The sequence below is a fragment of the Rhinolophus ferrumequinum genome, chromosome 23 (genome assembly GCF_004115265.2).
Source record: "Rhinolophus ferrumequinum isolate MPI-CBG mRhiFer1 chromosome 23, mRhiFer1_v1.p, whole genome shotgun sequence".
Classification (NCBI taxonomy): Eukaryota; Metazoa; Chordata; class Mammalia; order Chiroptera; family Rhinolophidae; genus Rhinolophus; species Rhinolophus ferrumequinum.
In genome coordinates, this window is record NC_046306.1 from 18,133,664 (window position 1) to 18,185,208 (window position 51,545).

At 53.2% G+C, this 51,545-nt stretch overlaps 1 protein-coding gene across 1 annotated transcript; it reads right to left on the reverse strand.

The window, feature by feature from the left end:
* Window positions 1–487: 487 nt before the first annotated feature.
* On the reverse strand, window positions 488–34,042 carry VSTM2L (V-set and transmembrane domain containing 2 like). Its single transcript, XM_033094284.1, has 4 exons — window positions 33,684–34,042; window positions 12,328–12,497; window positions 10,730–10,780; window positions 488–1,884 (listed from the first exon to the last, which is right to left on the reverse strand). The coding sequence occupies exons 1-4, from the start codon at window positions 33,802–33,804 to the stop codon at window positions 1,612–1,614; spliced, it is 615 nt and encodes a 204-aa protein (XP_032950175.1). The 5' UTR covers window positions 33,805–34,042; the 3' UTR covers window positions 488–1,611.
* Window positions 34,043–51,545: the final 17,503 nt, after the last annotated feature.

Here is a 51,545-nt window from a genome sequence, read left to right on the forward strand (position 1 = left end):
AGATGCTATACGTATAGATAGTAAAGCTATAGAAAGAAAATTAAGAATATGATGACCTTAAAAGTCAGGGTGTTGGTTACCTCTAAGAGGGAGGAAAGGGGCTATAGTCAGAAAGACACCTGGGCTGGACTTGGGGGTTCTGTGCTGGGGTGCGGTTTGGTGGGTAGCGGCTCACTCTTATTTGCTGTGTAATTTATTCACAAATCAGTAAACATGTTCTAGGCATTCTTCTGTACATGTGATTACCTCAGAATCTAAGAATAGTTCAAGTGCCTGGGGCTGGACAAAGGCTTGTTTTCCTCTGCTCTCTCCCTGTGCCCGCACCAGCTCTTGTTCTGTGCTTGGAGGGCAGAAAGCAGGAGTAGGAAGATGCCGAGTGAGGCGTGGGCTGCTCAAACCCTCACCCACTTCCCTTCCCCCACCACACTGCTTCCACACACGAATGCCCCAGAATGACACTGCCCGAGGTTGTTTTTTTTTAAACCGCTTTATTCAGGTTGTCTGGTAGTCACGGATTGGATCATGTGTACAGGGTTACCCACACACCCCTGGGCAAAGCCCTCGGCCTCTCCCACATCCCCTACTCCATTGCTGAGGGGTGGCCAGAGGTTTGAGCCAGTTCCAAGGGGTGTTTGGCCCAATAGAAATATTTACAAATCACCAGAAGCAAGTGTCCCCTGATCAGTAATTGTGAAGGGATTGGTACTAGGGTCCCTTGGCTCCCAACAGCCCCAGGCCCTTGGGTAGGCTTGGCATGGACCCCAAGAGGTGGCTGGGATGTTGGGGGCTGGCAGAGGGGGGCTCCTGGGAAAGCCTCAAAGACCCTCAAAGAGGTCCTGCTGGTGCAAAACTCTGCATGGGGCCATGGGGTCAGAGGGGAAAGGTCCTCCTTCTAACTTGCTATGTGAAGGGGCAGAGATTCCTGGTCCCATGGCCTCCCCGGAGGCTGCGACAGGGAGCTATTTCTTAGGTATAAGGAGGCTGACCATGAATGACCCTCCAGGAGGCAGTGGGGTGTCTCCCTCTCCTCCCAGGGCCCCTGTGAGTGACCCTGCTACGGGGCCACAGCCCCAGAGCAAGGCTCCCTTGAGGGCTTTTGCCCCTCTCTTCACCAGGGGGGAGGCCTAGCTCTGCTCAGAAGACTCAAGTCCAAATTTGGGGAGGGGTCACTGTCCACATCCCCAGGTCCAAGGAGGGGATGGTGGGAAGGAGGGAGCGTAAGGCTGGGAGGCCCTGGCTAGGAATAGGGGGGCTGAGAGACAAGCAAGCAAAGCGAAAACACTGGACTCCACTGAAGCTGGTGACGAAAGGGGGCAGTCTGGCCCCAGCATGGTGTCCCCCCCACTGTTCAGGGGCGGTTGTTCCGTTGGTGCCTGGGGCCACCTCCTCTGAGCCAGGTCACGGCAGGGGGCTGGAAAGGAAGGGCTGGGCGGGGCTTACATGCTGAGCAAAGGGGTGGTAAGTGGAGGGCCGACGTAGTGGCCACAGGCGGTCTCGGGGATGGGGAGGCGGCTGGACCCAGGCCGTCCTGTCCCCAGCGGTCCAGCAGCTCCTCATGCACTCTACGGCCGTAGGGGCGCGGGGCAGGCAGGTGGCGGGGTGGGCGTCAGTCTAGAGGCTGCAGGCCTCCTCATCCACGGAGCGCTTCCGCAGCTCCTTGCCAGGCTTGGGTGGCGGTGGGGCGGGTGCAGCGGGCGGGGCTTCAGGCAGGTGCAGGACTGAGTTCTCCCCCGGCTGCACCCGCAGGTAGGCCTTGACCTTGTGGTGCCGAGCCTTGCCGTCGCTGAAGTCGATGACACGGCACTCATAGGTGCCTTCATCTGTGGGCTTCACCCGGGACAGGCGCAGCTTGTGGGAGATGTTACTGCCCACCACCTTGACCACCTGGGGGCGACAGAGAGACTGTGACCTGGCCGTGGGACGCAGCGGAAGACAGTGTCATCCGGGAAGCCCACTCCTAGGGTGGGGCCCCATAGACACTCCCACGAGGTCACACGAAGCTAAATAGCAACAAAGTAGAAGCAACTTAAACGTCCATCAACAGAAAGGATAAATAGGCGGAAGTGAGTTCATTCAATGGAATACTGCACCGCAGTTAAAAAGCATGAGCTAAGAGCCAGGCATGTTACAGCTCAGTGACGTGCAGGAAGTGAGAACTCATTACAAAATCCCTACAGTGTGATGCCATTTTGGTAAATAGACACATAAAAATACTCTATATTGGTTTTGGAGACTTGTGGTGTCAAAGTTTAAAACAGACGAGAGGAAACAGTGGCTCCTAGTGGAGGTGGTCTTGGGGGTGGTACCTGTGGGAGGGCCGTGGACCAGGGATAGACTGCAAAGTGAGTTCTTAGCTTAGTCTGGAATGTTTTATTTCTTAAAAAAGAAATAAAGGTTGATCACAAATATATTAGGATTTTAATAACTATTCACCCCAGTTGGGGGGAGCGAGTGTCTGTGATAGTTGTCTTTGTGCTTTGGCTTTTTATTTATTTGATTTTATTTTAAAATTGAAATTTAACTTATATACAGTAAAGTGCACACTCAAAATTTTACTGATGTGTATGCCTGTGCAACCACCAACCAGAGCAGGGCAGGGACCTTTATAGCTCTCTGGAGCGCCCCCTTGTGGCCCTTCCTTGTCAGTGTTCACCCCTATGGAGTTAACCACCACTTTGACTTCCATCGCTGTAGATTTAGTTCTGCCCGCTCTTGAACTCTTTCATGTGCAGCTTCTTTCACACAACATATCACCTAGTTTCTCCATGTTGTTGCACGGCTCAGTTCGTGCTTTTTCATTGCTGTGTACTATTCCATCACCCGAATACACTGCAATGTGTTTATCCGGCCACTTGTTGATGGACAATCTGCCACGCACATAAAGCTACTGTGAGCTTTCTCAATCAAAAGAGAAAAGGCAGTTGGACAGTTATGTAAGATATATCAGTGAGAAAGATCCCGTCTATGATCTATTTTTGCAACTTTTTGTGAGTCTACAATTCAAAATAAAAAGTTTTTAAAAGGGAGGGGGGAGTTGGGCTTGTGGAGAGGGTGGTAGTGGTGGGAGGGAGCGTCCATCCTTCCCTGGCCTCTTCTGACCTAGAGCCTTCTTACTTCCCGGGCCCACTTCCTGCAGCCCCTGCCCCACCTAGACAGAACAGTGGACATCAGTCCAAAACTGCCACCTGGTAAACTCCTTTCCAGTGATCTTACCACCTGCTGGCATCACAGGCTCACCAGGCCCAGGCTGGAGCTGAGTGGGCTCCAGACCTGTGGCCCCAGCCCTGAGCCCTACTAGTCCCTTTCCTCTGGGGGTGGAGGGGGGAGACAACTAACTGCTGGAGGGGGTGCCCTTGATGATCCCCTTTAAGTGAGGAGGCCAGGACGAATAGGGCAGCCTCCAAGGGGGTACATTTGCTCTGCAAACTTGCTTCAGATCCCGTGCTGCGCACTCACACATGTACCTTCAAATCATCTTGCTAATCTGCTCTGGCCGCCCTGGCCCCTTCTCATCGCTCCCAAATGCCAAGCTCTTTCTGATCTCAGGGCCTTTGCACATGTTGGTCTTTCTGCCTGGGTGCTGTGCCCCATCTCTCTTCACCTGCTTGACTCCCATTCATTCTCAAACATCACCTCCTCCAAGAAGCCTTCCACCACAGCCCCCTGTTTATTTCCTTCAGAGCAGTCCTCACAACTCGAGACCCATTTAATTGATTTGTGTGTTGACTTTATTTTTGTTTCTCTTTCCGGCTAAACTACAAACTCCATGAGGGCAGGAATGTCTATTTTATTCATCTTAGTGATCATTATAGGGTCTAATTCCCTGTAAATAATAATATAATAATAATAATAACAATAAAAGATTTGTATAATGAATGGACTCACTATAGTTCCTTCTCTCACCAATTGAAGTGATAACTGGATATCATGCTTTCTAAGTTTAGGTCACATACTCGATTATACCCACTTTACAGATGGTGAAACTAAGGCCCCGGAAGCAGTAGTGACTTTCCTTCCCATGGGCACTGAGTCAGTGAGTGGCAGAGCTGAAGTCAACCCAGGGCTGACTTCATGCACTCTAACCCTCCAAATGGTGACAGGCCCACAGAAGGTCACCCAGAGCTGGCAGGGTCACGGGGTGGAGGGATTCCCAGGCTCCAGAAGGGAAGAGGGTGAGTGCATACCAGCAGAGAGCCTGGCTCATCCTCTCTTATCCTGAGCCTTTCCAGCTGGTCACCATCCCCCACAAAGCAGGAAATCATGGTACAGCAGGAGGCCCGAGGTGGGACTAGGCAGAATGTCCCTATAGCAAGCGGTGGGAAATCTTTCCAGCAGCCCCTCTTGGTATGGGGGCCAGGTGGCCCCTCCCCATGCTGGGGACTGGGCCCAGCTGGAGGCCATCAGCCCCGCTGATTCCATCACCTCTGACCAAGGGCGCGGAGAGGTCCTATGGCCCTGCCATGCTCTCGGGGAGTTAGGGGATGCTGTTGCAAATGCGCAGCGGGGAGCGAATTACCTCAACATCTGTTTCCCTCACGGATATTAATTATCCTTCATTTGTCAACCCTACAAGGCGCTAATGGAGTAATAATGGGAAGCGCTGGGAGCAGCCGGCTCCCAGGGAGAGAGCATCAAGCATGGCCCACCCCTCAGCCCACCCTCACCCATCCCCAGACGGGATGCTAAGGCCCCCGGCTCCCCACCATCCCCAGCAGTCAGCTCCCTCCCACCCTGACTGCCAGCAAACACACACGGCCTTCTGAAGTAAAGCTGTTCCCCCCAGAGAGGAGGCGGGGATGGGAAGCACGGCATGGACTGCTGGAGGCTGGGTTCTGGCCCTGACAGGTCACCTGCACCCTGGCCTCAGTGTTCTTCAGCGACATATTAATTCATTCGACACACGTTTAGCGAGCGCCCACTCTGAGGAGATACAGCTGTAAACCAGTCTGGCCCCGGCACTGCTTGCGTGGGCTCATGGTCGAGTGGAGAACACAGACCTCACACCCATAAACCAGCACCTGGGGGAGCTGGTTTCCAGTAGGACGAAGGGCAAAGGCACACATCAGATACTGCTTCCTCCCAGCCCCAGTGGTCTGTGCCTTCAAGCACCATCTGGAGAAGGCAATTAATAAAAATAACTACAGTAACAGTCGTGCTGGTGGTAGTGTTTATGGAGGGCTTCATCATTGTGAGACGATGTGCTAAAGCTTCATACACCTTATTTAAACCTTATAATAACCCCGTGATGTACGTACTGCTAGGATACCCATTGTATGGGTCAGGAAACTGAGGCTGGGAAAGGTGAATTGATTCGCTCAAGGCCCCCAGCTGGTGACAGAAACCAAGCCTTAAACACATCTCTGGGGAGCCTCCCAGGACCAGGAAACCTCAGGTCTGTCTCTCCACCCCCTCCCACCCCAAACCCCCAATTTTACATATTTTAGGGGAGCCCAGCCCCTCAGAAACAGCCTGTGGGAGGGGGCCCATCCTCCTGCTCCAGCTTCTTGGGGGTGGGAGAAGCAGCCTGTTGGGTTTCACCATTCACAAATTGGGCCGGAAACTCTGCATCCCAGACCTCCAATTCGACTGAAGAGGCCAGGAGAAGAGACCCCCACAGGGCAGCCTGGCTGTAAATCATAATCACCTCCGCACAGGCAGGCATTGATAGGCCCTAGTGGTACAATTAAGCACCTAATTACGCTGAAAGAAACAAGGCAAGTCCACACCAGGCCCAAGCTCAGTCTCCTCCCGGCTCGCCCGGGGTCTAGGCCTTTCCGGGCACAGCAGTGGCTGTTGGGCCATCAGGTGAGCAGGCCGGGCTCTTTCTCCTGAGCTGTGCCAGGAAGAATGGGTGGTGCCAATTTGCATCCCTGCTGCCAGACCTCCCCCCTCCCCGACGTGTGGCCTCGCCGCTGAGGCCTAAGAAGGATGTGGCGGTCCAGGGAAGGTGCTGGAGTGAGGAACGGGGGTCAGACGGTCCCTGCCCCACGCGAGCCCTGCTCTGAGCTCTGCCACTCCCATGTCTCCATCAGCAACACCCAGCCACTCCAACCAGCCTGTCAAGCATGTTCAGAGCTCAGCTCAGGGCGTCCCCAAATCTGGGCCCCGGGAAGCCTCAGCACCCCAGCCAGACCCTCCCAAGTCATCATCCCTATTGCTGTTTCCACACACACGCAACGTATCTCTGACTCCCATCGATATTCCCTCTGAACACTGCTGGGCCTCCTTCCCTTCTTTCTGGAATCCAGATCCCCCTGCACTGGCCAGAGCAAGGTCCTGGCTTCCTGTCATCACCCCAGCCTCCTTCCCGATCTCCCCAAAGCCTCTCCAGCCCCTTCCGATCTGTTCTCCCATGACAACCAGACAGATCTTTCCCAATGCCCTTAACTTTGAGCACTTCCTTCTACTGCTCTCCGAAGTGGCGGCACTTTGGGGTCTCATCCTCCCCTCCCCTCTGCCTCTAACACACATACCTAGAGAAATTCCCCTACTGCTAGTCAACTCCTCTGTACTTTAGCCCTCACCTCAAATAGCACTTCCTCCAGGAAGCCCTTCCAGGGCACCCCCAGCCCCACCCCCCGGCAGCTGCAAGACTAGGTCACGTCCCTGTTATGGGCTCCGACTCCCAGGCAGCTCTACCCATTTTGATGGCCACGATTGTCATTTTACTTTTTATCGTGTATGATTATTGGGTTAACATCCGTCTCCCACACTAACGGGGAGAATGCGGAGGGCAGGGACTGGGTGTGTGTGACCACGGCCATCACAGAGGCATCTTCATGGCCCCCGACCACAGGCCAGCGGCTCTACGGATGTTCCAAGGGATTCCCAGGATGGACGATTTTGACCCCGCGTGAGTCTCACCTCCCTTGCAGACTTCAGAACTTAATGCCCTATGTATGTTGTGAATTACTGCAGGAATTTCCACACAAGATAGAAATGTCTACAGCAAAAAATCAAATCGTAGGAAACCCTGACCCACCGCTTGGCCTGGTAATTTTTTGGGAAGGCTGTAGACCTCGTGCACTGCCAGTGGTCCCACCCCACGTCCCCACACCCATTTGGTATCCACATGTGCACCAACCACATGTAGGGGGGCAGCCAGGCGGGGCAGGAGGGGTTTGGCCTGCAGGGCCACTAGGTTAGTTTGACTAATGCAGCTGCCTTTGATTGGGGAAGTAGAAGCATGGGGTGGGGGTGGCTGAGCGTGGTTCCAGAAGCCTCTGTGGCTGTATCTGGCTTTTAGGAGCTTGGCTGGAAGGGGAGGGCGGGGTTAGGATGAGTGGGCCGGAGCACTGAGCCCCATATACACGGGGACCCAGGCTCTTTCAGACTGAAGCAGGTTCTACGAACTGCATCTATAGCACAAACAATTTCTGTGAGACCAAAGGAAGGACTCACGGTGATGAAGGCAGGTGAGCCCCTATGCAAGAAGGTATGTGTGGAGAACTTCACCTTGTCTAAAAATTAGGAAGTTGGGGACCATCTCTACTTGCAAAACCGGTTAAAGAGAAATTAACCTAAGTTTGAGAACAAAGAACTTCAATGAGAACAAAAGAGAAACTTCCAGAACTTGAAAATGGGCATTACGCAGAGGAATTTTCCTGAGCTACAGGAATGAGGCCCTGATGGTGGACTCCTCAGCATATACAAGCTACCGAGAGAGATGTTTTTAAGGCCAGGGGTCCCTCCCCAGGCCCCAAGTTAAATGAAATAATTCGTGTAAAGTGCTTATGGTTCCTCACATATGGCAGGCACTCAATCAGTGTTAGCTGCTTTACCACCACCATCATCATCATCATTATTATTATATTATTTTATCACAGATGTGCCTCTCCTCCCACATAAACAATCTCCCTACAATATTCTGAGCTCTCTTCTCCCCGCCACCTTCCCGCAAAGAAGCAGGGCCTCCTTTCCAGCCCCTCTGCCTGCTGGGAATAGGAAGGAGTCTTGTGATTTGCAAATTCGTGTTCAGTTTCCACTCTAGTAACCACTGTCATTCACATGGCCGAGTCCACAGGACTTTACAGTTTACACAGTGTTCCCATGTAGGCATTCGATAACCGTGAGTGGGGACAGGGAGGCACAGGGAGGTGGCAGAGCGGGAGCCAGGACCAGCTCCTGGGACACTCAGTGCTGGCCCCTGTGGGTCCTCACCGTCCTAACCTCAGAGCTCAGCATGGCCTCTCTGAAGCCTCCCAGGGTTACCATGGCAGCCCCCACAGGTCACAGCGCCCATCCCTGGAGCCCTGCTGCCACCAAGCGCTCGGAAGCTGACTGTTCTTCCTCCCTCAGAACCCCAACTCTGTCCAGCAGGTAGACTGCACTGTGTGGCTCCCACGATGTTTTCCAAACATCAAATTAGATCCCAACATTTAAAAATCAATTCCATCAAAATTGAGATTTTTAGATGACATCGGACTAGTGGGCTGCAATTTCTGCCTGGCTCAGTTGGCACCTGCAGAACAGGGCCTGGATTCTCCAGGTCCCATGGTCCCACACGAGCCCCTTTTGTTCCTTCATTTTCATGGACAAGCACGGGATGCACGTCACGTTGGCATCTCTGTGTATCAAAATCATTCTGAGTTTACAACCCCGTTGGTCTGGGCATGTGTATGTGACAGTCATTCAATACTTTTTTACTGGGCACCTGCTACATGCCAGGCGCTGTGCTAGGCTCTGGAAATGTCACAGTGAATCAGGCAGGCACAGTTCCAGCCCCACTGTGTCCGGGGGGACAGACGTAAAACAAATCGTCACAGGAACGGATAATTAGCGACGGCAATGCAGCCAGCAGGGAGGAGTATGGGTGCCAGCTGAGTCACCCATACTGATCAAGAGAGGTTCCTGAGCTCAGCGCTGACGGAAGGGAGAGGAACAGTTTCCCAGGCAGAGGGACTGGCCTGTGCGAAGGCGGAAAAGCAGCCAGGGGTGGGAGGGGAAGGGGAGCCAGGTCAAGCAAGATGAGACAGCCCAGAGGGTGAACAGAGAGCACAGAGCCTTGAAGGTGACAGAGAAAAGTGTGAGCTTCTCCTAAACTGCAGGAAACCACAGTGACCATCTGCTTACAGGTGTCGGCCAACTCCGCCGTGTCTGCATATTTAAGAACAGTCATGTGTGTGACGCTGTTTGCAGGAGGAGCTGGGTCTATGACTGTGACTTCCCTAACCAGACCCCGGGAGCCCCAGATGGTGCACGAGTCACAGGGGCTGAGGGTGGGGGAGTGATTGTACACTCACACTGAGCACGTTTATTTTATTTAACTAATTAGCATCTCTGCATTCCCCTCACGTGGGGCCCAGCAGCCTCAAATTCTAATCCTCTAAATCAATTAGATTATTTTCTTCTTTGCCTGAGATGCTCCTTAAACCCTAAACAAAATCATAGGAGAGAGAGTTGCGATGAACAAGGTATACATACACAGAGATCTCTACCTGCTCGGGCTTACCCGGTGAGGGTTTGGGCAAGAAATGGGGCGTTACATATGGATGTGCCCTGGGCAGAGACAGGGGAGGTGGCGGGCAGGGGTGGAAAGCGGATGGGCCCACTCAAATTTCCAGACCCCAACTCCAAAAGGTCCTGGGCCAGACAGCACCAAAGGTGAATGCCCTGTTCTCTCATCTGCCCACCTCTTGCCTGAGTGTCTGTGGGAGCCTCTTTCCTGGCCTCCCTGCCTCCACTCTGCCACCTCCAATGCCTGGCCGGGCACCCCCGTGCCTCCCAGTGTCCACTCTACACTGTGACTTGTGCTGTGGCACTTCTGAGCTCCCCAAGTCCTTGAAAAGTTGTGGAAGCAGCAGCAGAAAAGTGATATGGAGGCCACTCCTCATACATACACATTCATACCCTCTGCAGGCACCTGAATTTTCTGAGTGCGAGGCTGATGGACTCCTAGCTTCCTGCCAAGCTGACCTCATGCTCCACACACAATCCCAGCCTGGTCCAAAGGGCACATGTGTCCCCAGGCCCGTCCGCTCTACTCGGTCCCTTTCGCCTCCTTTCTCAATCCTGCCTGCCTCTTTTAGGCCCCTCTTTGGATGCCTCTCCTTCACAAAAACTGTCACTCCCTGAGCTCCTTGGGTCCCCTACCTCACTGGGCTCCAGGATAGCCTAGAGACAGAGCTCGAGGCATCTTAGCCACATCATGATACCAAGTCTTTGCCCCCTCTAAGCCTCAGGTGCCCCACCTATCAAATGGGTGAACGATTGCCCTTCTCTATAGAGGTGTAGCAATGATAATGAAATGTGTCAATGCGTAAGAAGTTGCCAGCCAGGCCTAAAACCCTTCGGCTATCGTTCCCCTACCTGCCTCAACCCTGGGAGCCAGATGACCCCAGTGACCGTGAGAGGCTGCAGCTGTCAGTCTTGATGGGCTGAAAAAAGCCGGCTCAGTCTCGTTAGACCCTGTTGGTTCCCCAAATAACAAATGCTGCTGAGACAGACACGAAGCATCGGGGACGCACACAGCCTTGGCTCCCGACAGGAGAGAATGCGTCTTCTCTCCCCCTGTCATTTTTTGTGCCTGTCATTCAATGAACTTGAAAAATCTCTGGCTTTTACAAAACAGAGCAGAGCCATTTTTTTTCCCTTCTTGTTTTCGTCTCCTCCACCTTCTTGCCTAAGCTCCCTGCTGAACTGGACCCCCCCCACAAAAAAATTTTTTTTTTTCAAATTACAGCTGTCTCCTCCATTAGAGCCGTTGTGAGAAGTCATTATCAAAACTCACACTTATTTTGGTCGCGTCCTTTGCAGCGTCTTCCTGCTGAGAAGCTTTTAGCTGTTGGGAATGGGAGGGGCAGAGAAAACAGACACAAAGCGTTAGCATCCCCGGGTGGGTATACGGACAACAGCTAAGATTCTAGTTACAGCAGGTGACGCTATGAGGGCCCCAGGGTCTGGAACTGGGGGGTCCCTCGGCAATATGTCCTCTTAGGGGGTGGGGGTGAGTCAGAGCAAAGGACAATAAAGGAGCTGCCTTTATAACTGAGTGTGTGTGCTATGTAGGCACGTAGATACGTGGGTACTTGGGGACGTATGGAGTGGGTACGTGTGAACGGGCAAAAATGTGAGTATTTGGTGTGTCTGTACACCTGTGTGTATCTGTGAACGTGTTGTATTTTCAGGTGTGTCACACACATGAGGATTTGCAGCAGATACTGTTGGAGTCCTGCCCACACGCCATTCCCTGCAAGCTGACCCCGGAGGCATCTGACTGCAAAGACCGGCACCTACGCTGAAGGGCTTTCTCTGACCACTGGAGTCTCCTAAGCCTGTGTGTTGGTGAGTTGACACTCCCAGGAGCAAGACAGAACATGTTAGAGGCTAGTTCCTGAACGTGGGAGAATGTGTGAGACGCCCATATATGCATATGAAGGTGTGTAAATATGTGTGTTCATATATAAATGAATGGGTGGACGCATACGTGTGTGCTGGCATATTATCTGTGTACACACAAGTGTGATAATAAAGTGTCTTAGTTTGGGTTTTCCTCGAAGCAGGCCTTGAGACAAAAGATTCAAGTGCAAGTAGTTTATCTGGGGGGAAATCCCAGGAAACATCAGTAGAAGAGTGAGTGAATGAGACGAGAAAGGGAAGGAAGTCAATAACGGGTGTGTTATCAAGTCAGCCAGGACTGTGGGCAACCGGAACTGACTCCCGCTGGGCACCTCTGGGAAGGGAGCTGGAGGATTTATCCCCCGACTCTTGTCAGTCATCGGTAAGGTGCTCCTCTGGCCAGCAGGCTCTGTTGTCCACAGAAAACCCTCCGGCAGAGTCACAGGGGTTGGCAGCTGACAGTGGGGCTGGTGGCAGGAGATGGTACATGCTCCGGTGAGTGGGCAGGGACCTCAACAGCATCTGCTCCAGCCGTGTGCACGTATGAGCGTGTCCATGGGTCGAGGCCAATGCGTGTGCAGTGACAGTTCCAAGAGTGTGCCCTGCACATGTGTGGAAGGGTATGCATGCATACGTGCACGTGACTGAACTCAGCAACAATGCTGTCCCGTGTCTGTAGGAGAAGTCACAGAAGGTGAGTCAACTTCTGTCCCTCTGGCCTCAGTTTCCCCACTTGTACTGGGAAGGATGGGCCTCTATGTTCTTTGGAGAGCCCTTGTTGTTGGGCCCCTCCCAAACTCAGCCTAGCTCTGCCCCCCACGCTGAAAACAAGCCTCTGTTTCAGGAAGAAGGGCGAGAGACAGCTGGGTGCTGCAGAGGACAAACTAGCTGGAGCCGTACTCCCCAGAAGAGATGAGGGGCAGAGACACAGCCCTACCCAGGGGACCAGGATTCTCCCAGCCCAACTGGGAGTCTCCCCAGGGGTGGTACCTGGTTCGAGGCCCACGCCTGCTTCTCAGTCCAGTCCCTTTGGCTCCGCACGTACCACCACTGGATCTCCAGCGAGTAGGAGGGGGAGCCACTGCCACGGAAGGAGCAGGCCATCTCCACGTCCTCGCCTGTCCGTGCCGTCATGTCATGGGGTGTCTCTGTGAACAGAGCTGTGCCAAGAAATGGGGGGAGGGATGGCCGGGTCTCAGGAAACGGAAAGCCAGCAGGCACAGGGCTGGGGGTGGGGGAGAGGTAGAGAGAGTGGGAGCAGCCAGACCTGCAGGTGGGAATGGCCTGGCTTTAGCTGGGGCACCTAGAGGTGTGTGCAGGGCAGCTGGCAAGACGCGGGGCTGAAGGAGCAGGCCCAGGGCCTTGAATGCCCCACTCAAGCCGGGCTTCTATCCTAGACCCGTGGGCGCTATAGGCGACTCACGTAGGGGAGTGATAAATCAGAAGGAGGGCTGGGTTGCAAGGTGTGAGCAAGGAGGCCAGAAGGCCAGAAAGGAAGCTGCCATTCTCATCAATTCTTCTAGATTTCTCCAGTTGCTTCCACGCGGTTCCTTCCAGGGTATTTCCAACCCCAGTACACAGCAGCCAGGGCTGTCTTTGTAAAAGCAAGTCAGACCTGGCCATCCCTGCTCAGAACCCTCCCCTGGCTCCCCACTGCTCCGAGGAGGAAGCCCACCAGGTTGGGGGGTAGAGGGTGGGGTCAGGCCCCGCCTACCTCCTGGTCTCCTCTTTGCCCTGTGAACATGCCTCTTTCCACCTCACCCTTGCCCTGGCTGTTCCCAATGCCTGGAGTGCTGTTCCCTTGGCCCCTCTTTGCCCGGGAAGTCACTCAGAGCTCAGCTCAAAGTCGGCCCCTCCAAAGGGCGGTCCCTCACCACATGAACCTGAATAGGTTCCCCCCACCCCCACCGCACGCCCGCCCTAGTCACGGTCATGTATCTGTTCACTGCATGTTTTACCATCGAAACTCCATGAGAACAGGGACCCGGAGCTCCCCATGCTACGCGGTTCTTGACACCTAGTAGGTAGGTGCTCCATGCATGCCCAACAGGTAGGACATTCTCCGTCCTCTCAGGGCCCCAGAAGGCAATGGGAGCCCCACCTGCCTCCCATTCCCCGCAGGGCCCAGCTCCCCCACCAAATCCGAGGACAGGCGCTTCCCCTGTCCCAGCAGGAGCTCCACCTAAACCCCCATCCCTGCCACACCGTCAGATAAAGGAGAAAACAGGCCCCGTTTTATACGGCCCTCCGCCCCTCCCCACCATATATTCTGTCTCTCGTCTCCCCAAACACATATTGTCCTGAGATGTAGTTAGAATGTGTCCCTCTTCTCAGGAGAGATGATCACGCCCTGGAAAGATGCGTGGCAGTAAGCAGGTCACCCAGGAATGCTGTGTCTGTCAGTACTCCCACCTGAACTCCACCTTGGGGCTGCAGCCTGTGAGGTGCCCCACCCAGTGAGGCGCCCCACCCAGTGAGGCAGAAAAATCGATGGAAAGAAGGGCAGAGACCGGCTTCCTTGGGTGGGGACTCTACCAGGGTGACCTGGGGAGGGATGGGGGTCTCCATCCACCCTCACTGAGTCTCCCTCTGCCCACAGGCTACCCCCTCTCCTAACTGATTGAAAACTCTGACCTTGGCCCACCAGCTCTTTTTGCTGATGCAGAAAGCAAGGCACAGAAAGGGCAGTGTATGGCTTGGGCCTGCTCAGCAGCCGGGCCTCAGCAAGGTCAGGCCTCAGGCCCCGAGTCTTCGGCCAGACCCTCCACCCCCAAACAGCCTTGTGGGGAACCCCACCACACAGCCACCTCTCTCCCCATATCCCAGTAAAGGTCATGTAGAGAGCACTGTCCAACAGACACAGAATGCCAGCCACATGTGAGAGGACACAGAAGTTTCAAGTTTCTGGTAGTCACATTAAAAAAAGTTACCAAAAAAAAAAAGAAAAAGTTTTTTTACCAGGAGAAATGAATTTTAACAATGTATTTTCATAAACCCAAGCTATCACAAAAATGATCATTTCAAATAATAAAATGTATTAATGAGATATTTTACATTCTTTTTTGTGCTGAGGCTTGGAAATTCGTGTGTATTTTACACAATTATAACACATCACAGTTTAGACGGGCCACACTTCTGGTGTGCAGTGGCCGGTACGGTAGGCAACCCAGCAGGTGTGGACTCAGTATCAGCCTCAGCTCTCTTCCCCCTCCCACGTCCCCCTTGCTCAGGGGAGGCAGCCAAGGCCCAGCGCTAGGGAGTGACTCTTCCAAGGCCACATGGCAGAGTCTGGATTTGAACTCAGGCCTGTCTCACTCCTAAGGCCATGCTCTTCCCAGAGAATTCAACTCTTTTTGGTTGTAGAGCTTTCTTTAAAAGGAACAATCCAAAACAGTCACTCTTATAGAGTCCCATGGGGCAGGATGGGCAGTCGGTTTTATTCTGAGTGCAAAGGCCTGGGCAGGCACAGAGGAGACATTTCACCCAGCCTCAGGCAATCAGGGGAAGCTTCCTGAGGAGGTGTTGCCCAGTGGGGCAGGTAGTCCTGAGCCAGAGCAGGGAGGGTCTTTGGGGGGAAGATGGAGAGGGAGTCAAGCGGGATGTGGGTGTGGCCACCAGCAATCCATCCCACAGTGGTCTCTGGTCCCAGGGCCTCTCCCTTCCAACACTGCCAGGAGCTGCCTAGGTGGGGTGGGTTGGGGGAAACCCCCTCAGGGCCGCATTGGCTCCAACCTCAGTGGTGAAGGGGGCAGTGTGTCTACAGGACAAGGGGGGAAACTGAGGCTCTGGGCATTTGATGGCAAATCTGAGTCTCCCTGTTCACCAACATGAAGGCCTGTCCCTGGCACCGCCCCAAGGATCCCCCAAAACCACCACCCAGGGAGAAGCCATGTATGTGGGCTAGCACCTGGAATGCAGGACTGGGAGCCAGGGATGGAAGACTGAGCCTGTTTCTGCCAACACACTTGCTGTGTGACTTTAGGAGAATCTCTCTTCCTCTCTGAGCCTCAATTTGCTCCTCTGTGCAATGGGGATTAGAACTCATGGTCCAAGAGCCCCACCAGTCAGAAAGTCTGAGGGAGAAAGTAATGCCTGTCCTAAGGGCGGTGCCCTGGGCATTGGCAAGGGAGGAATCATTTCTACTTGAGGGAGGAGGGGAATCTTGGGGAGGGAGGAGGGGAATCTTGGGGAGGAAGGGGAGGCATGTCAGCCAGGCCCTGAAGGATGGGAGGCAGAGGCAAGGAGAAAGAGCGGTGTGAGCCAAGGCAGGGAGAAGGGATATCCAGAGAGCCTTGTTTCTCTGTTTTTGTTAAATCCACATCATTAATTGAGCATCTACTGCATGCCTAGCACTACTCAGACACTGTCACCAATACTCTCTGATCCACTTACTCCCATTTGACAGACAAGAAAAATGAGGCTCAGAAAGATGACATGACAGCCAAGATTCACGCAGAGCTGGGTTTTGAACCTACGTCTGACCAGCAGTTGTCCCTAAGACCCAGAGGTCCATCAGCCCCATTCAGAATCTGGTCTGAATTATGAGGTGAAGTTCAGCCACCAGGCTCAACAATTCTGCATCCCACTTGTATACCTCCAGAGACAGGGAGCTCAGTTCCTCCTACCTCCACTGAAAGTGCGAAGCTGTCATTGGCCAGCAGTCCTTGCTCCTTCTCCTAACTCTGTGTGTGAGGACACCGCATCAGCACCAGAAACTGGGAGGTTACCCATCCTAATTTTGGTGATGACGATGATGTAATAAACTCTAAGAAATACAGAGTACTTGCTTTGTGCCAGGCACTAAGCCAAGCCCTCTGCATACCTTTTCTCATGCTCCCACCATCATGCTATGGATTAGGTGTGATCATTATGAAACCCATTTTCAGATAGGTAAGCTGAGGCTCAGAGAGGTTAAATGACTTGCCCAAGGCCCCAGAGTGAGTAGGTAGTCACATTGGCACCCAATTCTCGAGGACTCTAGAGTGGGAGCCTGTGACGTCTAGATCTTTCTCCTGCAGCCTGTCACCCCCCCCCCCCCGCACCTCCTTCCCTCCAGCCACCCAGACCCCAGTCTTCAAGCCAGCATCCCTGCTGAGTTTGGGACATAAAGTCCATCTCTCCTTTGACTTCCTCCTGTCCCTGCCAGGTAACTCCTCATAGCCAGTCCCGGGGGAGGCTGGTGTAATTATAGATTTTCGAGAGGGATGCAGTTGTGTTCTCCAGCCCCAGGGCCCAGGCAGGGCTGGGCTCACCGGGAAGACAATTAAAACTGGTGATCGCAAATTAGGATTCTGCAGGAAGAGAGAGAGGATTGACTGAATGCAATATCTTCTTCCTTTCTGCTTTTAATTGGGGGAAGCAATGTATTAATTAACCCCAGACCCAGTTATCAGGGCATCATCTGCAGGAAACAGCTTGCAGCCCTGGCCCCAGTCCCTGCGTTTGGCGTCCGGGAAAGGCAGGGGATGACCTGCATCTTGCTCACCCTTCACGAGCAGGACCCTGACCTCCTTGCTAACCTTCCAGGCCCCGGTTCAGCACAAACATCCATGGCTTTGCCTTCAGGCCTGGGTTCAAATCCTAGCTGGACAAGCCCCTCTACCTCTCTGAGCCTGTTGCTTTATCTGACAAAAGGAAACAATAAGAGGACTCGGGAGGATTACACAAGGCAATATATGCCTCAGGCCGAGCACATGGTAGGTCAGCAACAAACATCCCTCCTTCCTCTCACCCTCCAGCTTAAAATTCTATCCTCTCCAGAGAGATTTGTAGAGATGCTTCCTTGTAGGCTCATTAAATTATGCAGTGGACACAACATCTGTAGTTCACTCACGCCCGGGCCCCACGACCTCTCATCCATCAGTCCTGTCCCTTTCTCCTTCCTCATTTGCTCCTACCAGCACATACCCCAAGCAGCCAGTGGGAATCACTCAGGCCCCAGGGGGGGCTTGTCCACCAAAGGTGGTCCCAGCCCGGCCCCCATCTCCATTTGCCTCTGCCTCTGAGCTCAGATTCCCCATCCCAGACCCTCTGGTCTAGACCCAAATCTTTTTCCCTGGGCACAGCCCTCGCTGCTGTCTCAATCTTCAAATCTCTGGTTTGAGGCTGCTTCCTCCAGGAAGCCTGCAGGAACTCGACCCTCGCCCACTCATCAATCTTTGCCAGAATGAGAGCAGGGCTCCCCTTGGGGACTGGGGGCAGGGGCAGCTCCTAGTCAGGGGAACCAAGGTAGAGCTGGAGCTAGAGAGGCACAGGGACAGAGCAGAGAGAACCAGTGTGGTTACTGCTCAGCCCAATGCTTCCTTGACCTTCTGATAGTCTCTGAGTCCTCCTTTCACTGCCCCACTAGAGTGTGTTAGATGACAGATATTGAGGTGTCTGTTATCTTCCCCCAGCCTGGGAGCTCCCCCAGGGCAGGGACCCAGAATCGCCTAGCATGGAACAGGCACATCGTGGGTGCTATTAGGCATTACTGAAAAAAAAAAAATGAATAAAGTGAGAAAGGAAGGACAGACAAACCTCGAAAGAACTTAAGTTAAAAACTGTAAGAAAAAAACAAAAAAGAAAGACATCATTCATTCATTCATTCATTTAGTCATTCATTCACACAATTGGGCACCTACTATGTACCAGACTGGAGTCTTTCGGGGGAACGCACCCACAAGAGGAGGGATGGGGATAGACATATGAACACAGGCAACCAGGGAGGTCCTGAATCAGGCCCCAGCAGGACCGTCCCCTCCCCCTCTCTCCTTCTGCTCTCATGAATGCTGGCATCTAAGGCCAGCCTGGCCCACATGGGCCCAGCCGAGGGGATGCCCAACTAAACTGACAGCCAAGCTGGAGGCTCCCTGAGAGGGCCCATAAAGTTGTCACATGAAATGGAACCAAGAATGAAACAGGGCAATAAATAAATGCTGGCAGTGCCAGGAGAGGGCACGACTGCTTCCCCAGCAGCCACCCCCTGCCCCTAACCTTGAGGTCCATCAACCCCATGGGATCATCTTTGTGACCGGAGGCCCACAATGAGCCAGAAAGTTGATGTGCCTGATCCCACATAATTCTCACAGCAATCCTGCGGAGCACGGATCATTGTCCCTTTATTACAGGTGGAGAAACTGAGGCTCAGAGAACCTGAGGGCCATCGGGGCCAGTCCCTGTTCTGGGGTTGAAGGAAGGAAACCCCACCTAGGTGCCAGACACTGTACATAGGACCCCACTTCATCCTCACAAAGGCTTAATGAGGTGGTACTATTTATTGTCAGCCTACTTCACAGAAGGACGTACCAAGGCTCAGAGAGGGAGTATTGGTGCCTGAGGTCACACAGCACGAAGGAACAAAGTCAGATTTCAATCCCAAGGCTGCCTATAAAGTTTTCCAACCCAAACCTGAGTCCTTTCTAAGATCCTGCTCCCCTTTCAAGATTAAAAAGTGTGACTCTCTAGGGACCATTTCAAAAAGGTGCTCTGTGCCCAGCTCAGCTGGGTGCTGGGGCTGCAAGGGTATGTGGCACAGGGTCAGGAAGGCCTGTGGCCACCTTAACTCCCAGCTGAGAGGCAGAATATGGGGAAGGGGCGACAGAGGGAGTGTTTCATGAAGCTCGAGCTCAACTGTGAATCTCACCACACTCCTGAAATTAGGGGATGTGTGATGTCCATTAGAGGAGAACCTGGAGGAGTGGGATGGAAAAGCCCCCAGGGACTGAGAAGCCTGGCTGCACAGCGGGAGCCCGGCAGGAAACAACCAGAGCCCCCTCCTCCCCAGGGATGGGTGCAGAGAGAGTGCCCTGGGATGGGCCCAGGGGAGGCACCACGGGTTCTCTTTGTTTCCTCCAGGGCAGCCTCTGGCTTCTGACAGGCTGACTGCAGCAAGAGGTATCAAGGTGTGAGTTGATGAAAGGTTGTTTCATCTTGGAGTGGACAAGTTTTCCTCTTCTCAAGAAGTGGAGAGGAAGAATTTTGTACAAAGCTTAAGGAATTGCAGTGCGCTTAGTGGGAACATACTGGCCTCAGCACGTAGTAGGAGCTCAAGTCCTCCCTGCAGAAGGAATGAAAGAGAGCAGCCCCTGTGGACCCGTACCCTGGGCCAGGCTCTGTGCTGAGCTTCCCAAGATGCTCAGGCCAGGCCTTCATCCTCAAAGTGTCCACAGGAGAGACACACAGACCAGTGACTGTTACGTGGACAGAGAAGGGCCAGGGCTGAGCCTAAATTGCCAGGTACAGTTGTTCAGCGTATGCGCCACTCACACACTGCAAGCTGCCAGTGCTAGGAGAGGAAAAGGCAGGTCTATGTAGCCCTGAAGAGTCAGGGAAAGCTTCTGGGAGGAGGGGGCATGCTTGAACGCGAAGGCTGAGTGGTCTTTGCACAGTCAGGGGCAGCTCAGAAGAGGAAAGGAAATACCAGAGAGAGGGCTTCCCAAGTCCAAACTTTTGGGGACCACCTTCATCATTTCTGAAGGATTCCGGTACCACCGGCACTATAATTTACTTGATATTTAATTCAAAGCATCTTTCCCTTTGTACTTAAAAAAAAAAAATCAGTTTAAAAAGGAGGCTTTTATTACTGCCATACATGGAAAATCTGCCTCATTTGCTATAAATAGAGGGTAAATGTAAAAATAAACACTATGAAAACCAAAGAGCGTTCGTAAATTCTAACCAGGGAAGGTTGCTTGTTGAAGTCTACGAGCCTCCATCTCCATTTTCTTTCATTAACAACAGAGACTGGTGAGAGTTAGGTGTTCAACTGAGAGCAGCACCGAGCAGAGACTTTCTTTTTAATGAGAAGGGGCTTGGGTTGCAGGTCCTGAGAATGTGGACACCAGCGGGCGCCATCTTCACTGTCACTGGCTCTGGCTTCTTTGGCCACTGGCCCAATCCGACCTCCAAGCCCTTGCATGCGCGGCCCATATACCCGGAAATCTTCTCTGCCGCTCACCTACCAGAATCCTATGGATTCTTCCAGGTCTGCTGATGGTGCCGCATCCAGTCTGGTTCCCTGTAAGGTTACCTGTGCCTTGTACGTGGTGAGGACTAACACCCATTTCAGGAGCAAGGAGGTCCGAACGTGTGCTCGTAGAACGAATGAACAAAGAAAGGAATGGAGGGCTCCCTGATGATCTTTGCAGCTCCAACCGAGGAAGGACCTTCCTGAGGCATGGGTTTCCCTCCCCATGGTGGGGAAAGAACATTATTTTTGTCTTAAAACAAACGTGAATATATTATGGGGCAGAATACAGAAATTTATGAATTTTGAATGAAATAGGAGGCATCACAGAAATGCTGGCCCTGGTGGGGAGCTGTTTACTCTCCTGCATGGGGCGAACCCCCCCAGACAAGGGCCTTCTGTCCTAGGCAATCTGAGGCCTTGTTCGTCTCTGCAGCCTCAGGTCCTCAGGCTGTGCTCTGTGCACAGGAGTGTTGATATGTGGGCTAAAGGGGGAAGGGGGCCAGGAGGAAGGAGAGGGACTGGGGGGAGGGGGGAGCCCAGGATTTATGGGTGAGGATGCAAGTTGCCGCTCTGCCCTGATTTGCTGTGTGGCTTTATATAAGTTGCTTCACTTCTCTGAGCTTTGGTTCCCACTCGTCATGACTTACAGGCTTGTTTTGAGGATTAAATGAACTAACTCCAGTGCAGAGCCTGTTTTGGGGTGCAGAACACAGTGGGGCCTCAACACCTGCTCTTACGTGGTGGCACCCACTCCCTGCTGAGTTTTAGACACACACAAGCACATTCACCCAGGTGGGGTTCCTGCCCAGCCCCGGCTGATTGGGGGGAAAAGGGGACTGCCCCACCCTATAAAAATTAAAACAGCTAACATTTTGGAGCACACACTATTCACTACGTGTCTGGTGACATTCCTCCATTTCCTCATCTGTAAAATGGGGATAATAGTAACAACTGTCTCAAAGGTTGTAAGGATTAAACGAGTTAACATTTATAAATGGCACAGCGTATGTGCTATAGAGGTGATGCCTTTTTATTTATTTGTTTAGTTAGTTTTAATTGAAGTGAAATTCACATCACATAAAATTAACCATTTGAAAGTGGACAATTCAGTGGCCTTTAGTGCCTTCACAATGCTCTGCAACCACCCGCTCTGTCTGGTTCCAAAACATTTTCAACCCCCCAGGTGGAAACTCTGTACCCATTAAGCAGCCAGTCTCCAGCCCCTGGCAACCACCAGTCTGCCTTCTGTCTCTAAAGATTTGCCTGTGCTGGATCTTCATAAATGGAATCACATAATACGTGGTCCTTCCGGACTGGCTTTTTTCACTTAGCATATTGTTTTCGAGGTTCATTCACACTGAAGCACGTATCAGGTGATCAGATTTCATTCCTTTTGTTTCTCTAATAAAATATTTCATTGAACCCCCAAACAACCTAGGAAGTAACCACTATCACTCTCCTCTTACAGATGGGGAAACTGAGGCACAGAAAGGGTGGGGACTTTGCCCAGGTCCTCTGCCAGGCAGCCCTGACACAGCTAGGAGGGCAGTGCTGGCACCTGAGGCTGGAGGCAGGGTGACTCCCCAGGCCACCCAGCACATATTGAGGGAGACAGCAGTGGAATTACAGATCTAGGGAGATTTAAGGAGAGTAAAAATATTCTGGCACTTGCAGGAGTGTGGGAGTTGAGCAGGTTTCCCCAGTGGAATTCCCGCCTCCTCTTCCCACATGTCTTGGCCACACGGAATGAAAGTCTTTGGGAGGGAGAGAGGCAAGTGTGGGAACGTGCAGGGACCAGGGACCGGGCAGGGATGGGGCAGAGTGGGAACGGGAGAAAATAAACAGGCATTTCTTTTCTTCCTCACCTGTACCTCCTGCAAAGCCAGTGGGGTGAGTCCACTGCACCAATGGTTAGTGAAGCTCAGGGAGGTTGAATAAGGGCCAGGATTTGAGCCCAAATGTGTCTGACCCGGAAGCCCAGGCATGTACCCATCCTGGCTGCAGGCCAGAGGCAGAGACGGGGTGAATGGAAGAAGCAAAGGGAGCTTGCATCAGCCACAGGAATGAGTAGGCGCCCCAGAACCCCAGAAAGGAGCGTCCCCAGATCCACTGAGAAAGAGAAAGAAAACTGGGAGATGTGGGATGCATCCAGGGTGGAGCCAGGGAGGGCCATCGCCATGGAGAGCAGAGCAGAAGGGGAGAGGCAGAGATGAGGGCACCCAAAAACCGGGTGCAGAGACCAAGAGGAGGAGAGAAACTGAGGCAGACCCCCAGGGATGCTCGAGAGCAGAGTTGGTTACCCAGCAGGCAGGGGCAGAGAGCAGAGTGACCATGCCGTCCCTCCCCCCCGCAGGACCTGGCCTGGGTGGAATCCAGGCCCTTCACTCCCCAACCCCTCCCCCTCCTGCTCAATTGTGTTAGGGAAACTCAAGACTGCAGCAGCAAGTATGTGGGCTCCAGAATCAGACTGACCTGCATTTTAACCCTAATTGCACTTCCTTGTGGTGGGCCGATCTCTGAGCCTTGTTTTCCTCATCCGTCAAATGGGTACCGTGGAGACTCAGTGGGATCACACATACCTGTAAATATCTGGCACAGAGTGGGCTCCATGAGTATGGTGATGATCAGGCTGCCATTCACGCTGCCTCTTACAGGATGGCCTTGCTCCAGCTCTTCCTTCCCCAAGGCTCCCACCTCCTTTTTCCTCACCTAGAAGACTAGCCTGGCCTGGCCTTTTCAAACATAACGACTATTCCAGAACCAGAGAATCGCTAGCTGAAAGGGTTCTGCCTCTCCCCAGGGCCTTTGCACTTACTGTTCCTGCTATCTGGGAGGGGATTTAACAGAAAGCGGCAGAGCCGGGATGCGCCTAGGGGCACCCAGCATCTAGCTGGAGTTCAGGGATCACTGCTGAGGTCTCTGGGGGGCATAAGGAGACCAGCTGGTGAGTTTCAGGGACCGTGCCCCTGAGGCCTTCCCGTCAGCTGACAGCCAGCCTGCCCTCCCCCTCCCTCTCTCCTCTGTCTGCCCAAGACCATTAGTGCTGCTTTGTTTGGAGTACCACTTCCACTACCAAGCGTTCTGGCCGCTGGGCCTCCATTAGGGACCCTTTCCTGGGGCCGATGACAGCCAGCAAACAGCTCCCCAGCGAGCTAGCCATAATTGCTGCTGCCTCCGAGGCCGGAAATAATTTTTTAAAACCTCACAAAGCAAAACAGACACTCTGCCAGCTGCTCTCGCCTTCCCCACCCTCAGCCAGGAGCCAAGCCTGAGGGTTCTAAGAAAGGGGAGTTCAATCAAGACCCCCCCCAACCCAAGAGACACCCTTAACATGCCAGGTGGAGAGAAAATAAAGTCTGGGCTCTGCTCCCTTTCTCCGATCTAGGTGTGGGGCTCCTAGCATGCTGCACCTCTCTAGGCCTCGGTTTCCTCCTCTGCAAGATGGGCGTGTTGATGGGTGCCGGGGGTGCCTGCTGGGCTGATCCCTCTGAGGCTGGGACAGGAGGTCATGAGCCTCTGAGAGCTTCATGAAGCATGAAGCAGGAGAGCTTGGGAGAAAACCTGCCGGGGGAGGAAACTGCCTGGGAAAAAGTCCTACGGAGAAAGGAGCTTGGTGTGTGCAAGCACTAGAAAGGAAGCCAGTGTCCGTATACCTACACACACCCAAGCATGTGCACACACACATACACACACACACATTTCTAGCATCCCCTGGACCCCGCGGCCAGCTCGAGCATCCTATGAGCCACCTCCCATCCTTGCCACCTTCCATTCGAACAGCCACACCCACCCAAACACCAGCCACACTCTGTGCCTTCTCTACTCAGAAAACTTCCAGGGCTGCCCCTGCCCTGAAGGTCAAGACCAAGCTCTGTAGCCTGTTCTTAGCAGATGCATCTGCAGTCTGCTTTGCCGGCACACATGACTCTCCAAATGAAGCCCCTGCCAGATCCAGGCAGTCAGGCCAGGCTCTACACTGGCCCCTGGAGTCTCTTCTCAGCCCTGGAGGTCCCTGGATATAGGCTGAGAAGGAGCCTACCTCCCCCAGCACGTCTTCCCTGCCTGCACCAGGACACAGCAACCACTCTCACTGGAACTTGCAGAGACCTCCTCGGGATGGCTCACCTGCCCATGCCGTTTCCTGGGCTCTCATCTCTGGTTTACTGCCCTCCATTACCTCTCCCCAACACCCATCCCTTGAAGACACTCATTCACCAAGGACTTGCTGGGGAAAGTGAATGAAGCTTCGTTCCAGAGGCCGCCCCAGGTCACGTGAGACGGCTGCAGGGGAGCGAGAGGACTCCAGGTCCACGCCTGGCCCTGCTGCACATTTGCCCTGTGTCCTGGGCCCAGGCTTCGCTCTTCTCTGGGCCTCAGTTTCCTCCCTGGTGAAATGAAGGCTGCTTCCTCTGGGGGCCACAGGTGGGCTGTGGGGCCTCGATAAACCCTTTCTGAGAAAACGATCCAGTTTTCCTCAGATTCTCAAGAGGATTGTGACCTCCAAAGTAATTAGGAACCACTAGTCTAGACAAGCTCCAGTGTCCCTTGTAACCACCATTTGGCCACTCATTCTTTTATTCACTTCACTCATTCAACTGACATTTATTGAGTGCCTGCTCTGTGTGGGAGTCATTATGATACACAGAATATATGTATGTGCAATCAGAGATATCATCTGAAGAGACGTGTGTGCGCACGTGTGTGTGTGTGTGTGTGTGTGTGTGTACAGAGAGACACAGAAGACCGAGGTAAGAAGAGGGTGCACGATGGATACAGCAGACACAGAGAAAGGGACAAAGAAAGATGGAGAGAGATTTAAAGACAGAGACAGCAAAAGAGCAAAAGAGAGAGATAATAAGAGAGAGAGAGAGGGGAAGAGAGAGAGAGAGAGAGAGAGAGAGAGAGAGAGAGAGAGGCAAACCAGGAGAGAGAAAGGACCAGAGAGAGAGGGGCAGGCAGGGCATTTGCCACAGATGGGCACTGGCAGTCCCCCTAATTGATAGCTGTGAGCAAGGCCCCCTCTCCAGGCCCCAGCTCTAACCTTCCAGATGCTCCCAGAGCCTCTATGCCTCTCGTCCCAAGGGCAACAGCTTGGAGGGGGGTGGGGAGGCTGGTATAGAAGCAAAGGCTACTGGGCAGAGGAAACGAGCCTGACCCCTCCGGCCAGGACACTAAAGGACCACCCAGGCTCCTTCCCGCCCTGCCACAGCTCCTCAAACCACACACGGTTAAACACCCAAACACACTCCAGACATTCACTCAGACAAAAACACCAGCCCCTCGTAGAACCCTTAGGCAGGCACACCCAGAGTCACACTCAGGTCCCCAGGTTCCCACCACTCCCCACTGACAGTGCTGGGCTTGGATCCAGGACCCTAGGCTCTCAGACCCGTGATCGTTCAGCCAGACCCAGGCCTTCTCAGCCTTTTGGCATCACGGACCCTGAAAGAATCTGAGGAGGCCAGGGTGCCACCCAGACAAAGTACCTGGCCATACACCCACCGGGTTTGGCAGCAAGGAGCCGGACAGATGGGGGTGTTAAGAACTCCAGCTCTGCAGTCACACAAGCCAGGCTCACACCTGGCTTTGCTGTTCAACACCTGTGTGTCATCAGGCAAGTCACACCACACCCCCCCAAGCCTCAGAGTCCTGTCTGTCAAATGGGAGCACCCTCCTGTTAGGGTGCAGGAGGATTAGATGAGAGGAGGAAGGGAAAGCGGTAGGCACAGAGAACGTGCTCCAGGAGTGATGGCTAGTGTTTCAGTTCACAGACCCCTGAAGGCCACTGAGAGTGAAGTACCATGTGCTGGGGGGAATTCCATGCCCCCAAGGGCTGCATCCTCACCTGCAGAGTGGAGGACAAAGGACAGGGCTGGGAGGATACCGACGGAAGAATTTTAGGCGCTTAGAGCTTAGGTGAACTCAGTTCAGACGGGGAAACAGGCCCAGAGAGGGGCAGGGACCTGCCAGGGCCCCAGAAGGTGGGGTAGGGGTCGGGTGGATAAAAGCCAGGGCATTCCCCTTCCCCCACTCTGGCATGTTAACTCAGAGCTGCAGTGAAGTCACAGAGGAGTCACTGACCCCACCGTTCAGCACGGGGCAGCAAAGGTCTCCAAACCCCTGCCACACCCCTTGTGTGACTAGGCAGCCTCTGAGCTGGGAGCTCCACCCACCTGGGCCCTGGTCCCAGCACCACCACTCAACTGCTGTGTGACAGATCTTTATTAACCTCCCACTGTGTTTTGGCTTCTGCCCACCTCACCAGTTTATGTCCCTTTGGGAAATAAAGCAGGAACCCCCTTGATAACATCTCCAGTTAATAACTGGTGGGGTCCGGCGCCAGTTTACATACCTTCTGTGATGGGCAGTGCACTGCTGGATACCCTCACTGCCCCGGGGGTGAGGGCCTTTCTCTTTGCTTCTTAACTCTTAGCACAATTTATATCTATCTCTATCTCTATCTTATATATCTATATCTATACCTGTATCTCTGTATCTATATCATCTATATCTATATACCAGAGGGTGCCAAAAAATGTATACACATTTTAAGAAAGGGAAAAACTGTATCAAAATTGTTAATGCTCAATATATACCGATAACAGAAGGTGAATACAAGTCACATTTGACTTCTGCAATTACAAGCTCAAAGTGGTTACCATCAGAGTAATTTTAAAACAGTTTTTTCCTTTCTTAAAATGTGTATACATTTTTTGGCACCCTCTGTATATATATATAATAGGTTTAATTGTCTGAGCAAGAACTTTATCTGTCTTCATTGATATGTCCCCAGTGGCTAAAAGAGCTTTGTACATGGCAGATGCTCAATCAATATTTGTTGAATGAATGAATGAACGAATGATCAAGCTTCCAATACAAGGCAGCAGCCCATTAGGTGGTGGTTCCCAGTATGAGGAGCAGGGGGTGTCAGGTGGGAGGGGGCGAGCTGTGGGCCAGCACATCCCAGACCTGTCATTCCCACGCATGACGTGCCTGGGGACCACCCATACTAGGACGTCCTTAATGTGTTCCTATAAAAGAACCCACTATTTTTTAATATCCCCGCTAGTCTCATCCTAAGCAATCACATCTGTAAAATCGCAGGTTTTGATGTGCTGGTTCTATTTTTCTAATCTACCTTAAAATGAATGCATAACTATCAAAACGTAAGAGGTTGGTCTGGATTCTGCCTAAGACCATCTCAGGTAGGACCCAATTTTGCTGAGGCCCTGGGGGGTCTTGAAGACGGGGTTTCAGCTGGGGAGGGTGGAGCTGAGTCCCAGAGACTTCTCTGCTGGCTGCAGGGAAGGGGAGGAGACACAGCGATGGGCAGGGATCTGGTGGAACAGCAGTCCCTCAGCCGCCCCGTGTCTCCCCGCTTCTCCACAGCTAGGTAGGAACTGGGAGGAACCAGTGAGTGGCTGTGGATCCCAGGGTCACCAGCTGGTAGAGGGATCCCAGGGTCACCAGTGAGACCGCCAGCTCTTTTTCTTCTTTTTTAAAGTGTGTTTTTCCAGGACCCATCAGCTCCAAGTCAAGTAGTTTCAATCTAGTGGTGGAGGGTGCAGCTCACAGTGACCCATGCGGGAATCGAACCGGCAACCTTGTTGTGAAGAGCACCGCACTCTAACCAACTGAGCTAACAGGCGCCCCCGCCACCTCTTTTTCTGATGGAAGAGTTTCATCAGGGCCTGGCGGAGGAGGTCACTCCCTGAAACCCCATCACTCTGCGTGTGCAGCGTCTCATATGCACCCCATGGGGCCAGGCCTGGGTCTGCCTGCTGCAAGGTGAAATCAGCTTTACCCACCCCGGGATGTCCTTGTCGTGGACAGCAGGAAGGAGGAGGGGCTCCAATTTTGTAAGTTTTCTACTAAAAACATGGATTCCCTATGAATTTAAAATTATGTAAATGTTTAAAACTACAAATTTAAGAATGAGCAAATTTAAGAATTCGGATCTCAGACCTCTGCCTTGTTCTCCCTGCCATCCATTTGTTCCTTCCCTGCCACCTCCCTGTGCTGGGCATTGCAGTGGGTGACAGGACACAAAGGAGTCTAACCTGTCCCTGCCCTGGAGCCCCGGGTCATTACAATTGGGGGTGGGGAGGTGAGAGTGCCTGGATGCCGTCCCCTGTGTGCCCAGCTGGCCCCAAACTCCCTTCGGGGCTGACTCTTCCCATAAACCCATCAACAGCTGGTTCTGTCCCTAACGTCCAAGGTCACGGCCGAGCAGCAGGAGGTGGGCTTGCCTGCTGCCACCACCTTTCCCCTCTTTCTGACACCTACACCTCATGTGGGCACTTACACCACTGTTCACACCACGTACTCCCTCTCCCCACTGATATGATTTTCTCAGCCACTGAGGGCAGTTGGAAGGTCATTCCCCCGTGTGGCATGTGAGGTCACCGTACTCCTTCAACCTCTCCCTCCTCCTCTCTGGGACTCAACAGCACTGTGAGCAGCGGCCTTGGAACCACATTCCTGGGTTCAAATCCTGGCTCCTCCACTTGCTAGGGGCGTGACCTTGGGCAAGCCTTTTCATCTCCCAGCCAGGAAAGGTCCCCTCTTCTTAGGGTTCTTCTGAGGATCCAATGAGACGATGCCACTTAAAGCCCTGACACGACACTCAATAAACATTTGTTTCCATATATTTCTCACCCTATTTGTACAGACTTGGGTAAGGTGGTTCCAAAAGCCAAATACTTTCCAGGCAATGTGGGGCAAATGCTCCCTTGCCCGTGGCCTTGGTCTTCCCCTCTGTGAACAAGGTTGAGAAAGATGGGCCGAGGGTCCTTGCTGGCTGAGTCTGAGCCTTGGTGATTCATTCCATCTTCTGCCCCAGTGGCTGGAAGGTTGGAGGGGACCACTCCCACGGCAATCCTGACCCTGCGTGCTTCTTTGTTAGAGGAGACTTCCCCCAACACCCCTGCTGTCACCATGGGGATGAGCCAAATTCCCTATCCTCCTGGTCACCCGCACGTCCCCTTGCTTGGGGAGAGGCTGCAGGAGCTGCTGATAGGCAAGGTGTCAGAACCAATTGCCATGAAGGACTTGGGGAAAACGGCTTGTGAGGGCCAATTCCCCACAGGCGGCCAGTAAACCCTCAGCCCAAGGCAGAGTGTTTACGGGTGTAATTGATAGAATAATCACCAACACCCGAGACAACGGCGGACACATTTTTAACATCATAACCTTCAGAAGACAGCACTCAATTTTCTCCATCTCCCAGCCACCAAACTAGCCAGCTTATTGATGGTGAGATACCAACAGTTCGGTAAGGAACACTAGAAAGCCCGAGTCATTTTTCAGTGCACAGGCTGTTTGCCAAATGGCCCAGCGGCCCCCCGCCTCCTCCCCCAGCGCCCCGCTGCTCCCTCCTCGCAATAGAGTGAAACTCGGAGAGTGAATCACTCAGTGGACAAAGCACCGGGCCAAGCCAGGGTCTTTGTCTGCATTGGGGTATATTAATAATTGAAGGTGCTCGCCTAGAGGTAGATAGGTGTGTGTGTGTGTGTGTGTGTGTGTGTGTGTGTGTGTGTGTGTGTATCGGGGTGGGATAGGAGGGTGGATGTTTGTTGCAGTGTAAGGCTTCCAGGGTCCACCTACCTGCCCCAGCCTAGACCTCTCCCTCTCTGGCAAAACCAGACCAAACCAGCAGCCCCTGGCACCAGATACTTTTCCATCCCTACATGCCTTATCAGGTATGGGTGGATATTTAAGGCAGTGGCTCCCAAACTCCAGGCTGCAAGAAAATCACCTGGGAAACTTATTACAATGCAGATTCCAGGGTTCCAGCAACAATCGCTTTGGCCAGTGAGTCTGGGGAGACCCCAGGATCTGTATTTAATAAACTCCCTGGGTGATTCCAAGGCAAGGGGTCTGCAAAGGTCCTCACAAGGATCCTGGCTTCTGGACACCTGCCGGGGACAAGATCTGGAAAGGGAACTGGACGAGGAGTCCGGCCCCGCTGACGTCTTCTAACTTGCACATGGCAAGATCCTGTCACCCGTCTGAGCAGCTCATTCCTCTTGGTGGAATCCATTGCTTTACCAGTTCTCTGGGGAGCTGGAAGGGAGTGCACTTGAATGGGGCTGTTGAGGGGAAGAAGTCCTATCACATGACCTGCTCAAGGCTATCCCGGAGGCAAGCCCAGACTGCCAGACACACCTTCACTCTAGGCACAGCTCTGCAGCTCTCTACAGATTCAGTGACCTTGGGCAAGTCATTGGCCCTCTCTGAACTTCTCCGTATCTTCTCATGTCCAACACCAGCCTTACATGAATAATGTCAGCTTTAATAAGTTAACACCGGCAGGGTTTGGCAGCACATAGCACACAGTAGGCATTTCATAAATGTCACTTCTCTTTCTTCTCACCCCTACTGTGATCGTGGCAATGAGTTAACCTTTTCTGATAAGGGAAAATCAAAACAGCTGCTATTTATTGAGTACCTACTAGGCGCCAGACACTGACCGTCGCCGCTCCAGCCTCCTAATTCCTGATGTTTCCCTAAGAGGCATGCACCATTCACTCCCCATTCATTCCTTGTGCCTTTAAAAAGCCCTCTGTGAAGTGGGCTGACAGGAGGTAGCAAGATGGGAATCCAGACAGATGTCCTTGCGGACCCATCTGACCACGGGCTCTCCCTGTGACAAGCCCTGGGGCGGGCAGGCGGAAAGCATTAGCCTGGCGGCTGGGCTGGGCTCCAATGGAGCTGGAGAGGTGATCAGCCAGCAAGCAGTTAGTCGGTGGGCCTCTCCCCAGGAGCCCGATTCCAGCCCCCACCCCCACCCCAGACATGGAGACACCTTCCTAACCCAGCCACAATTCCTGAATCAGCTGAGGACACGCAGAGCCTAGGAATAATGAAACGATCAGGCTCCAATCTGCTAAACAGCAATTTCTGGGCTTTTTCAGCACACACAGCTTTTATCAAATTGGTATTCTCCTCCTGAACACAAATGGCTTATTAGACATGACCCACTTATTCGCCGCGTCTCACTATCATTAATAACAGTTTCTTTTTGTGATTAAGTGAGTGGCTCCAAACCCTTCGTGTGGTGGCGGGCTCTTGGCCAGCAGAGGGGCAGCCATGGGACTCCTCGGCAGCTACTACTTGGTGACTTTGAACCTTGCGATGTTGGGCGAAGGCGGTCTGGCCCCTGCAGAGATGCCCAGCCTCCTCATTTCTTGAGGAACAAAAGGAGCCCCAGAGAAGTGACTCCCTTACCCAGAGCCACATAGGCGGTCAGTGAAAGAAGCCAAGTTCCCCAGCAGCCAGCACTGTGTCTTTTTCATTTAGCCCTTCCTCTGGGCCTAGTAGCTGGACGTCTCCAAGGTTCAGAGGGGACATTACAGCTGGTGGGACAGAGCTATGCCCCTAAGCACACCTGGCACCACTGGGCAGGCGGAGACTGCCACACAAAGGGGAAACCCTGCTTCCCTCTGGGGGACCACCTCTGGGCCTCAGGAATGAGAGTGGCACACAAATCTTTGGGGTCTGGTGCTCCAGAGAAGGATGACCATAAATCTCAAAGCTCCAGTCCTTGTATCTCTTGGGACTGCAAACTCAGGAAAGCCCTTCCTTGGAAAATCCTCCTAAAGCAAGTTTCACCCGTGCCAAGGAATTGAGCGGAGCAAGGAGGGGAGCGGAAGGAGGAATTCCCAGTTTCCCTTGAATGGAAGGGAATCTGACAGGGAGATGAATGTCCTGGAAAAAGCACTATCTTTTTCAACAGACCCTAGGGCCAGTCCCAGCTCAGCCACTCACTAGCTGTGTGACCTTGGGCAAGTCCCTTCTCCTCTTTGAGCCTTGGTCTCTCCATCTGTAAATTGAGGATCAGAGTAACTCTTCCCCTATTTACCACGGCTCCAACCAGGTTGATAGAAATTAGACGAGGGATATGAAGGGTGCATAAATGATACACAGAGCAGTTACTATCAAACGTGTTAAGGCAGAAGAGTGCAGGGAGTCATGGTTCTCAAAAAGCAGAGATCCTGAGAAGGGCTTTGGAAGCCCCTCAACCCCTGGAGCAATCCCACTCATCCGTCACACCCAAGCAAAACCTTCTTGGATTATACATCCCCCCACCTCTGCCCCAGTGCTTACTCTTTCCCATAAGAATAAATCACCCAGTTCTCTGCCCTTTGTGCAAAGCTCCCCCCAGTCCTGGCATACAGTGCCCAGCATTGGTGCTGCAGCCTCCCCAACCAGATTGGAAGCCCCTGCAGGGAAGAGACGGATGGAGAGTCTGCATTTCCATTTCTGCCCTGGTCCTCATACAGGAGCCTGGCTCACAGGGGGCAGGGAAGCCCCCACAGCTGCCAACCTCAAATGATCCAACTCTGCTGCCAACTTGGACTCCTCCGGGGCTAGAAGGAGCTCTGACACTTAGGCAACCAGTGCTGGGAATGCTTGCTCCCATGAAGGCTGGAGTTGAGATTTCCTACATTTCAGTCCTCCAAGGCCAAGGATGAGGAGGAGTGGTGGTACCCTATGGAGGGATGGCCAGGGAGGGCTTCCTGCCCACCCCAGAGACAGACAAAAGCATCTGGCATCCTTCTCCCCTTTCCATGCCTCTAGCTGGAAGCAGCGATCCCAACTATTCGAGTGTCTTCAGGGAGCTCCCACCAAGCCTCCTTTCCTGAGATGCACGCCCTCCACAGGGGCGGCTGCAGCCCCAGGCTACCAGTTCTCAAGAGACAGGGTCTTCTGTCTCCCAGGTTTCCCAGTGGCATAAGGGGCAGGTGTGGAGAGGGAGTGAACAGGGCAGCTGTAGGGTTAAACCCACAAAGGAGAAAGACAGATGGGCAGGGAGGAGTGGGCGAGTAAAGTGTGTTCACAAGTGTGTGTGTGTGTGTGTGAGTGTGTGTGTGTGTATGTGTGTGTATTTGCCAGTATGTCTGCAGGCAGGCGGGCAGGCAAGAGTTGTGCAGAGTGTGTGAGCCTGGATGCCAGCTGGCAGGGTGTGAGCCCACCAGCCGTAGTGTGTGATGTGTGTGTGTAGTGGGCATAAGTGTGAGTGCTTAGGCGTGAGGAGGGGGATCTGAGGTATCTGGACCTGTGTGAGGGTAGGAGTTGTGAGTGTGAGAAAGCAGTGAGTGTGGCTCTGAGCGTGCCCGTGGCTGTGAATGTCTGTGTGGTCGTGGAGGTGTGTGTATTGGTGAGAGTGGGTGTGGGGAGAGGAGAGGACTCTCCGTGATAGCCAGATCCGGGGTGCCCCCTCCTCAGCAGGGGTGGCCAGGTTGCCAGGGCGGGTCCATGGACCCGGCAGGGGGCGCCCCGGGACCCCCGTCACGTCCAGTGCGGGTTCGAGCCCGGGGGCCGCCAAGTTGGAGCGGCGCAGCCCGGGGTGGGGTTTGGTGGGGAAGTCCGCGGGGGTAGCGACCGAACTCACCGTGGCCGGAGACGTGGTTGTCCCAGGGCGCGTGGCCGGCGGGCCGCGTGGCGCCGCCGAGTTGCAGGAAAAGTGCCAGGTAGTGGAGGGCGCCCAGCGCCACCACGAGCGGGGCCCCCATGGTGCGCGCTCGGGCCGGGGGCGCCGCCGCCTCACATCAGGGCTCAGGAGACCGCAGACCCCGAGCCCGCCGGCCCCTGCCCGGCTGCGACCGCTGCCCCTAGCCCGTTGAACCTGGCCCGACCCGGCCCCAGCCTCGCCCGGCTCCGGCCCAGCTCCGGCTGCGGGTAGCGAGCTCACGCCCAGCCGGCCGCCTCCGACTGCGGGACTCTTCCCTTCCGCGGAAGGCCACTCCGCTCGGCGCTGCCGCCGCACCCCCTCCCTCCCACTCCCTCCCTCCCTCTCGGAGGAGGCGGTGGCGGAAGGATCTGCCGCTTGATTTATCATCAAAGTTTTGCCCAGGCTGGGATTTTTAAAGCGGTACCCGCAACTTCCCCCGCCTGAGAGCGCAGGTAGGGGGCGGGATGGGGTGGAGGAAGCCACCCCAGGGACCCGGTCCCGGCAAAGCATAACACAGCTGGCTTCAGAAACAGAAATACTATCTAGCGGGATAAAGAAGGAAACCAATGCATCTGCCGCCAGACCCAGCGCGCTGACAGGGACTCCTCAACTTTGCTAGCAGGGAGGTGACGGGGGCAGGGGGACAGGTGAGGGTGAAGGTGCCGGTGAGGTAGGCTAGGAAGCAGGGCTGGGGCACAGGAGACCTGGTTGTAGCCCTGCCGCAGCCTTTGACTTCCTGTGTGAGCGTGTCTGGGTGTATCTACTCCTGTCTGAACCTCATGCTCTTCATTTGAGAAATGGGAATAATAGCTACCTCCAGGGGTCGTGGTGAGGATTTACGAAATCGTGAGTGTATAGCGCTCAGCACAATGCCGCCCCCATGGTAGGAGCTCAAAGTTATTACTGTTGTTGTTTCCCTCTCTGGGACTCAGTTTTCAAGTCTGTATAATGGGAATGAGGCAGGCAAGTTGCTGGGGCTCCTTCTAACTTGAACATGCCGGGCCAAGCGCAGTGGATTGGATCGCCCCCTTCTGGACTGTAGGGCTCCCTTCCTCGGACCAAGGGGCTTAGATGGAATACTGGGGAGGGGCAGCTACTCCCATTCCCCAAAGCAGGAATCCAACTAGATCCCTGACCATTTTACTGGGGCTATTGGGACAGACCTTCAGTACAGACACAAGGACGGACCTATGGCCCCATTTAAAAGATGAAGAAGCACATTAAATTAGAGAAATAGCTTCTCGGAGGTCCCAGAGTGAGTCTGGGGCGAGGTCCCTGTTCCCCGGGCTGGTTCCCTCCTTCTTTCATCCCTGGTTCTTTGCCAGGCCTCGTTTCTAACACGGTCCTATCCGCGGCGTTTTTAGCGCCACGGAGGAGGACAGCGTCAGCCGGGACAACCAGCCTTTCCGCTTCACCTGCCGCGCCTCGGCGGGCTTTTATATGCGAGGGTCCAGCACCGTGGACAGAGCCTCCAATTTCCTCACCCGCCCCTGCCGAATGGTAATCGGCACCGCAGATGGCCCACGCCCCCACTCCAGGTCACAGATGGATCGTGTGGACAGCATTGTGGACAGCGTCTCAAGTTTGAGAATGGAGTTAGAACCCGAGGGACAGCCCCCCACCCTTCTGCCTTTCCTGTGTCCTCGCACTCTCCTTTCCAGTATTATGGCAGACAGAACACCGGGTGGGGCCTGTAGACACCAGCAACAATCCAGTTTATTCAAAATTGGTCAGGCCCCTGAAGTGTCACGCATTTACAAATACTGTGTGTTTCAACACAACTGACAGCCCCGCAAGACCCGTGGCGCCGCGCTGCTTCAGCACCACGGACAGTACCACGGTGGGGACCATGACTCCAGCTCCTTAAACCTACGTTCACTGGAGGAAGAGGCCGGGTTTGCTTTTGTTGTTGTTGTTGTTGTTGTTGTTGTTTTGCCTGATTGACTCACTTCTCACTTCCTTCTCACGCAAAGGTGGTATTTAGGCTATCCAAGGATAGCCAGAAGTCTTGAACTCTACAAAAGCGTTTTCTCATTCGTTCACTTGAGCCTAGCTCCCACTGAAATGGACTCCATTGCCCCATTATAAAGAGGAAGAAAATATCTTCGAGATCACGTAGCCGGGCTGACTAAAACCCAGGACTCTTTCAATCCCAGCCTGAGACCTCTCCAGGAGAACATGGTGGCAGAACTGGGCCTCAGCCCAGGGCTTTCTCCTCTTAAACCACAGATTGGAGGGAAAGGGTCACCGGCAAGAGGACAGGTAGAGAGAGGAGATTAGAAGAGAGAAAACAGGAGACTGCTTGGGGGCTGCAGAGGAAGGAGTTGGCGTGGGACGGCCGCACACCGCTGCTCTGCCCCTAACCCCATGGCTGACCTGCAGGAGTCCTTTCTCCTCATAGTCTGGGACAGGGTTAAACCCAGGAACGTCTAGGGTCCCTTCAAGGACAGACCTCCAGGGATTTTCATTTTGACAAGGCTCACACTGTTATGGTTCTGCTCGGAACCCTTCAATGGCCTTGTTTATTAGAGAAATCCTGACTTCTCTAGTTTGCTGTCCACGTCCCAGCTTCACCTCCTGCACGTACCTTCTGCTCCAGCCACAATTTCCTGCATGTTCTCTCCGTGAACCTGCCCTAGCTTCAGCATGTCCATACCTTTCCCAAAGCTTCCCCTCCACTTGCATGTGTACTTTCCTCTCTGTCTAGTGGAGTCCCCATTGGCCACGGTCCAGTCTGAGTCCTTCACAGGAGGAAATGCCAGCTGCCTTCTCCCAGCCCCTGAGCCTCTCTGTTGGCCCATCACTGTCTACCCAGCCCTGTGCTAAGAACTTTAATTATCCCATTTAAACTTCCAAACCACCAGGCCATATAGGGTGGAATTATGTGGTTATAATTGTGGACTCTGGTTTTGAATCCTGCCACTTGCTAGCTGTGTGGCCTTAGACAAGTTACTTAGCCTTTCTGTGCCTGAGCTTCCTCATCTGTAAAATAGAGCTAACAATACCTTTGTCACAAGATTATTGTGAGGATTAAATGACTTACTACAGGGAAAGCATTTAGAACAGTGCCTGGCACATAGTAAATACATGCTACATGTTAGCTATTATTATTATTATCACTATTATTATTATTTACAGATAAGGAAACATGCTCAGAGAGGTTAAGTATCTTGCCCGATGTCACACAGCAAGACAGTTGTAGAGCTCTGATGTTTGATTCTGGAGCCCATGGCTCTTAGGCATAATGCCAAGCACATCTAGTTCAACCCACCCTCTCTGCAGCTTAGGAAATTAAGACCCAGAGAGGATGAGTGAATTCCTCAGAGTTACACAGCCAACCATGAAAAGGATCCAGGTCCACTGTATCCCTGCTCAGGTCTCTCCCACTATACCATAACTGTCCCATTCGTATTTCCAGCAGCACCTAATTTACGCTTTACAGTTTATAAATCGCATTCACATGCATGATCCCACACAAGTTGCGCAGTGAGGTGGGGCAGGCAGAGCCTGGGTGTGAAAGGACGAATCCTCAGCGCATACTTCTCCCCTGTGTAATGCTGTCTCATTTCTGCTTCGCTGATCCCAGTGCCAACTGCAGGCACTGTGGGACCTGGGGTCTTAGTGGAGGTGGGAGTTAAACAAAGAATATTCCAGAAAACAGTCTCTGAGTTCACCAGGGTGGGTAACTCTTGTCACTCATTTCACTCGGAGATGCTCCAGGAGATAGTAAGCTTCCCATCCCTGGAGGCAATTAAACAAGCATCTAGTGGTCACGTGGATGCCAGGAGGCAAATATCACTGCTATTTCTGTTACCCAAATGAGGCTCAGAAAGTGAACATTGTGTCAAATATTTCAGTCAGGAAAAATGATCTTTTTAAAGTCCCCCCCCCAAGCAGGGGATCTCGCATTGTCCCCTACCTCCGACCCAAGCTTCCTGGAGAGTCTCTACCCTCCCCTTGACTCAGGAAGGCCACCCTCCCTCCCCTCCTCGAGAAGTGTCACTTGAGCACCGTGGCTCTGTCAGTGGTAACAGCCGTAAGATTTGTCCTTTTAATCCACAATCAATAACAAATTTCATTTAAAAATAAATTAAACTGGGCATTGGAAATCATTCGCCGTGTGGGCCAGGGCCCTATATAGCGCCGTCTAAATGGCTTCCTTTCGTTCATCTATCAATGCCAAGAGGGGGGAAATACCTAAGCTGCCTGATTCATGGAGAAACTACTTAAATGTATCAGCCCCTAACAATGAACAATGTGAGTCCAGAGTTGCACCTTTTAACACACCAATAACATGTGGAGCACAGCTTCATAGGAGCTTATCAGAGACCCCTCGGTCAGTGGCTTCGAGGGAACGCATTCATAAGGGGGAACAATGGCTTCAGTATGTAACCGCCTAATTTCCAGAATGCATTACTGAGCTCAGAGGAGCAATGGAATCCTATTAAACTCTTATCTGCCATGGGAGGGCATGAAACCGGTGGGGAAAGCCAGACTGGGCGTAGACATGCCCAGAAAGCACAAGGACTGATCCAGGGAGGTGGGTGAACAAACCTGGGGAGGAGGGGAGCAGGCGGGGTCCCAGAAGTGTGAAAATATGTGCATTAATAGAGCTCCAGTTTCCAGCGATTACGTTTACATCAGTGAATAAAACTTGGCAATAAAACATCGGAGGTGCGTCTCAGACAGCATTTCCTTTTACAGCCCGGTGTATTTCACTCATTATAACAGGAGACAAGTGGCTTGAGGTGTCCCCATTTCTCCCCCTTTAATTAAATTTCCTAAATTACTGCCCAAGATTTGGATAAAGCAAAAGACTTACGGCACCTCTAATCGCCATCACTGTTCCCGCCCCATCACTGTGGTGGCCCTGACTGCACCAGGTTTTAATATTATTAAAGTGAAATACTGTGGGCATTGCCTGCCTGGGCTCTGGCTTATAAAAGGAGATGTAGCCTCAGGAGAGAAATTGGCCCAGGCTCAGGAAAGAGGCCTGGGGTCCAGGACTGGCTTTGTCATCACCTTACTACGTGTCCTTGGGCAAGTGACTTCTCCTCTCTGAGCCTCCCAAGTTCCCCTTTTCCCCAAACATCCATCTTAAGGCTGTTAGAATTGATTTAGGGCTGGGGCAGCCCTTGAATGCACACTGGGAGGACTTGGGAAGCTTTAAAAAAATATTAGTGCTCAGGCTACACCCCAGGGATTCTGACACAATTGGTCTGAGGTGAGGCCTAAGCATCAGGCTTTTTTAAAAATTCCGCAGGTGATCCCAGGGCACAGCTGGGGTTGACGACCACTGGCCTAGAAACAGAGTTAGGAGATGTTAGTGGACTTTAGAAGCTCTGGGGAGGCCCCACCCTGGGGGTTCTCTTTCAGCCTGTGTGGCGGAGAGATCTGGGAATCTGCCCACTCACCACGCATACAGTGGGTCTCCTGCAGCCATGCAGCGGGCCGCAGTGAGGGCTCCAGCAGAGTGGGAGGACGGCGGCTCCTCTTCTTCTCTTCCTTGACTTGGGGCCAGCCAGCCTCTCGGGATGAGGAGCCGCCTGCCCCAGTTCTCATCTGGAGGGCAACACAGGGGACGGAGCCGTGAGTTCCCACCCTGGTCTGGGACATGGCTGTCCTCTGATGACTGGGCAGGAGCTGGGAGAGGCCTGTGCAGTTAGGACACGTCCCTGTCATCTGAGCCTCCAGCTTCTGGTCCTTCCGCCCACGTGGCCCACCATTGACACAGACCCAGGTCCTCCCATCTGTGTGGATTCTGAGCCTTCATCTGCACTCTGCCTCTGTCAGAACTCATGGGCCAACTACCGTGCTTCCCCAAAAATAAGACCTCGCCGGACAATCAGCTCTAATGTGTCTTCTGGAGCAAAAATTAATATAAGACCTGGTCTTATTTTACTATAATATAAGACTGGGTATAGTATAATGTAATATGATATAATATAATATAACCAGGTCTTATATTGATTTTTGCTCCAAAAGATGCATTAGAGCTGATTGTCTGTCTAGGTCTTATTTTCGGGGACACAATGTAGGAAGCCCCTGTCTAGGCCGAGGGCGATGCCTGGGCCAGAAGCCAGGGACGGGGTGGTCATCTAACCTGGCCCCTGCCCTCGCCAGGCTGAATCACCCCATAAAGATCCCTGAGGCCATTCTGAGGTTTTCCGCTGGATTCCAGCCTGGGTGGATCACGTAGAGTGAAGATATCATTTAAAACCTAGAAATTAAAAGACCTCCCCTTTTGAACAGAGAGGGGTCATCAAGGATCAACCACGACTGCCCGCATCAGATAGATGGAGAAACCGAAGCCCAGAGAGGGCTGACGACAAGCCTAGGATCTCACAGGGAGGAAATGACAGAGCCAGGCCGAGGACCAGGTCTCCTGACTCCAGGTGGGGTCTTTCCTCCACATGTCACTGCCCGAAAAAGGCAGACAGGATCTGTTGTTACCTCTGCAGTCAAGCAGCTTTTCCAGACATGTCCCAAAAATGTGGCCTCCCAAAGTGGGCATCTCTCTGAGGTCTAAAGAGCCCCTCTGGGCCTTGGCCCTCAAATTTGAACCCAAGCCCATAAATTGTGCTTTACCAAGCCCAGCGAGATGTACACGTGGCGTGTATCGGTGTTGTCCCAGCAAGGAGCCTAATGATAATTCCCATCAAAGGCAATTAATTGCATCAGAGAGATGGGGTTCCTAGGGTCCTTCACCCTGCAAACTGGGTGCTTATTAAACACGACGGGACAGCAGGTCTCTGCCAATTTCAAGGCTCTGCTTGTGGGAGTGTTCTTAAAATCCTGAAATGACTTTGACGGCGTGGTTAAGGCCAGTCTCAATATTCCACGCTGTGAGTAATTAGCCAGACAAATGTTGTCCAGTAGAAATCAAAGGCAAGCCTCCTGTGTCATTGTAAATTTTCTTTTATAAAAAAAGAAAAAGAAACAAGTGAAATTAATAATATATTTCATGTAACCCAAAGTACCAAAAATATTGCCATTTCAACATGGAATCAATATAAAATGTTATTCACAAGATACGTTCCTTTTATGTACCAGGTTGTCAGGATCCAGTGTGTATTTCACACAGATGGCACATCTCAGTTCGGCCACATTTCCAGTGCTCAACAGCCACCTGTGGTTCATGATACCCTAGTGGACAGTGCAAAGCTAGACCCTTCCAAGGGGAGGCCTGGGGCTCCTAGCGCCATAGACCCTACACAGGTGGAGGGAATGGGCACGTACTGAGCACTTACTATGTGCCAGGCACTGGGGTTTATCTCATGAAATCTCTGTGACAAGGCTGGGAGGTAGAGGGTGTTCACGCCAACTCACAGCTGAGACAACTGAGACTCAGAGAGGTGAAGTGACAGGACTGAAGTCACACAGGGACAGGGCCCAAGGCCCGCTGCCCCAGGCCTCTGCTGTTGGAGCCCTCAGGCGGAGGCTCAGGCCACGGGAGGACCAGCAAGGTGGCAGCTAGAGCTGGGCCTGTCCACATGAGCTGCAGCCTCGGGAATGATTTCCCTCTCTTTTTTCCCTCAGAGTCACAAGGTCTTTCTGAGATTTCCTGCTGCAGAGCAAAGGAAGCCTATAGCAGGAATTCGCCCAGCCTCCTCCTGAACTGAGCTGAAGATGACACAGCTGGTGGCCGCTGGGTGGCCTGTCTGTAGGGCCCGAGTATTTAAACGCAAGAAAGAAGTCCCTTCAGCTCTAGGGGCATTGTGTGGGGCCCAGGTCTCCGCTGGGTGGAGGGGAAAGAGTGAGCCTGGCCAGCTCCTTCTGATGTTGGGGTTTGGCTCCCTGTCAGGTGGAACTGAGCATCAGACACTCCTGGGTCTTCTCAGGCCCTCTTCCTCTGAGTTCCAGGTCACCTCTGCCAGCCATCCTCTCGGCACGGCAGCTTTTCCCATCTCTAAAATGGGAGGCTACACTTGATCACCGCTGCAGAGTCCTTCCAGCTCAATACTCGAGAAGGAAATGAGGGGTAGTGACTTTACCAAAATACACGAAGTTCCCAACACATCTCCTCAGAGACCCAGGCTAATGTTCCTCTCACTGAAGCAAGTGCCCTTTAAAACCGGAGCTGGAGCATTAAACCCAAAGGAATGACCTCCTAATGGTGAAATTTCCGGCAAGGATGGGGGTGGGAACAAGGCTTGACCAACTTGGCCCAGGCTGCCGGGCCTGGGTCAGGGCAGAGGAGTCTTTCCAGGGGTCCCTGATGGAGTGGAAGTATCACTGCGTGTCCTGGGTCTCTTGTATTAATGATCGATTGACAGAATCTGAATGGAGGTGCTGGGTAATTATATTTAAATGGCTGGAACCTGCTTCAGTCTTTCATTGCACTCGACAGGGCCTGTAAATCATGCCATAGCAGCTCAAGGAGGGGATAAATTCCCTTCTTAATCCGGGAACGTCTCCAGAATGCAGCACAGCATCCGGGGGTTTTCAGAGCCTCCCCAACCCCCAGGGGAATGCAGCCTTCTGGGAGCAGAAGTGGGCGTGGGGACACAGCAGGCTGAGCAGAAGCCCATGACCCTGGAGCGGAAGGCCTCCCACCCCCAATGAGAAACCGGATTAGTAACAAGGCAGCTTCGGAGAGAAGAGAGTTCCCAGGACTGTGTGCACATTTTCGTTTTTCCGCCTGTCCATCCATCATCCATCAGCCAGCCATCCATCCATCATCCATCCATCCATCCATCCATCCATCCATCCATCCATCCAGTATTGATCATCTGTCTAATATCTGCTCTTTGCTGGTGTGGTGCAGCGATGAGACCTCACACACTGGGTCCAAATCCTAACCCGTGTGACCTTGGACACATCTCTTCTCCTCTCTGAGCCTCAGTTTCCTTGTCTGAGAGACGTGTACCTCTTCTCCACCTAGCCCCAGAGTTGTTGCAAGAGCAGATAAGGTAGAATCTCAGCACCCATTTAACATACAGTCACTGTGCCCGTGGCTTTAAATCTACTATCTCATTTAAACCGCCCTGGGAAGGTGGCTATGATTACCCCTATTGTGTGATGGAGAAACTGAGAGTGGAGGGGGTAAAGAACTTTGGCCAGAGTCACACACTTACTTCTTCTAACTTTTACCCACATTCCGTGGACCTTTCTTCCCATACTCCAGTCCACGCCCAAATCCCACCTGCTCAAACACCCTCACAGGGTGTGGCTCTGATGGGACACACATGCTCACACATGTATACAGTGAGCTGTGTGCGACAGAACATACACTGGCTTCATTTGAAGCCAGACAGAGGTGGGCTTGAATCCAGTCTCACTCCATCCCAGCTGTGTGATCCTTGGAAAGCTATTCAATCTTTCTGAGCCTTAGTTTCCTCATCTCTAAAGTGGAGATTTATGATCCCTACCTTACTGCGTTTCGTGAAAATTAAGTGAGAGACATGCAGAAGAAACCCTTCGTCAGTACCTGGCACACAGTACAGGCTCAATAAACGTTAGCTTATTGATTGGTTTGCCTTCACTCTCTCTATGTTAATCTATAGCTGCCAGGGACCCTGGACCCCATCTGATTGCACTACCTCATTGAACAGGTGGGGAAACTGAGGCCCAGGGAAGGGCAGACTTCCGAGGCCACACACCCCAGACAGGCAGAGACAGGCCTGGATCCCGGGGCTGCACCCCCCATCACCGTCCTCCACCCTGTGCTCCAGTGGCCCCTGTCGGCCAGAGGAACCGGAAGTTCCAGCGCTGACCAGGGAAGAGGCTGGCTTGTGTCCCCACAGAGCCCATCTCTGCCCAAAGGCCACGTGTGTGTCCTATGAGCCCAGGCCAGCCTCGGCCCCAGCTTCTCCTGCCTCTCGTATTCAATCAATCCTGCATCCAGCCCTGGTCCCTGAAGTCTGAAAGCAGGAAGCAGCCAGGTAGTTCCTAAGGATAACCATTCCTTCCTCCCATGCTCCTGTCTCCTTCTGCTGGGTGGGATGTGGAAGGACTCACTGCCCTGCAAACAGTGGGCTTTCTCCCACCCCAACCCCCACCCCAAAGAGTCTGGGAAGGCCCAGGTGATGGCTCAAGGGGCAGCTGGACGACAGCCCTGAGTGCGTGCTGTGGTCTGGGTTTGGATCCCAACTCTGTCTCTTCCAGGCTGTGTGACCTTGGGCCCTTTCCCTCTCTGAGCCTCTGTTTCCTCATCTGTAAAATGGGAGTGAAAAGAGCTCACTGTAAAGGGTTGCTGTATGGGTTAAACATCCATCACTTACTAACGTGCCTGGTGGGTGGCAGGCGCGGGCTCAGTAACGGTAGGCCTGCATCACTGGCTACCCTCGGCAAGGCGCTTAAGGGCCCAACTTCCTGTGTCACTCGTCTGATTCAGTGGCTGTTCTCCAGGAGGGCTCCAGCACAAGTCTGGAGAAGTCTGAGGAGTGGGAGAAGCTGAGAGCCAGGCTGGACCCAACAGAAGGGGCGAGGCCACTGACTAGGCCATGTGGCCACGAGTAACACTGACAGGAGCACACAGCCTAGAACACGGGAGGGGCTGCTCTGCTCTGCTCTGTCCAGCCCCGGTCTCTTCAGCCCCTTTGAAGAGGGACACTGACTCACTGACCGGAAAGGGCGCATCAGGGTTGGGTGAGCCTGCAGACCACACATTTTCAGCTGGGTGAGCTCGGCAGCAGCAGGAGGGCCCACAAGTCTGACTCTGGGTCTCAACAGCCTAACCAGGCACCACCTGTCTATAGACACGTCCTCTTGAATGGCTCCTCGAACCCAACATGCCCTCATCTGAAGTCCTGATTTCCCCCTCAACTCTTGCCTTCCCCCAGGCTTCCCCATCTCAGGAGTGCCCCCCGAGTTCCCTATCTATCCTGTACCCCGAGATCTAATTCAGGCCTGAGCCCTGCGCATGGAACATCTCTCTCTTCCATCCACGTCCTCCCTTGCTTGCCCTGGTCCACAGCCCTTTCTCTCAATAGCTGCAGGAACCTCCTTTTCCCTTCTGTCCCCCCATACTCATAAAATGCAAATCCAACCAGCCCCTCCCCACACACACACTTAAAACTAAATGGTTCCAACTGCTTAGAATAAAATCCAAACAGCTCCCTTCTGTGACCTCATCTCCCACCAGCTCCCGCTCACTCTCACTTCTAGCCACTTGGCCTTCTGGCATTTTCTAGACTGTGCCATGTTTCCTCCCTCCCACCACAATTCCCTCTTATCTCTTCCAGACCTGGCTTCAGTGCCACTTCCTGGAGGAGCCAGCTCTCCCTCTCACAGTCTTTCCTAGCCCCTCACCCCTCTCCTGTGCAGCTCTGCCACCTCTGACTGGGCCGTGAGCCCCTCAAGAGGCAGATCTGATTTTCCTCACTGTCATGTTCCCTGAGCGTGGCACATGGTCAGGACTCAGAAGATCTCCCTGAATGAAGGAGGGAAGGAAGTGATGGAGGAATGAAGGAAGAGTTGTAATTCAGCCTGGGGAGCAGAAGATATGGGGCAGAGCAGGGCCTGATCGCTGTATTTCTGTCATAAGGGGGTCTGGGCCCTGCAGTGACATCAGCTCCTTGTGTCACCCTGGTATTTTGGGACTTCTTTGGGCCTCAGTTTCCCCAGGAGAATGAGGGAGCGGGGTGAGACCTCTAAGGTTCTTCCCCCCTCCCTGAGGGTGGAAGTGAGGTGTTTGTCTATGTTCTGGGATGTGAAGGTGGCAGGCGAGTGGCAGAGCTTGGCCCTGGTGGTGGGGCTGGAGGGAGTTAGACAAGCTCTACAGAAGGACACACATTGCCACAGTCAGAGCCGTCCTGCTGTGGATGGGCTGCCTCGGGAGGCGGGGGAGTGAGCTCACCATTGCTGGAAGTATGTAAGCAGGGGTGCTGCAGGGAGGACCCAGCACCACCTGGGCGGTTGAACTCATGACCAGGCACACAGCCTGGAATTCAGAAAGGCACAGGTTCTGGAAGTCAGGCTTAGCTCTGTCCTTATTAGTCTATGACCTTGGGCAAGTTGGTTCAGCTCTGAATCTCCCAGAGCACCTCATCTAGAAAACAGAGGTACAGCGTCGACCTTGCAAGGTTTTGAGAAGATACGCAGGGCCTGGAGCGATGTAAGTTTTTGATAAGTGTCAGCATCTTCCCCAGCCGAGCCTGCACATTCAAGGAGAAAAGTTCTGGCCAGACGTCAGCCAGGTTGGCCGCTTTGTCCCCAGAGTCCAGCAAGGGCCTGACCTCCAGTTCCAGGGGCTTGCGGCGTGCTCACCTGGGCCCTCGTGCCTAGGAGGCTCTGCCCTTGACCCTGGAGCCTAGGAGAAAGGGCAGGCTCGAGGGCGCCCTCCTCCATGCTGGGTGCCCCCTCCAGATCTAGGGACCTGTGAGTTTTTCCTCTCGCTCCCCTCCTCCCTTGCCTCTGCGCCGGGAGCCCCATCCTTTCCACGCCTCCCAATCACTGCAAACTACCTCATCAATCATGTTCTCTCTAATTAACTTCTAATTTACCTCTTTAGTCAAATCTGTTTACAATCAGAGACAAGAAAACATGTAGCAGCTCGAGGTGCGAACGTGGAGACCAGCTCCAGGGACCGTGGAGGACCAATCGGCCTTGACCTGGGTGGGAGCCCCAGGCTCCCCTTCCGCGCCCCCCACCTCCCCGCAGTGAAAGCTGAGGGCTCTAAAGGGCAGGTGCAGGGGGGCCCCTTGGCTCAGCACCCTGGCCCTCAGCAGCTTGGCACCCAGCACTCCTGCCCCCCAGAGGCCTTTCCTGCCAGGCGACCCAGCCACATGTCACGGGTCCCCTTCCCGCCCCAGCCCCTTGCAGGTTCTCTTCCTCTGGCCTCCCCACTTTACCAGGTGGGGAGCTCCACATGGGCAGGCATCCTGCCACTTACTGGCTGTGCTGCTTCAGAAAATGACTGGATAACCTTGCGCTTCTGTTTCCCCATTTGCAAAGTGAGGGGTAAAATAACATCACCCACCTTGCAAGCAATCAGTGAGTACAAACGGTGTCCCCAATAGCAGCTGGCCCGGACGTGCCTGGCCTGGATGTGGAGCTCAGCGTGGAAGCAGCACGGCCCTTATTTGTTTGGTATTTGTTCTGTATTTCGGATGTTTTAGTTTTTTTAACTTTTGAACTAATCTCCAGCTTACAGAAAAGTTGTAAGCACAGTATGTGACACCCCACCCCCTCCAAATATTTTAGCGTGCATTTTCTAAAACAAAGACATAGTCTTATAAAACCACAACACAACCACCAGATGCAGGAAATTCATGTTAAAATCTCAGCCAGGGTCTCTGTTTCAATGCCACTGCCCCACTTACCGGCCGTGTGGCCTTGACCAAACCTCCTAGGCCCAGGTTCTGTATCCGGAAAGGGGGTGGCTGAGGTAATAACTCTACCTTGCAGGTTTGCTTGTGAAGTCAATGAGACACGCATGGGAAGCATGATGGTGGAGGGGTTCACGGGTACTGTCACTAGCTCCGTGTTAGAGGCAGAAAGGGGGGCTCAGCGAGACCAGTAACTTGTTCCGGGTCACACGCATGAGAGGCCGGAATCAGATCCATGCCCTTGAAGAGGCAGAACCTTGGTCGTGGGTGGGTCTCATATTCTCCACTCAGAGATGGAGACGCTGAGACTCGGAAAGCTCCGTGATTCTTTCCTTCGGCCTCTTGCCCTAGGTTGAGGGGGCAAATCAGCCGTGGAAGCGAAAAACAGGGAGGAAAGGGAAGGGTAACGATTATTAATGACACACCAGTAATACTAACCATAAATAATGAGTGAAGTCACCTTAGAGGAGGCCACTCACGGGGGAAGGAGAGGGTGAAAGGAGGAGGCAGCGGGGCGGAGGGAGGGTACGTGGGACACTCAGAGGGGCCTATTGGGCCATCAAGGACACGGACCCTTGCAGTGGACAGGCAAGGGACACCTGCTTCGCTCTGGCTCTGGGCCTGTCTTCGCACAGCAGACCCCCTTTCTGCACATTTCTCCATTCTGTTCATTCACTTGTATATCCACCCATCGGTTCATTCAGTTTGCACTCACTGTTCCCTCTGCCTGGAACAGCTCTCTTTCTCCAGCTCTGCCCTTGGCTGTCCCCACTCACCGTTCAGGTCTCAGCTCAAACAACTCCCCAGAGAGGCCTTCCAGAACCATCTTACCTCAAGTAGAGAACCCCCCACCCCCTATCCCCAACACACACTCTCATTTGCTCTCTATCTCGTCCCCTTGTTAATTTTCTTCCTCTCACTTATTTCTACCTGAAATTGTATCGCTTGGCTCTCTTTTCAGTTGGGTTACCTGGCTTAGTGTCTATCTTGCCTACTCACGAGTTCCTTGAGAGCAGAATCTTTGTTTTGTTCGTTCCTGTCTCCCCAGAGCCCAGAAGGGACACATGGGTAAATATGGCGGAATGAATCCCGAATTCACACATTCATTAGTGTCAGCCCTGGTGCCCGTCCATGTGGGGGACATGGAAATGGAATCAGACAGGGGCTCTGCCCTCATCTGCTCACAATCTTGCCCAAAATCTAATTGCGGAATCTCATGCTTGGGGGACAGCAAACACCAGCCCCCTGAACTTAACACTACCAATGGGTCAAAACCTCCTGGGACGACAGCTCAGACAGGGACGGTGGGGGCTGGCCAAAGGACAAGCGGAAGCCACAGGCGACATTCAGGCAGAGCCCTGTCTCTGGGTCTAGGCCAGGGTGGGTTCCAGCCCAGCTGGAAACCTGCAATGACACCTGTTTTCCACACGGTTCCAGAGAAGGCTGTGAGAGGGTGCATTGCTCCCACCCAGACGCTGGTTTGTCTTAGAGCCCTGGCTGGTTGCAGAAGGGTGTGTGTGTAGGGGTGTGTGTGTGTGTGTGTGTGTCTCACCACCGCTGGCGAGTCCCTTCCCGGCAAAGGGATCTTATGCCAGGACCAGGAGCCGCATCCTGTCCTGGGGCCTCGGGGACATGACAGCTTCTGGAGACGAGGAGAGCGTCTCTGCTGCCTGCTGCACTGTTCGTTCCTATTGCTATTTCCCTGCCTGTTTCTCGTTCCAGGCTGTGTAATTAGGTGTCCAGGGGTGTCTCCAATTCTGTTCCGATAGAATTTGCCTTGTTTAATGGTAACAGGATGGCTGCTTCTGACAGCTGTTTTTCCTAAAACAAACACACAAACAAACAAACAAAAATCTGTTCGGGATACAGTGAGTTGGGACGTGGCTGGGAATCCGGCGTCTTAGCTTGACTTTGCTTTCGCCACAGACTCGAGGGTGACCACAGGGCCTGTCCCCTTCCTGGGCCTCAGTTTGACCATTTGTAAAACGAGGGGAGTCGGACTTTGTGATCCCAGCTGCGACTCTGAAACACAAGGGTTGGCCGTGGACCTGCTGAGAACACAGCACTAGTGAGGGTGGGCTGGGCTCACAGAGAAGACGCATTTAAATCCCAGGTGGCATTTTCATCGTTGTGTTCTTAATTGTAATTGCTATTTAATTAGATTAATGCTAACTAATAACACTAAGAATGTACGGTCCTTTGTCCGGGATGATGACGTGGCAGACCCCCAGTCCCGAGGTGGAGCTGGGCTGCACTTCCTCCTCCCGACTTTGTCCCCTTTATCACATATGCTCAGCACACTGTGTTGTGATCGCCTCTTGTCACAGTGGGCTCCCCATTAGACCATGAAGTGCTCCAGAGAGTGAGGGACTAGTCCAGGTATTCCCATACCCTCCCCCCCAAACCACAGAGGGACTGGCCCAAAGAGAGGAGTAACACATGCTGGACGGAAGAAAGGAGAAGTGGGTGTGTGGCTGGGTGGGTGGACAGAGAGATGGATAAATGGATTAATGGAAGTGTAGTCTCTCGCCAGGGGAGAGGACCAAGCTAACAACCCTCTAGGGCATCCAACCTCTGCTCTCAGCCCCCTTTCCCCACCAAGTCCTCCCACTCAGACTCCATCATAGCTCTTCAGTGCGTGTTCTCTCCATCCTCACGGTCACAGCTTGAAGTCACCACCATGGCTTGCTTAGACAACAGTACCAGCCCCTTTCCTGGTCTTCCAGCCGCCTGACCGACCCCCTTCCATTTGTCACGCACAAACCAGGAGAGTCTTTCAGACTCGTTCATGTAACCTGCCTTTCTCTGGACAGAAGCCTTCTAGGGCCCCTCGGGGCTTTCTGAGTAGCGTACAAACTCTTTCCGATGGCATTCAAGCATTCCTAATCTGACCCCTGCCTACCCTGTCCCCCAGTAACCTTTTCATTACCTTCTCTCCCTCCTCCCTACCCCCTCCCTCTACTCACCCAACATGCCCCCCCCCCCCGTATGCCGTTTCCCTCTGCAAACCCACCCTCAATGCTCTATCCATGAAAAGCTCAACACCCTTCATGGCTGAGTTCAAATGTCACCTCCTCCAAGATGCCCTCCATCATGCCCCAGGAAGAATGAGCTACTCTGCAATGCCTGCATTGTGTGTCTCTTGACAGTACCCTCCCCACTTCCTCTCCTGTCTGCCATGTGGACTCCCCAGAACCCACAAGAATGTTGGGATATATTTTATTGACCACTCTTGGGCTTTGAGTTCAAATTTCAGCTCTTACCCAGAATAGTTTTGTGACTGTACAGCTTCTTCCCTTTTCCGAGTCTTGTTTTTCTCATCTATAAAATGGGGATGGCAGCTTGCCCTTCACAGGGTTGTGGTGACGATGAATTGGATTTGGGTCTGTAAGGCCCCCAGTTCAGAGCTCTTTCCTACCCTCCTGCTCTTGCCTGCTCGCCACCTCTCCTGGAAACCCCTCGTTTTCTCACCTGGTGTAGTTCCACTCACCCTTTCATTACTGGGCCACGGCTGCCTCCTCCTGGAAGCGGCAGAGACCCTCGCAGACATAACTCAGTTCAGTGCTCCCCAAACCTCTGCTTCCCACCGTGATTCAAGACTGCTTTTGTGTCTGCCACTCTGTTTTAAGCACAGGCTGGGCGCTGGCCACTACAGACAGTGAACCAGAAGGGACTCGAAGGCTGGGAGGGGCCCAGATCCTGCCTCATCCATGGCGGCATGGATTTCCTCCATGCAGGGGCCAGAGTCTCAGGCTCTGCCCTTTATTCTGTCATTCCTCCTTTCATCCTCCCTTCTTTCACTCGTCCCCTTCCTCCCTCTATGACTCAGTCATTATATTCCACACATTCTGTCCTCCAATGGCTTCCCATTGCATGTGGAAGAAAAATCCAAACTCCTTACTCGGCTAGCAAGCCCCTTTATGTCTGGTAGAGACCACCTCTGCAAACTCATCTCCTCCCAATCTTCTCCTCATTTGGGTGGCACTTCTGGCTGCCCCTCGAATATGTAAATCACACCCCAGCCCCAGGGCCTTTGCACTTGCTATTTCCTCTGCCTAGAATACTATTCCCAACATCCCCTGGCAGCTGCACCACTCATCAGTCCTGTCTCAGCTTCAACCTTACCTCCTCAGAAAGGCCTTCCCTGACCATCCCGACCAGAGCAGCCACCTTTCCTTTCAGTCACTCTCTTATTTTCTTTATAGCTCCTAGCACTGGTTTCTCTCTTGTTCATTTACTTCTGTCTCCTCTGCTTGGAAGGAGCAGGGCAAGGAGCATGTTTGCTTCTCTAGCCTCACAGTCCAGCACGGGGCCTGGCGCATAGTAAGTGCTCAGAAAATATTTGCGGAAGAAATGGTGCAGGAGCACCTACTGGGTGGCATGCCCCATGCCGGGCGCTGCAATAGAGAAAAGATGAAAGGTAGCCCCTGCCCTCAGGCAGCTCATAGGGCAGGTGGTGAGAATCAGACTCAGGGAAGGCTCACGCGGGACCTGGGGAATGCAGGGGCAGGGGTGCAAGAGGATCTGGGAC

What these genes read in the sequence shown, in the direction of transcription:
- VSTM2L (XM_033094284.1), bottom strand. Translation starts at nt 33,804, where the DNA reads ATGGGGGCCCCGCTCGTGGTGGCGCTGGGCGCCCTCCACTACCTGGCA. An exon ending in CAACCACGTCTCCGGCCACG is followed by an intron (nt 12,498 to 33,683) that starts GTGAGTTCGGTC and finishes TTCTTGGCACAG; the next exon opens with CTCTGTTCACAGAGACACCC. An exon ending in AGGCGTGGGCCTCGAACCAG is followed by an intron (nt 10,781 to 12,327) that starts GTACCACCCCTG and finishes CATTCCCAACAG; the next exon opens with CTAAAAGCTTCTCAGCAGGA.